Consider the following 72089-nt stretch of genomic DNA (forward strand, 5'->3'; position numbering starts at 1 on the left):
TATGGGGATCACAGATTTACTTTGTCGTGTCTTGCAACAAAAATCTCTTGATATCATAAATGCAATGGATTTAGTCTTTACAACTAAAACACTTCTCCTAACATTGAGAAATGATGGTTTTGATATTCTTCTTTTATATGTCAAATCATTTTGCACAAGATTGGATGTTGATATTTTGGAGATGAGTGTTTGTTATAAGCATCTTAATCGTTCATGCCAGCAAAAGGATACCATCACAGTTGAGCATCACTTTTATTATGATATATTTAATGTTGTAATAGATTTTCAGTTGGAAGAGTTAAATTCTAGATTCAATGATGAGACAATAGAACTTCTTATATTTAGTTCTGCTTTGGATCCAAAAGATAATTTTAAATGGTTCAACATTGATAAGATTTGTACTCTTCCTAAGTAGTATTATCCTAAGGACTTCACTAAACAGGAAATGCATAATTTGAGGTGTCAACTACAACATTATAAGCTCGATGTAATTTGTCATGAAAATTTTCAAAAAATGTCCACTATCTCAAAATTGTGTCGAGGTTTATTAGAAATAAAAAAATTATAATATTATAATTTGATCGACAAGTTGATCTGTCTAGTTTTAAATTATAATATTATAATTATAATATTATAATTTGTTCAAATGGATCTCTAGTTTTCAAAAGAAAAAGATATTTTGAAAATTAAGAGATAATCTTGAAATGGTCTTTCAAGAAAGTAAGGAAGATGTCTTTTTTACCAAGGATTACTTAATAAACACTATTGGTGCAAAATAGAGGAAGTCCTTAGGATTTAAGGAGTCAACAAGTAATTAGTATTCTTTTTTATGTATGTTAAAGGAGGAGAAGAATAGTTAGAAATCCTATTTCTTTCAATTTTGACATAAGACCTAAAAAGTCAGGTTATGTAATTAGTCTAACTTAAATATATTATTAAACATAAAAAGGAAAAAATTATTGGTATAATCGACCTCTAAAGTTTTGATATTTATTTGACAATATGTTTAATGAGATATGATCAAGGTTATGTTATATTTAAGAGGTGTCATAAGTAATCGTCTTACGATTATACTCACTACAAGAAAATCGGATTTTAACAACACTGAAAAGACATCGGTTTTATGCCAAAATCGATGTCTTTTACTTTTTTACAACGGTTTTAACAAAAATCGATGTCTTTGGGAGGTTGACTGGAGACTACGACAACGGTTTTTGGAGGCTACAACAACGGTTTTAAAACCGTTGTCTATGTCCGCTATTTTGGGACTATAACAACGGTTTTTGAAGACTACGACAACGGTTTGAAAACTGTTGTCTATGTGGGACAACAACAACAGTTTTGGAAGCTACAACAACGGTTTTAAAACCGTTGTATATTTTTGCTTTTTTCTTTCCCTCTCTCCCCCAAGTATTTTTATAAGGGCATCCACAATGCTCGGAAATATTTCAATCAAATATTTGTGGGTCTCATGTCCACGTCACATTCTCATTTTAAAAAATAAATCTGGTGGTCGACCACTACCATGGTGGTCGATCATGTGATCGACCACCACTGGTCTTTTTTTGTTTTTTTACTTTTAATTCATTTTTATTTATTTTTAATTAAATATATATATATATATATATATATATATTATAATAAAGTATTTGAAATCACCGGGTATAACTCTTAATCCGGTGATTTCAAATACTCCGTCAAATATCCGGGGATATTCGGAGGGTGAAGATATTTCTCCAAATATCTCCCCAAATACCCCCTATTGTGGATGCCCTAACCCCGACTTGCGCTTCCCACTCCTGCTATCATCCCTTCCTTTATCACTCTGCGTTCTAGGCTTTTAGGTTTCTTTCATATCGACGCCCGCCCACATCGGAAACTCCATCCAAGCATCGATGGTCGTGGCGGTGGCTTCTCAAACTGGGATTTCGCCATATCTGTACCCCGGAGAGGAAGATCTGCCCTACGAGGAGGAGATCCTCCGCAACCCCTTCGGTCTGAAGCTGTGGTGGCGCTACCTCATCGCTCGCGCCACCTCGCCCTTCCGGGGTTGTGCCGTCATCTACGAACGCGCGCTCAAGGCCTTACTTAGAAGCTACAAACTGTGGCATGCGTACCTCCACGAGCGCCTCGAAGCAGTACGCGACCGCCCCATCAACAACCCGGCATTCGACCTTCTCAACAACACATTTGAGCGGGCCCTTGTGACGATGCACAAGATGCCCCGCATCTGGCTCATGTACCTCACCTCTCTCGGAGCAGCGGCTCCTCACCCGCGCTCGTCGGACGTTCGATCGTGCCTTACGCTCCCTCCCTGTCACCCAGCACGATCGCATCTGGGAGCCCTATCTCACCCTTGTCTCCCTCCTCGGTGTTCCCGTGGATACCTCCCTACGCGTCTTCCGCCGGTACCTCTTGTTTGATCCTTCCAACATCGAACATTTCATCGATTTTTTTCTTATCGCCTCGAAGCGCTGGCAGGAAGCCGCAGAGCGTATTGCTGGTGTACACAAGGTCATAGGAAAAATGCTATCTTCATGTATCTGATGCTTCTGATGCAGGTACATTTTGCAGCATGCATCAAGGGAAGCACTATTCTCTCATTTTACAAAGTGTGGTTCCATTGTTAAAGTTACCTTGCTAACTGATGCGCTAACTAACCATCCAAAAGGGTAAAACCTTTGCATTTTTTAAACAATGCTTGAAATTTTCTGTAACCTCTATTAACAATGCTTGAAATTTTCTAGGGCATGTTCCATCATTAAGGGAAGGATATGCAACAAGTGGAAAAGGATATGCAAAAGCTCCGGTCAAAACAGGCAGATTTGAATAACTCAAAATCCAAGTTACCATCAGGTCATTAATGCACTATGAAATGCCTTTCATTAAAACCTTGAAATAACATGTATGGTTTGTTTTTCAGACACAGTAAGCTGTAGGTACTTGTAATTATTAGCTCATATTTTATATTGCAGTAGGTTAGTCATTATTCTCATTAATGTTTCTCTGTTCATTATGTGGATTTACTGGCAAGATTTGTTGCTGGTCAAGAGGAAGTCTTAATATCAGTAGTTATTTTGTTTAGGTATTGATACATCATCATTAGAGTATGTTTTTCTCTATGAATGCAGGTTGCACCTCATTTCTTCTGTACTGCTGTAGTCATACTTGTCTGTGGTTGTATGAATACATGGATAGATCTGTGATAAAACTCAGCAAGCATAGTCCAAGTGAACATTTTAAGTATTTTTATTGATATTTTACATAATTTACTGACTTTCCTGTTCATTATTTCTTGGTTGTAGTCACACTTCAATGATATGGTACCAGCGAATAATCTTAGTTTCGTTTCTTTGAAGCTAGGCTACTTCGAAAGAGCAAGAATGAAGTTGTGCCAGAGAACAAGGATGATGGTGATTCAGATGAGGACAAAGAGGATGATGATGAACAAGATGGCGAAGACCAGGAAGAGGACGATGGGGCTGAAGGTGATCCTTCTGGGGATGAAAACGCTGAGGGAATGTGTAATATATTGTAAGAAGAATATTTGTGTTAGTTACTTTTGGTTATTTGTAAATATTGAGGTGATTAAATATATCGGTGCTTTGCTATTTGTGATTTGTTGGGTGAATTTATAATATTAAGATAATTTTATACTATTGGGAATTAGATTGATGTCACTCTTGCTCGATCATAATTTACAAACAATAAAAAAATAAGTGTTATTACAACAGTTTTAGATTTAATGACATCGATTTGGAAGCGTTATCGTTAAGTGTTATTACAACAGTTTTAGCATCAATGACATCGGTTTGGAAGCGTTGTCGTTAAGTGATACTACATCGGTAAATAACCGATTCGAAAACCGATGTTGTTAATTAATACTACACCGATTACAAATTGATGTCTAAAATGTCAGACCTTTTACAGCGCCTTCATAGACAGCGGTCTATTTTCTCATAGACACCGGTGGAAAACCGATGTCTATGACTGTTTTTCTTGTAGTGACTATTTATTAGATAAATAACAATTCACTATTTAAGTGCACATTCTCTATGTGTTTGATTGAATCTTAAACTCATTTACCGAATGCCCGCAATACGATTCATAGCATGAGAGAATTTGTGATTAGATCACAACTAGTGAGTATCTCTACATGTGCAATTATGAATATGTTAAAATTATTCCTAGTTGAGGAATTGATGAGCAATGACGCTATCGATTCTGTTGAGACTAGCACGTTTTAAACTCTTTGGTTTACCAAGTAACCGTTCTCACTGGTTGGAGACATTAGATGTTAAGAGTTAAACGTGGATGCTGATTAAAGGTAACTAGTTTATTGGAGTGACTTGCCATGAGACTTTATATGGTTATATACATATGTCAATAAAGATCTCAGTGCAGCTTAAGTGCAAGTTTCCTTTGACTTGCGATTTTCAAGTCACGTTGGTCATGGAGGCTTATACTTTGACATCTTAAGAAAACATCTCCGAGGATGTGTGGGCCCAGGATGATTGGGTATAAATCGAAGTGTCTAAAGGTATTTTGATAGCCCATAGAGAATTCATCGCTCCTTGAAAGGGAGATATATACCCTACGGTCGCTTGTTAGGATTGTTACTAAAAGTCTTTGACCAAAGCATCACATGTCAAGAGTACAACACTCTTAGACACATGTACAAGTACCTTGAATCCACAAGACAAGAAAGTAAGCTTGGGCTAGGTGTGACATAGTCAGCCTAGTGGGGACTGACACATATAGAACATGTCCTGAATCAAGCGGGTATAAGACGGTGAAACAAACGAAGTACGTTTTATTATAACTGCTGAAGGGTTTAGAAATTATTCTGGAATCAATCGTTAATTTTTTCGATCAATTGGAGATCATGATGTACTATTAGGTGTCACTCATAATTGTTCCATAATTAATGATTAATTACAGACGATCAACATAATCTGGAACCTATTGAGTCACACGCACTACAAATTCTCAAATCAAGAAGAATAAAGTCTGATTGGACTAGACAAAGGCAAAATAATGAACTTCATCTTATGAAGATAAAATAAACAAAACTAGTTTGGTTCAAATCAGAGGTGTGTTGGTTATTGAACCAAACAATTCAGTTTTAAATCAAATTGAACCAACTTGGTTTGGTTCATGATGGAAGATATTTTATCAAAATGGAAGTAATGATGGGTTTTGTCTTGTGAAGACAAAATGAACAAAATTAATTTGGGTCAAATCGGAGGTCGTTTGGTTATTGAACCAAGTAATTTAGTTTTGAACCAAAATGAATCTATTTGCTATAGTACCAGTTCGCTACAGTGACTAGGGCTGAACCTAGTTTAATTTTTCTCTGATTTCTTTTCCTCAGGTTTTTCTTCCCTTTCTGCCTGACACCGCAACCCAATCGCGACTGCACTTTTCTCCATCCTGGTTCGCTACAGTCAAATCAAGGTTAACTGGATAATTGATAATGGGATATGAGTTAGTGAGAAGCCTAGGTAGGTCAATGTGGACCGAATGCTTGGCAGGCATGGTTGATTGAATGATTAGCAAATGAAAATTTCTAAATAGATCAAGGTTGATCAATTGCTTGGTAAGAGAAAAGTCCAAGTAGTTCAAGATTGATCGGATGTCTAGTAAAGATAAGAGTTTAGGCATGTCAAAGTTGACTAGATGTCTAGCAAAGAAAAAGTCCAGACAGATCAATGCTGACAGGATATCTTATAAAGGCAAAGTTCAAACAAGTCAAGAATGATTGGATGCTTAGCAAGAGGAAAAATTCTAGAGGAATATTCCTAAATAGTGAGAAATCTTAGAGTAGTGGACTCTAAGCAAATGTAACTAATAGGTTTGGACGACCGAAATAAGATTTTTAATCGACCAGACCAATGTATTTGGTAGACTGAAGTACAGTGTTCCTAATATTCTTTTGCATTACTACTTCTATCTATTGTGCTAATTCAATTTGCAAGAAATATGACTTTTCGATTGATCGAATGCCACTTTCAGTTGACCGAATGGTACTTCTAGTGTCACGCCCCGGGAGATAGCTGTCCGAAAATTTTGACAGCATCCCCCTTGTAACGCTGACAATTACCCTGAATACATATATATATACAAAGGTCTACATGGCCACAAATAAGCCTACACGGCTACAATCCATAAACATAACAAAACTACATCACAAGTACTAAAACTGAAATAAGATCCAAACTAGTAACATATCACATGCACACCAAAAACCACAAGAAGTATTCGAAAATCTACATGATATAAAGCAAACTCTGAAACATAAGTATTGATAATAATAACAAAACCAAAAGTGTCGAGGTCATCTCGACATGGGACTAGCAGGGCGGCTCTCCAGACTGACATCAACCTGAAAGGAATGAAATCAACGGGATGAGTTCAAAGAACTCAGCGGGTATTCAATAGATATGTATAATAAACTATCTACTAGTAAATAATCATGCATGTACATAAAGAAATACACACTGGAACTGGGGAAACTGTACATACCAGAATCACCTACCATAATGCATCAGGCCTCCTGTGTACGCATATCAAACATATGCATGCAATAACCAAATACAATAAACACAACCAAATGCAAGTGCAATCATGCAATATGCACATGTAGAAATGACATGTCCTGGTCACCCTGATGCCCGTCTGATCCATCACCCATATGTGAGGTCGCGTGGGAACTATGCCCGTCAGATCCATCACACTCAAATGGTGAGGTCGCGTGGGAACTGTATCATACTCGTCAGATCCATCATCCATATGTGAGGTCGCGTGGGAACTATGCCCGTCAGATCCATCACACTCAAATGGTGAGGTCGCGTGGGTAGAGTGGTGACCACTGTGCACTCTGACGTCACTGCTACTGCGTGACCGAGTGGACAGTATGCTGGCCAGCATGTAAAAATGCAGAGATGATATGCACCATCATACTATAATATCACATGCATAGCAGAAATAACGAGTCAAATGCATGATAGATAACAAAAACATACTATCTAAATCAAGCAGTGATCGGTGATCAATATAAACACATGCAAGGCATAAAATTTACTGCGAGTGATAGTAATCTAAACATATCAGTTAAAATACCCGCCTTCTAAATGTAGTCAGTGATCGTAAAGAAAACCTCCGTCCAGAAGTTCGATACCAAATCAATGTCCTGTAATTAAAGTAAACAATAATACAACGTTTACTAATATAATACTATATTAAATTAACAGTAATTAAATCTCATATTAGTTGTTTTATCCAATTAAACTAACCAACTCCCCAACTCCCTTAATTACAATCGGATCTAACCGAGTGCAATTAGACTCTAATTAATTTAATCTGAAGTGAACAAATGGTTGGCTTACACAGCCACACATGCATCGGCACTATTCACCTAAAGTAATTGGAAAAATCTAAATTAAATTCTAATCAAATGAGAAATCCGCTTAATCATGCTTTTATGCTTTTCCTTTTAAAATGATGAATTGCATCACTACTAGATGTTCATCTCTAATAATAAACATCCTTATAATTGCATAATCAACATATTACATCTTTAAAAACTAGCTACTCTCATAATTCGCTTGTTGTATCATTACTCATTAATATTCCTCAATATTTTAACATTTCTTCCCTTGTCTTATACTCTGTAAAAAGATGCATGTAAAGGAACCAAATAATCCGATGGACATGCCATAAGAGCAGGACTAGACCAGACCGACCATTCTCAGAAAGCAAGGTTACAAATAACCAATTGATTCCTTTCCTAAATCCTTGGCTCTCGAACTGCCAACCAAAGGAGATTGTTACCTCAAAATCGCGTCCTAGACTTCAGCCTTTTCTTCCCCGATTACAAATCAAGTCCTGCCAAGTTCCTGATCAACATTCGCCGCCAATCTGCTCCTAACCAAAACAAATTCCAAGGGTTCTCAAAACTCCACAGAACCTAATGGAAATCCTTACAAAAATCCAAAAACTCAACCCCTTACCAGACAAGATCGATCCGAGCCATAATCCACCGCCGGATCTCTGTGGAAGAGTTTCTCCGGGAACCCACAGCCAAAGCCGAAACAATACGCGGCCGGATCGAGCGAGAGGAGCCCTTCACCAACTAGGGTTCATCGTAAGGGAGAAGAGGCGCGGCGGCTGATGAATTGGGATTTTATTAATTTTAAATCGATTTATTCTTGGGCTTTTACATGAAAATGATCATTTATTGAATCAATTTAACCATATTTGTCCCATATTGCATAATTTGAGATTTGATATAATTTTTGTGATTTAATGGTGATTTTTTGGCATTAAATGGATTTTTGTTGATTTTAGGGCTAAATCGGATCCGACTCGAGCTCAACCGCAGTCAAATCAAGTCAAATTTGTCAAATTGATCAAGCCAACATGAAGGACATGATCCGGATCGAGCCCGATCAAAATCCCAGAATTTTTTGGAAGCCCTAAGCTGCCCTAAACCCCAGATTAAGCATGCACCGCTGGATTCAAGATCAACGGCTCAGATCTGTTGATTAATCGACGGTATTTAAACCCAAATCATACCCGATGAACAGTGCCGCCGCTACTGTTCATCGTCCCCGCGAGAAGGAAGTTCTGCCGCGCGACGTACGTGTAGGCGAGCCCGATTCCTCCCAAATCAACTCCATTGTACTCCTTGGTCTCTGAAGAAGCTAAAGCCGGCTGATTGGGCATTTTCCGGCGACCGGACGTGCTGCGACGGAGGGGGTTCTTCCAGTTGTCGTCACCCCTGTTTTTTTTGGTTTCCAAGCATCTGTTGAGCAATTCGGAGCCGCAAGACATTGGAGGGGTTCTCCTTTGATCGCGTGGCACCCTTGCGTTGACAGAAGCACCGTCGGAGCTAGACGAAGCAGTGGATTTCGGTTTTGCCATTTCAAACGTGCCAGCACCGTCCTCTGTTCACGCCGGGTGAGGGTTTCCTCGGTTGTTTACGGTTTCAGAAGCTAGCAAAGCCACCCGACCACCATCTTCAAGCTTCACAGAGATTAAATGCCTTGTTTGACACCAAGCTAAAGGAATTCGATGGAGATGAAAGGGATGGATGCGTTTTGATTTCTGCATTTACAGTTTCATACAGTTTCTGCATTTCTGAAAATCTGCATTTCTGTTCAATCCTAATTCTAAATTCGATCTTCTGATTAAACCTTGTCAATTCCATTTAATTAGTTAATGTTTAACTTGTGTTTGGATTTGAAACCGGTTAGAGTTTAAGTAGCTTAGTTTTCGATCTTCTTGCAATCTGATTTTGCTCAATTCTGATTTCATTCTATTCTTCATACTGTTCTGTGCCAAAACATTCCGTGCCAACCCAATTTGGAAAATATCAGCTTAGCCGAGCATTTGTTTATGAAATTACCTGATAGAATCCATTTTGGTTGCTCATTTGATCGGTTTTTCAATGAATGCAGTGAGCTGTTGTTAGTTGATTGTTAGGATTTGGTTTTCTTTTGGTAATGAAGTGCTGATACAGTTAAGGTTTGAGTATCGATAGGATTTGGGTTTTGATACTGAAAATCTGAAATTCTCTTGGAACTGTTGTGTGTCAGTTACTCTAATCCGTTAAAACATTTTGAATGCAAGTTATTGATTGGGTGAGTGCACAATGATAGAATGGTTAGTATTAGCTTTGTGCCAAGCTTAAGTTCTTTGCTTCACTCTTGCGTGCCAAACATTCTTTGAAAAATCAGAAATAGTTAACTGGGAAGGTTCATTTCTTTGCTTCACTGTTGTGTGCCAAGTTCTTTTCTTCCTTGCATCATGAAATGTCAGTTAGGTTTGTTGCAATTATAGATTAGTCCATGCTTTAATTCAATAACTTTAGTTTTAGTTTAGCAACTTGTAGTTTGTTTTATTTACGGATTTTGAATCTACATTTCATTTCGAAAACCCCAAAAACCCCATCATGCTTAGGTTGGATTGATATTTAGGTGTGTTTGTTTACATTGCATTTCCTTACTTCCTCACGTTTTGCACTTGCATTTCATTCAAAAACACCAAAACCCCCTCTTTATATTAGAAAACCCCAAAAGAACGACACCCAAGCTTGATTTAAATCGTTTCTACTAGTCCTTGGAAAAATACGACTCGAGGCCCATATACTTCATTTATTTGCATTTATCGTGGGTTTTCGATATTTAAAATCAATTTGCAACCCTACTCGTGACATCTAATCTAGGGTTTTCAGCGGCAAAGGTGGCTGAAGGCAGCGGCGGAGCGGCGTCGGCTAGGGCACAGAGAAGAGGGGTCGCAACAGTGGTTAGGAGATGGGTCGCGGCAGGGAAAAATGAAGAAGAGAAGGAGGCACGCGCCGTGCGTTTTCCATCGGAAGAATTAAAGGGCGCGGCAGGTGGGGGAAGAAGAAGAGGCGTCGGGCGGAAGGAGAAGAGTCGGGCGGAAGTGGATAAGTCGCGATTGGGGGGGAAGGGTTATTGGATTCCTAAGGGTTAACGGGTTTTTAAACCCGTTAACCATTAGATTTTTTTTCCCGTATTTTTACATCTAGTCAGCCAAAATCGACCGATAAGTCAAGATAAGTTCGAGCAAGATATGATCTGACTTTGAAAGGAAAGATCAAAATCAGACAACTGATATTATGGATCAGTCGTGATCTAGTCGCAGAAGGATCAATCAACCAATCCTGATGATCGATCTTCTACCGAAAAAGCGCATCGTGTAGGGATTTGATCTGATCCGATTATGAACTAGACGAGAACTTGGACGGCACTGTGGTTCAGTCAACCAAACCCAACTAATCAGTCAATCAAAAAAGAGAAAATCAAGTGTTGATTCACCGTGATCAATCTTTATCAATCGATCGAAAGAGAGGATTGGTCGGCCGATAAAGTCCTATAAAAGAATACTCGAATAAAGAGGATTAGAACAATTTACTACACTCGATACTCTTCATTCTGTGCTCGAAAAAGCTCTCAGAGATTTTACTTGTGTGATCGAGGAAGCGTTAGGAGAAGTACGCAACATGCAGGATTTCTAGACCGCATCGACACAAGATCATTTGTATAGTTTATATTAAACACATCTCACTTTTTATACTTGGATTTGGACTTAATTATATTATGTTAGAGGTTTTTCTGTCTCTGAAAAATTTTTGAAAAAGAGAAAAAGATAGTGGACTCATGCCAAATACACAGGCTTTGAAGTAGCACCATGGGGATGAACCAAGTAAATTCTTTAGCCTTTTCTTTTTTTTTTTTATATTTTACTGCTATACTAATCTGATAGAAAAGAAAAGAACGAGAATAGAGTGAACACTATTTACCCTACACCTAGGGCGTTTCTTGATCCTTCAAGTTCAACCAGCTTACTCAAACCAAACAAATAGCCTAGATTGATCAAATAAACCAATTTGTTCAAACTCACCAAGTCATCTAAATCAAGCAATTCACTCAGACCAAATAGACATAGCCTAGACCGACCAAATAAACCAATTTGTCTGAACTGATCGGCTCATCTAGATTAACAAATTTACACAGACCAAATATACAAACCCTTCCAAATCAATTAGTCTACCAAATTACATGGCCTTCTAGCTTGATCAACTCATGCTTGTGAATTTGGCATTTCAAAATGCAACTAGTGTTTTAGACTTATAGATGAGAGTTGTTTCATAAGGAACTACAAGCAAGTACTATTTTATAGTCATGAGTGGGTATTTTGGTGAGTAGTGAATTAGTTTCTAATTATTTAGACAGATCCAAAATAGCGAATAAGAGAGAACTCTTATCCGTTTGGTTTTCCATCCCTCTTAAATATATGTCTCTAATCAAATAATATCAAGGATGGAAAAAATTAAAAGTCATGTTCTCCACTATCTATCACTTAATTTCTCATCCAAGTAAATTGAGTCTCTATAGATGATCAAGAAAAAAAATGTAATTATAAAGATTATAAGGTGAAAGAAATCATCAAGACATTGAGGATGTGTGATAGATTATATATGCAAAAAAAAAAATTGTAATAGACATTTATATGTTTGATAAAGGACAATCTGATGTATGAAGCTTCCGTCAATATATAATGTTCCGGAGAAGGATCTATTATATGCAGTCTTATCTTATTTATAAGAAGTTATTTCTGAGATTCGAACTAGTGACCTCTAGATCACACAACAACCTTATATTTATATATTTGATAGTTAAAAATAATTCCTAAAGAATTCATGAATTTTTTACATTTAATTGGAAAAGTAATTTAAAATTTTATTTGCAAGTATAATTTAATAAGATTATTATTCCTATACATTCATTCTTAGTTGTTCCTTAGGGTCACATTTTCTACACTATTGACCATCAATAGTTTGTTCTAAGCATAAGAGCGATGATTTTGAGCAAGGTGGTAGCAGTAAAAACCTAGTTGAGTATGTGACAACATTTCTCCAATGGTAATAGCAACCTAGTCGAATATGTGACAATATTTCTCCAATGGTAATAGCAACCTCTCTATAACAAAACTAATGATGGTTTTCTACACCCTCTCCTCTTCCTCCTAATAGAGTGGAGGAGGCAAGTTGTCGGCACTAAGAAAGTTGAAGGTGATGCAAGTTGTTGACAGTAAGGTGGAAATAGTCATCGATAAGGTGGAGGTGAGGTAGTGAGGACCTCTTGTTGATGGCCATTAGATATGGCAATGGGTCAAGGTTTGAATCAGAATCCATATCCTCCGTCCCTATCTTCATTTATTATATTCATCCTCATCAAGTATTCAACTTTTATCCTCATCCTCATACCTATCAGAGGATGGATATACATCCTCATCCCCATACCCATCAAAGGATCGGATATCTTCTATATAATAATTTTATTCATTTTATCCAACTATCATCATTCAGCAAAAGTATATTAAATTAACATCATATTCAAAAACAATATAATTCAACAAAAATAGAATAAACATCTATAAACTATGAGGGGAGAAGTAAGAAAGAGAAGATCATATTTATTTTAAAATAATTAGTGGATATATATATATATATATATATATATATATATATATATATATATATAGAGAGAGAGAGAGAGAGAGATCCCGCGCGATGATAAAAACCCGACACCCGTACGCGACCGCCCGACCTCCCCTCGTTCATCGCCGCCGTTCGTCGCCGTCCGATCACCGTTGGCCTCAATTTCGGGCTCGTTGGAAGCGCAACTCGACGGTGCACACATCGGCACCGGATTCCGGCCGGATTGTGGCCGGAATTCCGGCCGAATCCGACCAGAAACAGACGCGCTGGTGGCCGATTTCGCCGGAATCCGGCCGGATTCCGGCCGAATCGGGGCCGGAGTCCGGCACCCGCCGGACCGCCGGTGCGGCCGGTCTCCGGGGTCTGGTCCGGCCGAATCGGTGGTCGGACGCCTGTTGGGCGATTCCGGACGGATTCCGGCCGAAAGCGACGAACGTCCAACAGGAGCTCTGTCACGTTTCTGGCCAATCGCGGATTCCGGCCACAATGGACGGCTGCGATCGGTGCGCGCACGATCGCGCATCGGTCCGGCGGCCGTTGGTGGTCGGACGACGGATATCAAATTCCGAACGTCGGAGGAGTCGCGGATATATATATATATATATATATATATATATATATATATATATATATATATATATATATATATATATATATATAAAATTTAATCGGATATTCAAATTGGATATGGGTAATTTTACTAGACCCACCTCCATATCTATATCTAAAAATCTTCATATCCGATTACCTAAAAAATCCCTCCATTACCCTCTTCTATTCAAGTCGGATATCGGATCCTCCATCAAGTTTAGAGGAAATTGTTATCCCTAATGGCCATTTGCACTCCAAAAGTCCTTTGTTGTATTCTCTCCTATATCACAAAATCATGGTCTTTTGATCAAACACTCATCACCTTGGAGTGAGCATTAGCAACCATTGACCTATCTTTTGACATTGATGAGTTTTAACACTCTTGAATAGGATTGTAAATGAATTGAACGTTCGTGAATAAAATTTGGTATTCGATTTGGTAAAAACTTATTTATATTTATTCAATATACACAAAATCAATTAAATAAATAAGCTTGAACAACTCATTAAACTAAACAAACAAGCTTGAACACACGTGTTCAACTCGTTAATGTTAATAAATAATATTTATGAAAAATATTTATGAATCATATTCATCAAGAAAATTCTTATCAATATGTTAAATAAAAAAGTCTCAAAATAAACAAATAAAGTTGTATTATTGAGCTCAATAACTAATCAAACAAACTTAAAATGTAAAAGTTTCAAATAAACTTGAATTGAGAGTTCGATAACATTTAACCAAATCAAGCTCAAGCCAATCTTGAACCAAAGTCAAGCTCATAAAAAAGAAACTAAACTAAATTTGAACAATCATTTCAAAAATTTGATTCATTTTAAGCTCGACTTGCCTTGGTTACCTTGAACACCATAGAACTTGACTCAACTTGACTTGTTTACAACCCTACTGTTGAGAGGGCTTACTTTGCTCGTGGGCAAATCTCCAAGGCCTGCACTATCTTCCAAAAGCTGCATAAATGATTTCCTCCCAACTTTTGGGCACAAAATATCCTTCTTTTGGCTTCAGGATATGGTAGAATTTTATTGCTTTTGATGTTTTTCTACCATAAGAAAATGGTAAAGGGGGTTTGAGCCTAATGTTGTAACTTGATCTAAATGGTTGCATTTTGCACAAGTCAACGCTTTTTTGATGCTTTGGAGCTTCTAGATGAGATTGTAATCAAGAAATGATCCTCTAAATATGGTTGGTATTGCAAAGAATCCTCGTCATGCAGTTAGCAAATGAAGAAATGAAGGATCAGTCGGTCAGTGATGATCTTCCAATGGAGGTGATAATTGTACTACGATGTTTCTCAATCATGTAAGCAAGATCGCAAAATCATCGATGTGGACAAGGTGTTTACTAAGCATAGACTCATTAATTAAGATCCTCAAGAAGCATCCATTGCAATTACATAATCAGTTTTGAATATTGATGAAGAATTTAGATAAAAGATTGGCACTAGATGGCAGTATCATCACTTGATCTGGTGTAGTGGTCAAAGAGAGTTGAGATAAAATTGAAGCAGAGAATGCTTTGACCCACCTATATTTTTTTTACCTGGGTTTTTAATCTTCTACCAAGTTCCTTAGTTGTTATCCAATGTAAACACAGTCACCTTTTAGGTATGTATTTAGAACTAGTATTAATATATTATCCAACAACAGAATTATCTAGCTTGCTATTCTATCTTTTTTTGTTGGAAAAAACCAAGAAAATCCTGGCTTCATCCTCTATGGTATTAATATTAAGATATCAACTTTGGACAAGAGAAGAAATCTATAGGCTGCAAATTTTACACCAATTACAAGCCATTCTCGGGGAATAACATTTTGCAGTGGAATTTAGTATCAGTGGGTTATCAGGCTTTATGATGTGCCCGTATGCCAGCCCGCATGACATGATGAGTAGCTGGTGTCTTGTCGTTAACGAGGATTTGCTCCACAAAATCAACACGAATAGATTGGAAATGATAATGCTGCTTCACGGAAGAGAAATAATCAAACACAATTGTGAGACAAAATAAATGTACAGAGAAAGGCAGTTAAAAACTTTTCAGGAAAAAAAACATGCAAGTATAGAACCACTAATCAAACACAAATATGAAACAAGATAAATGCAGAAAGAGATACAGTTAATACATTTGAGAAGAAAAAATGCAAGTGTAAAACCAAAAAAAAATCTGATAAATGTTCAAAATCTGTAGTTTTATAAGGGCACAAGGAACTCCAGGATGCAATGAATTTCACAAGTTAGGATTAGGAGATACCAAGCATTATTAAAGCACTGCGAGGGTCCAGAAAGGAGACAAACGCAAAAAACTGATAACAAAAAATGCAGAAAGCAAGTCGGACAGAGCAAACACATTAAAATGGGGTGATAATGAACCACCAATACTAGAGATATTCCTACTAGATGGTTGGTATTTAAAAATCTTACTTTCTTTTAAAAGATCTACACAAATATTAACATGTTGCATGTCTTAGGCATTTTAAGTGTACAATTTAACCATGCCTAATTAAGCATGAAGCCACAGCGAGATGCCAAAGAGTTCCCCAGTGTGCCTTGCACCTTTTTCTTTTGTGATAAGTAATTTCAAAGTAGCATGGCAAAATCATTAATGAGGCAATGAAATATCATGAAGGAACCCAACAAACACAAGAAACATCACCTTGCCTTTCCATGAAAAGTCCATCACTCTGTAATGTGGCTCCGGCAGTGTTACTCGATCTCCTTCTTTAATCTAACAGCAAAAGAAAATGCAAGATGTTAATTGCATACATATGAATCACCGTAGCTTGTATTACAATAAGAGCTCAAATTACTTGACTATAATTTAGAAACAAAAAGTGTTCTATTCCAATTGAAGTGAAAAAAAGGTGCCGCCAAAAGTCAGGCGCAGGTAAATTTTCAATAGTTTGGGTTGAAACAATATGTGCTATGTGAAAGATTACTCGTTTATGATGCTGATTTCAAGAATACAAATTCATGTATTAAATATACTTAATTGCTAAATTCAACCTCAGGTCTGTAACAAATATAGCAAAGTTCAAGCTTATTGATATGTGTGACTTACAGTTTTAAAAGTTGATGCATACGTACTTGTTAAAATTCTTTGACTTCTCAAATATTAGGTCATATTTATGCCATCTAGCATTTCTAAGGTCATATTTACGCCATCAAGCTTTTCTATGTAAAACCACCAAGTATTTGCATAAAATTGAAACCAATCAAAATATAAAATTTTACTCAATAGCTATAATCCAAATCATATGCCCCCACTAGCAACCATGTAATAGTGAGAAAAACTAGAAATAAATGAGAAATGAAATGGCACAAATGAAAAGAAGATCAGTATTTAGTACTCCCTGGACTTTCTAAATAAGTTATATTGCTTTGAGCCTTTGAGAAATTTATGGATCCACTTGATCCCAATTCCTTGTGAACTTCTGCAGTCTAGCCATGGTAGTTCACTATCTGATCAAGTTTCCTCAAGGATTTCAATGAGGCAAGTAGATCCTCTTCCACTTCTTCTCTTAAGGTCCAACACATGAACTGAGACCAAGAATCAACCTGATGTTGGTGAGTCGCTTATGGTTAGGGATAGATGTCCTAGTTCAAAATGAAATTTCAAACCTCTCTCTCAACAATTAACACAATAAGTTATATTGCTTTGAGCCTTCGAGAAACTTATGGATTCACGTGATTCCTCAATTCCCTATGAACTTATGCAGTCAAGCCATGGTACTTCACCATCTGATCAAGTTTCCTCAAGGATTTCAATAAGGCAGGTAGGTCTTCTTCCACTTCTTCCATTAGGGTCCAACACATGGACTAAGACCAAGAAACATCACTTATGATTAGGATAGATATCCAAGCTCCAAATGAGATTTCAAACCTAGCTCTCATCAATTAACACAACTTTGAGCTACGTTGCAGATTCGATCTCTGACCAACACGATATGATTTCGATATTGTAGTGTCATGTCAACACAATTTTAGTACTCTTTTACTTTTAAAGTAAGTTTATATTAATTAAAAATATTTTCATTAATATTTAATTGCAATAGATACAAACTATCGAGTTTATATTTCAAATGTTTACTATTGAGTTCACATTACAATATATGTTTAGTGCTTTTGAATTTTCTGTAACAGTTATCAATGAGATATAAATTTAAATCCTATACTTTTATTATTATTGCACATAATGAAATCTGAGAAAGTTCAAGTCAAGATTTATTATAGAGGTCCTGACTCAACTTCTTCCATGGATCAATCTACTACTTATAGACCAAAAATTCATCACTCCAAATATATATGATGCAAATTCAAGTCTAGAACTTGCACCGAAGAATGGTCACAGAGATTGGCTTCAACATGTTCAAATATGCAGTGAATCCAAATTGCTACAGATGATCTTAGGCATAAGCATTGCTTATGTTACATTTATTTTGATGTTTCAACTTTGGATTATTGATATAATTTAATGATGTTTTGTATTTTGAGGATATTTAAAAGTGTCTCATAAATTTTTTTTTGTGTGTGTGTGTACAAAACTGATATGTTGCGCGCCTTGCTCGCAGCGTCAACAACTGAATGTGCATCAGTGATCCGGGGCCCACTCAGTCGTGGACGTGTGTCATGCACGAGATGGCAATGGCATGCAGCATAAGGAAACTATATATATATATATATAACTATTTTTTATGAATGAGTGTTCACTCTATATAGTTTTTATTCAACAAAAAACAATTCTCTTTTGTGCTTGACTTTTAACTTAGACAAACTAAGATAGTTAGATAAAGACAAATAAATATATTTCTTTCTAAAAAAGAATTTGATACAACACTTAATTGAATCAAAATTTATGCAAATAATTAAGATGAGTTTAGTGAAGCACATGGCATGTCACCTTGTTAATACCAAAAGGAGCTTCGTGTATCAGATGGAAGCATTAGTTCTTGCAACATCCTTGGAGTTGCACATATGTTCATTATAAATTACCATATGATGCAGCAAAGCTAAAGTCTCATATTCATATATCTCAACAATAATCATGAGTTTCACTTTGGCTATCACCCTTATATTGACATTGATACTGACTCTTAAGAGCTCTAGCATCATGATCATTATCCATGTGCAACTTTGTTCACATGTCCAATGATCCGGTGCAAGAGTCAAGGGAACATAACTTTCATCACTACCTGATGTATCTCTTTTATCATCACCTCCTTCAATAATTGCACTATTGTTCACACCACCTTCAGTAATTGCACTATTGTTCACACCACTATTATTATTTCAAACTTCTCATCAAATTGTAGTATTAGCAGGTGACAACATTTCGTCACTCATTATATTCTTACTCAGCGATTGCATCGAGTGGATTTTGACTGAATTATTAATTGGCTTTTTCCCTTGAAAGCAGGAATTTTGCCTTTCATATTCTCTTTAGTGGAGATTGTAGAAGTTTTGTCTATCCCTTTATTGGTGGCCTTTGGTTGTGTTAGGGACTGAGATGTTTGAGAAGTCTAGGTTCAGATCCAAATAATAGAAATTCCTGGTTAAAAGCTTCATCATCATCTTCTTTACCAACATCTCCTCTACTTTCACTTATTCCATCTGTTGGGTTAGGAAATTAAGATGGTTGTAGTGGATCTACTACTTCATTAAATAATGGATTCTTGGCCTCAATAACAGTACACCAATTCATTATTAAATCATCCGTCGTTTGGACCCACAAAAAGATAACTGAAAGAGTTATATCCCTCTCAAAATAAATAACTTTTGTTAACACTTTGTTTAGTTATAGTCTTAATATTACACTTCTGAAAACTATTAAGAGATATCATTTTTTACTAGACTATATAGGTATTAATATGTCAAATTGACATAATACCTTAAAGTAATTGAATATATATAATCGTCAATACAGTATCAAAATTTTCTTAATATTAAAAAATTATATACCTACCAATTGAACATTTTTTTTCTGATTTAGTTAATCCATCTTGTAGTTATTTATCAACATAATGTTAATCCATCTTGTAGTTATTATATCAACATAATGTTCATAATTAGTTGTTGTATGCACCTTTTAATTTTCTTTTTCTTTGTGAATTAAATGGAAGTTGTTGCCTATTTACAACTTACTGTCCATGTTGACCTTGCGTAAAAAAACGCACAAGATTCTACTATCATAAGAATACTTGCAATATAATCTTAAATCTAGTAGATATAACAATTTAATGTGTCTGTCTGCCTTCAGTGGTGCTAGAATACTAAGAGCTTTCCTGGTGCTTAGAAGAGTGCAAACCTAGTTACTCTCAGTTGTAAAATCTCCTTATCAACAATTTTCCTCATTATTCCATGAACCATCCAATGATGATAATAAATAAATTTTATTAACGATTACCCTTTTCATTATCTTCTTCACTATATCGACTCTAGCAATATTCGTCATCATCAAATCAATGCAGTGTGCTGCTCATGGTGTCTAGAACAATATTGTTGTTTGATGTTCTTACTCTAAGACCTCTCTAGTGCTCTTGAAGTTGGCACCATTATTTGCACTATATGTTTACATGTATCTCTCAAACTACACTATTAATTAAGTGACATATGGATGAATCATACTAACCACAATTACATCAATAAATTTGTGAAATATCACTTTTCTATTGCAACATAATGTAAAGTTGATAATGCTAGTTTATGTAGATGGAATCCAGTTATCACTCATTAACTAACCTCAAATAGGTAGTATTGTTTAATGGAATTTACATATTAATATGGACTAATAATTTCAAATGAGATTAGAGGTTGTACAGAATATTTGCTGCATTAGAAGAAATTTGATTGAAATGAAAATTTTAACAACAATTTCACTGATCTATATCTTGTACATTTTATTTGCTACATATTATTCTTGAACTGTGATTAGTGTTGCATGTTTAAGTATTCTTTTGCCAATCTAATATCTTCCATTCTAAAACAGTTGGTGCTTTTTAAAAGATATTGTATCAATACAGGGCATAACAAATGAATGTCATCTTGTGAAAGGTATATAAAATATTGAAATACTCAGTAGAAGTTCCAAGAAATACTTACAGCATCACTGTGAAGTCCATATACTGACAGGACAAAACAAGTTTGATCTGACTCACACATTATATAGTACCTAATAAGACATTAACTGCATCAAAGTTGGGTATGATTTAGGTACAAGTATTAAAGCACATTTGATGTGTGGCAAGTGAGAATATGAATCAAGGAGGCAATGTGCCACATTAAGGGGCCCACATATTTCTGCACAACTTAACACATAAGATATGAATATACAGATAAAAAGTCAACTTTTATTATCTTTTACGGCTTGGGATAATGTCAAACAAGGACCAGTACATGTCCTGGGCTATTGATACCTTTTCCAACTATGTAGTTAAATAATCAGTAGACTTAATAGGATTGCCAATATAACATTGATGAAAACCACAGTTATAAATGCTATTGCTGAGTTGGCACTTCAGCTATTCTCACAAGATCACTTAATTGCACTTAAAAGAATTTAAAAAATTAAATAATAGGAGAATGATCCTTCACTATCAAGATGTATGTTAGGTATCAAATGGAATTGGCTTTGACAAAGCATATCAGTTCTCTCCTGTCCTTTAAACTATTTGCTTTACCTGTCATATAGAATAACTGTTGAGAGCAAGTATAAAAGGCTCTTTAAATATCAAATCAGAATAATAAGATATAAAGAATCATTAGATGATGTGACCTAAAGACTTCTCTTGTAAATATTAATAAATAAACAGAATTAATAGCATAGAGAAAACTTACAATGGGGCAATATCCTCATGCTTAATGAAGAGTAGTATTTTCCCAATTACTGCAACTGCTTTGTTGAGCCCCTCCTTTAAAGTATTAATGCTAACTTTTCTGTGTGATGATTTCACTTAAAAAACATGTAAACATTAAGCAAAATGCTTTCAATCAAATAGATGGTACCCTACTGAATAGAAAAAACGATAACTTACAACTAATTTCATCTAAGCTTGATACTAGTGATGCTAATCGTTTAGCTCTGGTCATCACCTACAACAAATTTGTAGAACAAAGAGCATCATTTTAGCAAAGTATAGCTGCAAGAATGTGAACACTTTTGACTTGCCCAAGCAAATTCCTTAGCCAAAAAACTAATAATAAATAAGGAAATATATATTTTTTTTAAATAAAAATATATACTAAGAAATAATAGATGGATGAATATTGAACATTAAATGACAAAAATTCCATGTTTAAAACTTTAAGTCGACCAATAAAACCCCTGGACAAGGGGAAGGGCCTTTTAGACACTAGAATTCTAATGCAATAAAGAAGAGTTTATAAGAGAGGCATAATATATGTTAAGAGTGTTATTCATGAAGGTATGTGTTCCCAGGACACATTGTGTATGAGAACTATCTAAAATATGTACACAAATCAACTTGGAAATATTAATGTCAGCAAAACCAATAATGATACTTACATTTGAGATTTTGTGCTCCCATACGATAATCTGAGGTACATTCTTATCCTCAAGCAATAATATTGTGCATACTCTGAAGCAACTTCTTGTTACTTGTTATTTCATATCAAGGATATCTTCCCCATTGCAAAAGGTATGCATATCCGTCTTAAATAAAATCAAGTTTCTGTTCAATACATGCTTCTCTTAATCTCAATTGTGGATCCCATGACATCAACAGATGCGAGTATAATGTACCAATTAGCATTTTAGCTGAAAGGTAATGTATGCCTTTCAAGCCTTGTCTTCAAGGTATTCATGATCAGACAAAGACAAACATAGGCTTGCTAGTCATAGGCAAAGTTGTATTCTTAGTAACAAGCTAACCTGTCAATTGTCCACAGGAAATATTATGACAATAGCACCTGCCAAAATATGTTTTGACAGATATTAGGTGTAATGTCCCACATTTCCCTTGCTGAATCAATAACCTATGTGGCATTAGCAGACACATTTTAATGTGTGGAATTAGTCTTCATGAAGACAGTTGACATGGCATTCCATGAAGCTAGGACCGGTATTATCCATGCATGAATTGGTTCAATGGTAATATGTCAAATTTGTGTTTAGTTGGTTGCACTTTTAGCAGATGTTAGCATAAGTTGGTGGCATTATGGTCCATTCTTGTAATTATTACCATTGTTCTCGTTTTTCATATCGAGCCATGGCTTTCATAGCCTATGGATTGGATCCATATGTGTGGTAGTCTACAAGGAGGGGGAAATAGTACAAAAAGGCAAGCAAGTTACAACTCAAAACTTTCTTCTAAAAACTCTTCACAGAAATTCAGGATTCTCTTATTCTTTTAAAAGGATTTTAATACAAATTTTATTCTCTCTGGACATAGTGTCAGAGAGAGAAAAACTCAGAGTTTGGAGCCCAGGACAAAGTAGACAAAAATTTATGTTTTTACGTTAAGAGAGATACCTAAAGAGTTGGTATAGAAAATGCAGAAGATTAAATTTCATCCTCCATTAAACTTGAGGGCAAAGACATTTTCAAGCAAAGGAGGTGATATTATATACCATTATCCCTTGCTAAATCAACAAATGAACTGTGATTCCTCTCGTACTTCATTTCTTCGTTGAGCAAACCGTTGCATCCTCTTCACAAGACAAAATATCATATTATTATTTTAAAGAAGGCTATTACATCATTTATAGGGTTCAACATAAACTCGAAGCACTAAACCCACAACACATACAACTAATGGTTCCAATAACATTAACACTCTACCTCAAGTTACAACATAAATACAATGTTTAGCTTGTTAGATAACCTAGAAAAGGATTCCATGAAAAGAAAAGTAAAACTGGCAAACACTTGACAGCGGCAAAGACAAAGATGCAATTATATTGTAGCAATGAAGAAGTTTGATGATGCAATGCTTGTTGTATTGACCTTCAAAGTATTGAGATTGGCTCATGATGATCTTTAAGAGAGATATCAATCTAAGGATGAAGTAGATGACTATCTTCACCATATTATGTTCTTCCTTCATTCATCCTATTTTTGAAGTTTGTGGGGATGGATGATAGAAGTTGCAAAGTTAAATGGATAGATTAAGATTTCTGCATCTACACCTGAGATGAGGAGCTAATGTTAGATAAGAGACTTGACGAGGAAAACTCATGGTCTCCTACTGTTATATTATTGAAATTTTCAAAGGACTTGTTTGCGATTCTTGGAAATGTTTAGACCTTTTTGCAAAATTTCAATTTAAAACCCACTTCTTTTCTCCCATGCACGTTCCTTTCCTTCCCACACCAAATCCTAATATCCTCTCCTCTTGTCAGCGTTGAACATCGTTGTTGTTGTTGCATGCCATCGCACACTAATGTCATCACTGTCGCTGTGTGCCGACATTGCCGCCATCATCGCACGCGCCGTCACTGCTACATGTGTCGTCACCACTAGACACACCGCTATCACTACCCGCAACATCGATACGACAGTTATAAGTTCCTACTACCACATCATTCATTTCCCTTTCAGCAACCCTTTCAACCTGATCCCTTGTAGGAACCATAGGCGAATCTCTCACCCTATGGGTAGTCATTGCCCACCGTTACTAGAAGTTGTCATTGTCGGAAGCCAACAATTTATATCAATTTCCCCCTCTACATGCAACAACCGAATAGGGGAGAAGATCCTCTAGCATTCCCTTTTCTTCTCTATTTTGTTAACAAGGTCTTAAGGAGTGAGGATTGTTGTCTACCAGTAAAGCCTTCACTTTCTCCTGTAATACTAACTAGCATTGTTTTGTGTGTTTCCTACTTGATTCTCTTCAAATTACTTTGTGCATAATTATATGGATAAAAACAGACACTATAAATTATTTGCAAATTTTATTTTGAGAAATTAGTTATGCTCATTTTTACTCTTGCTGCTTAAGAGATTCCTTTTATATTGCTTTTTTTATATTCCAATTGTTTAGCTATTTTGTCTATTCCCTGTTGAAACTTAGTACTTATATTATCAAAAGATAAATCTAATTTTAAAAAAAAACTATCACAACCTAGGGCAGTCCCCTTAAAAAAACTAGGACTCCTATAGGAATTATAGCAAATTAATTTTTATAATTAATTATGTTAAACAACTCAATTGATAGATAAATAATACGAGAGAGCTTCGCTTTTGTGTTCTGAACAAGTTGTGTGATTTATCAAACTAAATTAACAAGGAAATAATTGCAACCCCGGTATCATGAAGCTATGACTCTGTACTTCATAAGAGTTGTGTTGCTACTTATGCTAGAATAAGAATCTAAGAAATTATGATATTATAGAGCATTGGTTCCACACTCTAAAGGAATTATATGACTACATATATAGAATTAATAAAATAGATTAATTACTTATATTATAAAGCTTTAGCACCATGCTCAAAAAAGAGTTTTGAGTCTTTTTGCGCATTTGTACGCTACAATCATATTACATAAGATGCATTACTCACTAGGTGGATTATGGGTCGTTGACCCTATTTTTATGTGAGGTGCATTTCAGATGGACTGCGGGTAATTTACCCTATATATGTACATATACATGATGTTGCATGTTGTTGCAAGTGAATTGCAGTTGATTCACTCTCATATATGATACATCTTTATCGAGTGGAATGCGGGTCATTCATCCCTATTTTATATATGATATGTTCGAGTATCAGGTAGATTATAGGTCATTCTCCTTTACACATACAAGCATCTTTTATTGAATGGATTGTGGCTCGTGTTGGTGCCCCGGTTAGTTTTGATGTGATCAACAGGTTAAGTTAGGTCCTGTGTTATTCTAATCCCTTTGCTAAGTGTGCAGGAACTTAGGTACGGAGGAAGTCGAGTGTAAGACGTAGCGGACGAGAAGGGATGCGTGGGGAAGTGAGCCGATGGGCTCGGTGCAATCCGAGGGACGCGGAAGCTACGGAAGAGTACGCCGGTGGAGCGAGAAGGACGTGCGCGACGTCCGAAGGACGAGAAGCCGGAAGGAAGCACGCTCGAGGGGCGAAAGGCCGGAGTCGGATTCGGGTGAGCCTAACTCCGGTTTGCCAGAAATCACCCAGAAGATCTACCTACAAAAAGTCAATCAAGTTGACTTTGACCAAGTCAACATTTGACTTGGACCAAGATGGACCAAGTTGGAAGTTACACATGCATGTGCACGTGCATTGAAGACATTTTGCATGGCTTAATTGGAGAATTAATTTTGCATGGCCTAATTGGAGAATTAATGTTCATGGCTTAATTAGAGAACCGTTGGAAAGATTAACGGTTGCATGGGTTAACCGTTGGAAGCTTATCAAGTTGGAGGCTCTTTTAAAAAGGATAAATTGTATCCTTTTATCAAATCAACATTTGAGAATTAAAGTCATCTCCAATCAACGTTCAAGATCGCATTTGAAGATCAACAGCTAAAAGAAAATTTATCAATGATCTATGGTTAGGATTTATTTTCTTAGCCTATAAATAGACTTAGAGTTTTAGAGTTAAAGACATCAATAACTTTTGTCATTCTCTCTAAGTCTCTCTGTGCTACAACTGTAAAGGCTTCTCCGCCTAAAGGAGATTTGTTTGAGCGTCAATTGTCTTGGAAGCAACGACCAAGTTGCAACCAAGTTTTTTTTTTAAAAGGAGTGTCTATTCTGCGACTTTGTTTAAACCGTCTATTCACCCCCCTCTAGCCGGTCCAACCCGAGCCAACAGCTCGTTCACCCTTTTAATAAATTATGTAAATTCTTGTGTAAAGCAAGATTAAAAATTATGTAACATTATAAAAGAGGAAAATAAAGGAGACTTCGATGAAACTAATTAAAATAGAACGAAAGAAGAATAACGAGAAAGGAGTAACAATGCAATGATGTCAAAGAACATGAAAACTATGTTGTCTTTTATGATTGGTTTCACGCACCTATATTCTTACTCCACTTTGCACGTATGTGCCCCACTCCCCCTTTTCCTTTGACCTCTAGATTTGCATTGAGGCAATCTTCAAGGTTTGGAAGTTTTCAACTCATAACACCTACTATGAGAATTGAAAAGTCCCCCTATTTTCACTGGTCTGAGAGAACCCACATTAATACCAAACTAAGAAGGATGAAATATTATATTATTGTTTAAAAAGGACTATTACATCATATTCATAGGACTTATAAACCTCTACAAGTAAAATAACTAATGAGGACTAAACCTCACCACATACAACTGATTCTCCAACAATTGTAATAAAAGAAACCTTGTTCTATAGAACATGCAGTATACATCAGTTAAACTAGATAAAACTGTTCCATTCTCATTGCATCATTAATTGCCACCAGAATGTTCACCGAGAGTGTTGGGGAATGAAATTTTAGTGAAATAAAATACATGGAAAGATTGTGCAAGGCAACATCAAAATATTTAAGGTATTTCAACTGTTACATATGTTCCAAGAACAAATCCTATTCAAGTTGAATGTGTGGAAGATTTTTTTAGAGATCACAAAAAGAAGTTTAGTCAGTATCAGATAGTTGTCTCAGCATAAAAAAAATATGTTACCTTCATAGAACTCTCTATTTTTTCCAGAAGGTTAACAATCTTTTGAGCTTCACTTTCAGCATTGAGGCCAGGATCCCTTAAAGAGGCAGCTTCAAACCCATGGAGGGCCCTTTCATAGTTTTCGAGATACTTATTTGCCTGCAAATGCAGAAAAATATTGTCCAGGAAGTGAATATACACCTAAAAGAAGTAAAATCCTATTCACTTGCAATTACTGTGGGCAAGAAAATAAGAAAAACAAATGATTGACGGAGTTCAAGTTAGATACTCACAGAAGCACAATTGAAATAAAGGTCAGGATTAGAGTGCATCAGCGCATCCTTCTCCTGAATACATAGTAGATGATGCTTTTTACCATAGGTCAAACAGATTATACATCAAAGATTAATAGCCCCCTTTTTCTTCTTTTGTGAGATTATAGTTCAATTATAAACAATGCAATTCTTTGAGAACTCTATGCATCCTTCAAATATAAGCAAGAAACAACATAGAATATCTTACAGCATTTTGATAAGCTTTCAATGCTTGTTGTAACTTTGCATGGTCCCATGTACCGGTCACGAAAAAACTTGTAAGACATGCATTGCCAAGGTTGTCTGTATGCATTAGGCTATGTTAAGAAAATTTGGAGTCAGGGAGAATAAACAATTGAGTTGACCTACTATTCTAATTTCTAACCATAGGTATCAGACCGATCAGAAAACCATTACAGTAGAAAAAAAAAGCATACTGTGCCCGTACATTGTATTTTAACCAACATGATAAAAGCCCATTTTCCCCACATTATTGAACTAATGGTTTCTTTTAATCAGTCCAGGATGGTATAAGGACAAAAAAAAGGAATTTAATACTAATCAGAAATTTGGAGGACTTGTGAGTCATTTACCAAGTAGCACATGCTATTGTGTATAAGCATTTTGTTGGTTTGGGATGTGCTTTGTTATATCACCTATAGTGTGTATAAGCATTGGATTGGCCAACATTATTCGGTATTTTCCTCATTGAAGAAACTGATCACTAAATATACAATAAGGGACTGCATAATAAAAGATACATGAATAATTCAGTACCTTGTGCAGTCGCAGTGTGGCACCAAAAATATGGTTCCAGGAACCCTACATTACTTCGAATATGAGTGCTTCTATCAAGTTTAACTGGTGATCATAATTCTAAAAGTTAAGCTAACGGGATAAGTGGTGGCCCAACCTAATGTCATGCAGTAATAGAGCATGATAAATTTGATTTTTAAGCAACCTGCCAACAATCCTGAAGCTTAAGTTGTTTAAACAGACTATACTTCTTAAATGTTTTACAAAATACAAAAATGAAAATTAATATGATTATGTAAAAAGAAAAATATATACTACAGTTACTCAAATTACCATTAGATGTATCATTTGTTACATCTACAATACTTGGACACTAAAAGCTCCATTGTAGCATAGTTAATACATATGTATTATTCACAAGTTCCACTAGCTAATGGTTCCAGTTCCGCTATAATAAGTGTGGTTGGATTGCCATTGATATCAATATATTGTTGAAAAGCCTCGTGAATTTTCTCTTCCCAAGTCCCAACCCTTTGTCTCCTACTCTAGATGAGGCTCTGACAAGATACACACTCTCGTCTCCTACTTCTCTCAATTGTCCACATGTCACCATTCATCTATGTTGCTCATCTTCCTCTCCTCTCCACACCGATGAGCTGATGTCACACCTAGTTCTAATCAGGGGCATTAGAATATCACAAAGATACTACTAATTTTGGAAAACAAACATCGATTCCTCTAAATATCACTTGATTTGGCCAATTCTAGTTGACTTCTTGCTTATTTTGATCTCCTATTCTATGTATAGATGCTCCAAAGTGGAATCAAAAATATACCCAATTTCATAGCCTATACAGATCCAACTAATCCAGAAACTGATTAGCAAGTTTGCTAGAAGTAAATGGCAATATTTATTTATTTTTCTAATTTTCAATCATTTGCTTTGATTTTCTGATAACTACAAAATGATTTTTTTAAAAAAATCTTCATGGACAAAGCAAACTCTTAGGCTCTTGGGATAAAGGGTCAGCAAATAAAATTTAAGAAACTCCAAATTGTGTAATCAAACCAGAAAAGATGAAAGACACAAAAATCAAATTAGAAATAGATGATGATGAAGAAATGATGTGTTGTATAAGATTTTAAGGGCCTACTACTTCATAGTGAAACTGAACAATTTAGATAAACTCACATGCATAGGCATTAGATTCATCCACCAATCAAATTTCATGACATGGCCTGATAGTACATCATGCAAGTTCAAAATCAATTAATAATTTAACATCTTTAGTATTGATTGGAATGCAAGATTGACACAAATTTGGATGCATGCGAGAGCTACTCAGGTAGAAAGGTTTTCTCAATTCAGAAATTCCATTGGACTTGCAAACCAAGTACTCTTTACCCTTACAGAAACAAAGGAAAATGTGTGAACCTTTAATGTAGCAGTGTTTCATAGAAAAATCTATTATAGCATTAGGTTCATTTCATTAAAATAATATTTGAATTGCTTCCACTGTATTTGCTTCTTGCAGTTGTAGATCACCATTATCTGGAAAAATATCCATGGAGCATGTGTCCTTTCATTCTTTTTTCATTTGTTTAGCATGGGTTATTGATTTGTTTGTTATGTCTTCTCTTTGGCCATTTCTGCCCACTTTGTTGCACATTTTTCACCATGATGGTATTTTTGGAATGTCGCTAAAAAATCAAATGTATATAATCTCAGTGATGCTTATTTTCAGCAAGCAGGCAAAAAACAAACAAGAGACTTACACCAAGAATTTCCATCCCTGATATCCAGCTGTACTGCTTCTCTCGCATGTGTTATGCTTTCTTCAATTGAAGCAGCTTTATTTTCTGTACCTGCGTGTTTCATGGTGAAGTATATTAGCAAAATATTCTTAAGCTGCAAGAACCTAAACAAAAAATTACTAGTACTCCACCAAACAATGCCTCAAAATTATCAGCTCATGTAAAGTAAAAGAAAATAATCAATACCATAAAGGAAACAAAAAGGATAACCAATCATTTCAGAAAAGCACTGCTTTGTGAAATACGGAGATTGGGGAATGTTTTAGTAATAATAAGAAAATAACAATATTTTAAAAAATGTTTACAAACACATTTTACTGTGTGACAGAAACCTCAGGTTCTTTCAACGCTAGGTAGCTCCTTTACCTATATGTTTATTTATCATATTTACAATTTTACTAATAAACTCGTCCTTTGCCCAAGCTAGTTCAAAGATAATATAAAATTTCAGCTTAATACAAATAGAATTCAATTTTCAAACCTCTCCAAGACTTTGTCAACATATCTGCTGCCTCATAATCAGTAACAAATGTAATCATGACTTCCTTAGATTATACTTTTCCTCTAGCAAAGTGGCAATCCTTCTAGATCTTTTAGTCATCAATTGCATGCACCAGATAAGTTCACATGTAAGAATCATAGCTCCATATTCTACCTATGCAGTTGATTTGGCCATTTTTGTTTTTCCAAAATATCAAAATTGCCTCCTATAACAACCCAATAACATAATATGGATTGCCTATCAATCAGAAAGCTGTCAATTTGTATCCGTACATTGTAAGATGGCTTCAATGCTATAAAAGAGATCCTTCCCTAGAGAATTTTTAAGGTACCAAAGACTCCTCAAAGTTGCTTCTTGAAGTTCAATTGTTTAATCAGATGCACAGTAAAAGAGAAGTTCAATTCACCTGCCAATCACAAATCTTCCTTGGATCACATAACAACTCCATCTATCTTGGCATTACCATGGGAGTTTTGATAGGTCTACCTCCTAGTCTATCATTTTTTTCAAACATATTAACCACATACTTCTGTTGGGAGATATAAATATCTCCACTGCATTAGCAACTTTAAGCCTAGAAAACATACTTCAAACCATGCCTATAAGATATTTCAGCCCATATAGTGACTTTTTCAATTTCCACACATGATCATGCTGCTAAGCACCCCAAGTATTCTAAATTTTCACTGGTGTAGCAGCCATAGTCATAGAACATAGACGTAAAGGTGAGGAAACGTTGGATTAAAGAAATTTTCAAAAGGAAATGTGTTAATATAATCAACACTCAACACTATAAATGTGAGTATATCTTTTTGTTACCAATCAAGTATCCAATCTGTCCACAAAACCACAAAGGGACGTTTTAAAAATGAATACCCATGTACGTCCAACTATAAATTTGTCGAGAGGAAGAACTAGTTCACAACTATCTAGAAGAGTGTAAAGTTCTCATTTCATCTTCTATAGCTTCTTTCTAACCGACAAATTAGATAGAGTCTCTCAGATAATCACAGGAACTTAAACTTGTTAAGGATTTTTTAACTCATTGTAAATATACAAGGGTGAATTTGTAAAAGTTAGAATAGGCATATATATATATATATATATATATATATATATATATATATATATATATATATATATATATAAGAAGAAGGAAACCTGAGGTTAAAATAACCTAAATAATTTTCTCATTAGCACTGTATTTAGAGTGGCCAATTGTTCATTTTGTATTTGATTCTTTATGTTACATTTATGTTGTTTCGCCTCAGTTCTTTGCGCAAGAAAGAGTTGCCTCTTCACCTTTCCTTCTTTTCTTACAAGACTAGGCTATACAGTTCTCTTGATCAACTCATCTTTGCCTTAGTAATCCCCTCATCATTGTTCTTTAGACACAGTGAATGCACTCTCCCTCCAACACCTTATCTTTCTACATTTTTTGTATCTTCACATGACACCAACCTCGTTACAACCAACACTCATGTGATTTAGTGGCACCAACTCTTCTTTGTCTGTGTAGCGGCCTCACTGTACTTATCCATTAAGGAAAAATTTCTACATCTCTATCAATTCTTTAGACCATAGCAAGGGTCATTACTCTCCATGTAATGGACAACCTCATTCTAACTTGCACTGCTCATTTTGGGTAGAGATCACCAGATGCTCATATCACTCAATTAATCCATAATTCAATAGTGAGAGTCAAACCAACGATGCAGATGTCTTGTCTTAACAGATCTCTTGGTGATTTCTGGTAGCACGTCAACTTTTGCATAAAATAAGTTGCCTTAGATCATAAGAGGTCACATTCTTCAACTGCAGAGCCCTTTTATTCGCCTCCTAAGTTTTTCAGATTTATGACTATTACCCAGGTTAAAATATCATTTCCTGCTCGATGGCACAAGCGAAACATTTCATTTTCCTGCTGACCGGCACATGAAACTCTCTAATATTTTAACCCACTTCCTATGTTCCTAGCAACACAACTTCTAGGCTTCTCCTTATTGTTAACTTCAATAACTTGCCCTACTTTAGAAAGCAATTAACCTTACCCTTACCCTCATCAAGAATATTGGAGACAAGTTTAATATTGGAGCTCCTACCCTTGTCAAGTTCAATAACTTGCCAATGTTCAGAGCAGGAGACAAGTTATGGTACATGAAATGATCACCTTGTACTCAAACAATAAATGAACCAGTTAACCTTACTCCTATAAAATCTAAAGTTGAGTTGAATGTAAGTGGATATTCACTACTAAAACATCACTCAAAGGATTCATAGACAAGATGAAGGCTGTAATTGGTGGTTGGGAAAAGACAAATTAACATCTGTGGTGTTGATTATATTGCATATTTCCTGCATAGCTAAGATTGTCTAAGTCTGACACTTACCTTCACAGCTACATCCAAATGACAACTTTACCTAATGGATACCAAGAATGTTTTCCTTCATAGTGCTTGTTAAGTAGGTAAACATAGAACAATCTTCGATGTTTGTTGCTCAAGAGAGTATGCCAATGGGGGTCAATTGAAAAACTTCATATAAGCCAAAGCAATTTTCTAGGATCTAGTTTGATAAATTCAGTTCTACTTTTCTTGAGCTTGAGATGATCAAAATTCAAGTGTATCAAATCATTCAAGCCAGCTTACATTTTTAAAAAGTTGGAGAGAAGGAGTTAGTGATTATCAAAAAGTGGATTTATTCTGTTCCAATCCTTGTTAACTTTAATAGAAGAGTATTAGGATAGAAATGGATGGGTGGAAAAGGTACCCTTTTCTCCACATCTAATCCTGCCCAAATCTTTGTGGAAATAAAGGGAGAGAAAGCTCACCTTATCTTGAGAAAAAAAAATAATTCATTAATCATTCACATATTAAAGCATGATACGCCTTCCACCATTCTAAAGGAACTCAACAAATCACCATTTAGAAATGTTTGCTATTCTTATTCATTTGATTTGAGTTTTATTCTAACTTTTGCAAATGTATGCTATGCATTAGCTGAAAATAAGGTATTGCGGACCATGTTGCACCATGTTATCAGAGCAGCTGCACCATCATCCCAACCATCAGATCCAGCCGTCGATCTGTGAGTTCTTGAGGTTTCCCAACTTCATCTTCGATCTGGACAGCTTCTTCCTCTGATCAGTGATCCCACAGCAGCCTTCCTCCTCAGATCCGCACCTTCACACCACCGGACAGCAGCCCATCTTCCGTTCATCCAACAGCAGCCCTCTCTCCATTCGGATTGTAACATTCAACGAGTTGATTAGATCTAATTGGTTGTTAGTTGATCTTCATGTTGAATGTGTTGATTTGTTCTTGGTTGATCTCCATATTTGAATGATTGTAAATAATTTGAGTTCTATGTTTAAGATGTCATGCATTTAGTTGGAATTGATTGATGCTTGTTAGATGTTTGATGAAATTCCTCTTACAGTTTTTTCATTTCAATTAATGTGCATTTTAGTTAATTTAATTCTTGCAATGCTTTAGTTCAATTCAATATTAGTGATAGATTGTTATTTGGTTGGAATACACGTAGATTAGATTAGGTTAGAATGCTTTCTTTATGGTTCCATGAACTCCTTCACAGTTGTAGTTAGCATGTTCACATTTCTTTTATTGCCTTGCTTCATGTTTGCTATCGTTTCCTTCGTGTTGTAGTTTAATGATTTTCCGTTTCTATTGATTTCATTAATTCTCATTCCATGTCCTTTGCTTTAGTATTTGAAAACCCAAAATCCCCATTCATGAATAAATAAATCTTAAAATTATCATGCATCGGCTACATTCCTTATGAGAGATAACCCGAGTTACTCTATACTACATTAGTATAGAGGGGTTCAATATTAATTTGAATGGTCATCCATAGTATGACATACGGGTGTCTATCAATAGTTATTTATACATTTGTATCCCAATACATGTTTTACAATCTCAAACTGTGTTAGGTGGTATACTTGAAATGTATTGTTTCGAAAAATTATTAAAACTTTTTTGTATATACCAGATATCCAGCTTATACCGACTAATCCTAAAGTGGACGGTCCGACCCCACATTCCACCCACCAAGTAAATCCAAGAAGCGAAGTGGCTCCTCACGTGGTGCTCCAATGTTACTAATTGTTCAAACGTCGCATGCATGCACTCCGTGAATTTTGAACTCTAATTGCTTGGGAAAACACCTTGCCTCTTACCACTATACCATATCTTAGGGAGCGAAAAATTATTAAAGCTTGATACTGCTCGACAAAGCTAATTTATCCTATCTTGCTATGTAAATCAAGTTGATGATTATTATATCATACTAACATTCATCATCTCTTGACATGCTATAAAATATGTCAAAATGAATTGAAATAATGTTTGTTATTTTTTTACATTGTGTTTGTACAATACAATGTCAATACTATATTCTATATTAAATGGTATACAAAATCCAAAGTTTGGTAGAATTGTGCTCTTCTTCTTATTTTCATCTTCTTTCCTCTCCATTTCTCCATTGGTAACATACGTCAAAACACCGACACATACCCAAACATGATAATTTCAGTCAAAATCTGAAATTTCAGCACAGCTCACAATTTGAAACCTTGGCCCAATATATGAAAATTAAGGAAATGCTACAATGGTGAATAGTGCACTCAAAATTTGGACAAGCCAACCATCAAAATGTAATGGCCTAAAGGCTAAAATACAACAAAATCTTATATGATAAAAACAATAACAACCAAGTTTTATCCCACTAGATGAAGTCGGCAATACAACAAAATCTTATAATAAAAAAATAATTCTGATAACTTCAAATGCACACCTAAACATACCGGTACAACATATCTAAGCTAAGAGATAACTAAACTCGAGAGGGAAAAAAACCAGAAATACAAAATCAACACTTGTACACTACCAATAATAAATAGGAGCAAGATACCAAAAAAGAAGTTGGATGCATGTGAAAGTATTAAGCACATGAAGAAGTATATGAGAAAAGCACAAGGATAAAACAATTGGTTCGATATAGGCATTCTTTAAACATGGTTTAAACAGCTAAGAATGCTGAAGAATAGGTGGCAGAAAATTTAATTATCACATCAAAAATGAAAAACACAGATCATGAACCTTCCCTTTGCACATCCATGCATTGCATGTCTTAAGGAACAAGACAATCACTGATGTACTTTCAGGTAACAAAGCTTTTTAGCATATTTTAAACTTATTCTAAGTGATTAATCACAAATAAATGTCAGGATTTAATGTTTATGGCATACAACACATTTCAGCATCATGAACTACAAAATAAAAAATAAGATTTCAAAAAACATGAAACAATACAACCATGGAATCGTACGCTTGCCTTGAGCCATACTTCTTTCAAGCATTGAAAGCTGGCAAAGGATTTTCTTGTTAGGCCCCTGCATAACATAACTTTAGTCATGAATAAAAGTATAGTCCAACTTTAAGATAAGCAAATAGTATAGGCAGTGAAAATCCTGAGAATTTAGGAGTTTTAGGAGCACCTTGCTTAGTGATAAAGAAAAGCAGTTTTTTGCAGATGGAAGATCTCCTTTCTTCCAAATGCAATTACCCAAGCTTAACCAAGCATCTGCAAGAGATGGATTTAACTTAACCTGAAACACACAACAAGAATTCAAACAAATTTTAAATTCATAACCAAGCATCAGCAATAGATGGACCCATTAGAGACTTAACCATAAAAAGTAAAGAATTTATTTATAACTATGCAAATCATAGGGTTATATTTGTAAAACAACAGCATAATATATATAGGCAGAGGGGACTACATCAAACATTAGCCCTTTTACCAATGTAACATGGTGTCAAAACTAGATTATCATTGCCACTTGATTCTCATCTACCTTCTGTGATATGTAGGTTTTTGTTTTTCTCATCTGTCATTTTTCCATGCCACATTTCTCGAGATAGCAAGCTAGTCCTTTTATCTAGTGTGTGCATGCAATGAACTCCCATGTTGTTTGTTTTCCAGTGGCATGTGTGAACTCTTGCATCACTCATCTCGCTGCAGTTCATCCTCTGAGTCGCATGTGCACAATCCAGCATGCAAGATCTAGATAGGAGATCCCAATGAAGATTTCTCCAGAAGCAATAATCACAACAAGCTCTCCTTCCATTGGATTGGACTTCTTCTATGCTTCTTATCTGAAAACAGAAAAATCCTTTGTTTATCTCCATCTCACATTTCTCCTAGTGCTGAATTCTTCTTGGGTGGTTACCTGAGGTTTCTCTTGGCCCAAGCTTCTTCCTGGCACTGATTTCTCTCTGCTTGACTCTAACTTCAGCATCACTAGTCACTTTTAATAGAATTCTTCCAGATTCCACCTCCTCATACCTTTTAATTTTTCACTTACAGGTTTAAATCATTATTCACTCTCCTCTAGCTCACCTCACAGTTCCAACAGTTGGTATCAAAGCCAAGGTGCTCTTCGTTGGGCTAACCACTAAGAGGGCAAATTAAAGAAGGCCAAGATAGTATACGAACCTCCATGCTACAAAGAAAAATTCAACATTTGGAAAAGATGGATGGGACATGTGGTTCCAATTCAATTTCAGAATGATAAGTACTATTAAGAGGGGTTTGAATTCCCAATGGACAAGAAAGGGAGAAAACTCAAGAAGAACAAGTAGACTGAGAACCAAATTGAAATTAGTGAAGTTAACTTAAAAGGTATTGAAGCTCCAAGGATCTTTAGGAAAAATCATTCTATTTCATGAAAACCCCACAAAAGAGGAGGAAGCTCAAATTCAAAAGAAAGCAGTTGAAAAGGTCATAGAGAATTTGCAACAAAGTGTAGAAGATGAAGTTATTAAAGCTCCAACCATTGAGAAACTAATGGTGGACACGAGCTCTTCTACATTGGATGAGTCAAGCGGAGAGCCATCCACCTCTTCAAGATGTGAGGAAGAGCAAAATTCAATTGAGGAAATGTTGAAAGCTCAAGCCTCAAGTGTCTCGACCAAACTTAAGAGAAAGGAGCACATTGTATGCTTGGGATGCAACCAAAAGGGGCACTACAAAAATAATGTCTACTTACCAAGAAAAAGGTAAATGAAAATGTAATTCCAAAACTTGGTGATTTAAAGATTTCAACTGACCCAAGATTTGGACACTTTGTGTGGTAGTGACTTTATCAATCAACTTATATTGTGGCTAAGAGATCAAACAAAATTTGATCATCACTAGACAGCAATCGACTAGGCACGGATTGCAATCGGCTAGAACAATGCTGAAAAGTTGGGTATCAGGTTTTAACTTAGGGAATAACCATAAAAGTTGGTATTCGTGCATAGAATAAATTTGAGCTTTGAATACAAGTAGAGGGTCATTCTTAAGACCAATTATTAGAAGATAGTTGGTGCATATTTTTTGTGTATGGCAAAGGGGGAGAGATTTGAAAATTAAAGAGAGATGATACAAAAGGTTATATGGGAACCTTGATCTGCTTTAATGGTGACTTTTGGAAAATTCCTAGCCCTAGAGGAGTTTAGGTGTAGGGGAGCCTACGATTAGGCCCCATTACATGGTATTACATTCATTGCATGAGCATTTTATTGCCATGATGGTTTTCCAAACTGAAATGAATTGTCAAACATAAAAAGGAGATTATTGGTGTAATTGTACCCCAAGTAGCCTGGTGCAACCTTGGATTTTGATATTTAAGCAAAGGGTTTAAGTTAGGCCTTGCATATATTTGATATATATATTTAAGTGTGCAAGGACTTACAAGAACACTCTTAAAACTTAGAGAGCTCGTGACTCAATGAGGTTGAGTGCATGGATGTTGGCTTGACGTGCCTAAGTTGACACGCTCAGTAGCTTGGAGGTCCCAAAGTTCAGAGAAGGATGGTATTGGGCACCTAATGGACTTTAGGACAAGGAGCATCGAGGTAGTGTGAAAAGTATTCTAGATTGATGATTTGGCATGTTAGGTTGGTAGTTCGATGACTCAAAGTTATAAAGTTAGGAGAAGGTTGCATGAGTCAAATTGCGGAACTGTAGGACAAGGAGTAACGAAAACAACAACAAATGGAGACAGATTACGTAAACAAGAGGCATGAAGGATGGTACAAAGAGGAGCCAAGATTAACGAGAAATAGTCAAGGGCGAAGTCAAGCTACAAAAACTAAGATTGTGGTGAGCTATAAGTATCGAGTATCCATAGGAATAAGGATAGAACTCAATGTAGGTGGACTCAACCTTAGAGGTGGTTATAGTCAAGGTTATCAATTGACTAGTATTAGAGATCAATAGACTGATAGTTGAAAACCAAGAGTCTTAGAATTTGTGATTTCTCAACCACTAGTCAATTGATCTCCAACATCAATCGACTGGTAACCCTAATCATAACCACCTCTAAGGTCGAGTCTGTCTACATTAGATTTTGCTGATTGTAGGATTAGCCAATTGGTCGATCAACTAGATTCAAGAAGCCATCAAATAGAATGTTTATATTCGTGATAACGCTTTATATCCTCAACCTTGTCATTTATTATGCTTCCTTGTACCTGTAACATTCAACTTCTGTTTCTAATTTCGATTTTGTTAAGATTCCTCAAACTAGCTTATATACTTTATTTGATCAAAGTAGAGAATGGTTACAATAGATGAGATGGCATTGTTGCATTCCAATAGCACATGAGAATTCAATTTTCTTCATTCTAACAAATTTAATGTTGGTTAGAAAATGGTTTACCATTAAAACATCTCTTAATTTCCCAATTGATGAACTTAAAGCTCGATTAGCTACAAAAGGATATATATATAAAACATTAATTAGATAGGCATTGTCTCTTGTGGTTAAGATTGCTTCAATTTGCTTATTATATAGAGGGTTATAGCCCACTAAATCAATTGGATATCAGGAATACCTTTTTCCATGGTGATCTAGATGAGGAGATATATGAAGCAACCATCTAAGTTTGTTGCTTAATGGCAGAATGGCTTGTGAGCAAGTTTAAAAAGTTTATACAAGCTGAGGCAATTGGCTTGGTAGATTTAGTTTTGAACCCCTTCAGTTTGATTGATAAGGAGCATTTTAGATAATGTAATATTTCACTTCACTTTACCTCATAGACTGAAGAACATAGCATTTTCATTGTTTATGTGGACAAATATCATTGACTAGTGATGATTCTGTAGGAATCACCTAGACTGAAAGTATTCCCTTCATCAACATTTTAAACAAGGGATTTAGGTAATCAGGATATATTTCCTTGACTTAGAGGTTACCTAATCGTGAGCAGACATTCATATCTCACCAAAGATTGTGAAATATAATTAATATGCTAGGAGCTATACATATTGGCCCTCTCATGAACATTAATATCAAATTGATGCTAAGACAGGAAAGAAGCACCAAGGTTAGTTGAAAATTTTAAGCTATCTTATTGTCATGAGAATTAAAATCTCATTCACGTAGGTATGATTAGTCAATTTATTAAGGCTCCATGTTTGAAATAGCTCTAAGGATTTTATGCTACCTCAAGATTGTTCTGGATTCAGGCTCCCATACCACAACTATGGCCACTTTCAGAATGTAACATAAATATAGATTAGATAGGGTTTGCCCACATATGTGCAATCCATATTGAGTTACTATGTTCTTTTGAGAGGCAATCTGGTTCATAGAAGAGCAAGAAGCAAAACGTAATGGTCAAGCCAAATCCAGAGATAAAATTTAGAGTTACAGCTATAGACACAACATTTAAAAAATGAGTTAGGTAATGCTCTTTCTAAGATGATTAAGCTATATTCTGATAATCAAGATGCCTTGCGTATTGCTTCCAATCTAATCTTTCATTGAGAATAAGGCATATAAAGATTGATTGCCACTTTGTTAAGTGTTATAGATTATACAAATAAAAAAATAGAAAATATAGGGATATGGTTTACCTTAATTCTAGGGATATTATTTAATCTAGATACTCTATATATATGAATGAAGGGAGCTTGACGGCAACAGTAAAGTTACTACATGTAACTTAGAGGTCACAAGTTCGAGTCGCGGAAACAACCTCTTACAATGCAGGATAAGGTTGCATACAATAGACCCAATGTGGTCCAACCCTTCCTCGAGATCCCGCATTAACAAAAACTTCGTGCACCAAGCTACCCTTTTATATGATATTGATGAATAAAATTAAAAATATATTTTTTAATTCCTCTAAAATTTCTTAACATGGTAGCAGGGCAAATCTTAGTTGTCATTCCAAACCCTAGCCTCCTCTTCTTTTCCATTATTGATCAATGTCAATAACTCTTCTCTTCCATTAGCCACCGCTGGCCTAGGAGGAACTGCCGATTGCCGATCTGTCATCGCCCAGATTCCAATCATCGAGATCTTTGAGCATGAACCACACACGCCATTACGAGTTTTGTGATCCAATCCCACGCTCCAATGCATGAAAGTGTATTCATTATCAGAAATCTCATCGGTTGTCACTATTTTGTTTGGCTTGTTCCATACAACATCTTCTCATACCTAATTGAGTCAACATCTGTTTAGGTGTGGGACTTTTATTGTACGAGTTTAGAGTTTCTTGATATTTCGAATTTAGTTTTATGTTATTTTGTTCTTATTGCTCTTTGGTGATATGGCTGAAAGGAATTTGTTATGATCTCTACTGAAGGATATGTCAAATTCTCTTAGTATCAAGAATCATTAAAATCTTCATTTACACTATTACTACTATCACCAAGTCAGGTAAACCAAATACATATCTTATTTCCTCATCCTCCAAATTGATCATTGATTCTATTGTCATAGATCATATGACAACTAATTCTAATTTGTTCTCTAGTTTTCAATCTCATACCTCTACTTCTAGTGTTACTTTAGCAGATGAGTCAACCTCTTACGTTCTTGGGTCAGGCATATTTACTCCAACTCCTTCAATTCCATTACACTATCTTAAACTTGCCTCAGTTGTTTTACTCTTAACTGTTATGTCTCATTCTTTCAAGATTATTATCTTTGTCAAGATCTTACGACGAAAAAGATTATTAGTATTAGTAATCCTTGATGCATAGGTACTAAAGTCCATCACCTATTCTCGAATAATCCCTCATTCGAAGCACATTGTCGGTTTAGTCATCCTTCTATTCCAGTATTGAAGAAACTCTGTCCCCAATTTTATAGTCAATCCTCATTAGATTGTAAGTCATGTCAGTTTGCTAAAAATCATCATCTTCGTGTAAGTCCAAGAGTCAATAAACAAGCTAGTGCTCCTTTTGAATTGGGGGCATTGTCCTATTATGTCTCAACCTGAGTTTAAGTATTTTGTTACTTTTGTTGATGATTATTCTTGTATGATATGGTTATACTTGATAAAAAATCGTTCCAAATTATTCTTTCATTTCTCTGCCTTTTTTACTGAGCTTAAAACTCAATTTAACTTCTTGTACAAATATTGCAAAGTGATAACGCAAAGGAATACTTATAGGAATCTTTTCAAACTTACATGACTCAACATAGCACTCTCCATCAAACCTATTATGTAGACACACCAATCCAAAATGGAGTTGTTGAAAGAAAGAATAGACACTTTGAAACTACAAGAGCTTTATTACTTCAAATGTTAGTTCTTAAATGGTTTTGGACTGATGTACTTTCCACAACTTGCTTTCTAATTAATCATATGTCATCGTCCATTCTTCATGGTAAGACTCCTTATCACATTCTCTTTCAAATAAGCCATTGTTTCCTATTGAACCTAGAACATTAGTTGTACCTACTTTGTTCGGGATATTCATCCTTAAGCCACAAAACTTGATCCAAAATGTCTAAAGTGTGTTTTTCTTGGATCTCTTCCAAATAAGTCATCGTTTTCTATTGAACCTAGAACATTTGGACATTTGGTTGTACTTGTTTTGTTCATGATTCATCCACAAGTCACAAAACTTGATCCAAAATATATAAAGTGTGTTTTTCTTGGGTATTCTCGGATATTGTCAAGTTCAAAAAGAATATAGATGTTACTATCCTAACCTTAGCAAGTATTTGGTGTTTACTGATGTTACTTTTTATTAAACCACACCTTTCTTTCCCTCTACCAATCACCCTTATCAAAGGAGAATAATGATTTGTTATTCTATACCATCACATCCTCTATTTCTGATCCTACTGAATAGGTTCTTGTTAAGCCTCTCATACAGTAGATTTATTCTCAACGCCATATTCCTCTTGATCCATGTCCTACATCAGCTTTTTTGCCAACGGATCCAATTTCAAATGATAATTTATCAATTTTTCTTCAGAAAGATAAACCTCGATGTACTTATTCAATGTCTGATTGTCTTCTTTTGTGTCTTATAATCACTTATCATCATCTACCTGTTCCTTTATTGCATCTCTCAATTCTATATCCCTTCCCAAAACTATTCATCAAGCTCTATTTCATCCTCATTGATGTAATGTTATGATTAAAGAGATGAATTCTCTAGATGACAATGGTATTACCTAATCAAATTACCTACAAGGAAGAAGGCAATTAGATGCAAATGGGTATTTATAGTTAAAGTCAATTCTGATGGGTATAATGACCTTCAAGAGGAAGTCTATATAGAGCAACAGCCAAACTTTATTGCTCAAGGGAGTATGGGAAAGTTTCCCATCTTCATAAATCTCTATATGGTTTGAAATAAGGTCCATGTGCCTAGTTTTGGCAAATTTAGTCAGGTGTTGAGAAGTTTAGGATGAAAAAATATAAGTTTGATCATTTTATATTCTACAAACAGTTTGCAGTGGACATCATCATATTTGTATATATGGACGATATTATCATCATTGGGAATGATATTGTAAGTATTCATCTCTTAAATCCTTTCTTCATAGTCAATTTCATACAAAGGATTTAACGATTTAAAAATTCTTCTTGGGCATTAAGATAACAAGAAGAAAGGAATTTTCATCTCAGAGGAAATATGTACTTCACTTGTTGTCTATGATAGTAAAATTAAAAGTTAAAGCATGTAGTACTCCAATGACTCATAATTGTAACTCACAAAAGATGGTGAATTATTTGAGAATCCTAAGAGGTATAGAAGATTGGTTGGAAAGTAAATTATCTCACTGTGACTCATCTAGATTATAAATTTTATATTATTTAAAAGGAGCACTAGGATGAGGTATCTTGTATAGCAATTATGGTCACACTAAGGTTGAGTGTTTTTCATATGCTGACTGGGTAGGATTTAAGAATGATCGAAGATCCACATCTAGTTATTGTGTCTTTATTGAAGGAAATCTAGTTTAATGGAAAAGTAAAAAATAAAATGTTGTCTCACGTTCGAGTGCAGAATCAAAACAAAAAACTATGACAAATGTTATCTGTGATATAATATGAATATATCAACTTCTAAGTCAAGTAGATCTTAAACCTTCAATAGCAATCAAATTGTAGTATGATAACCAAGCAACTCTACATATTGCTTCCAATCCCATATTTCATGAGCAAACTAAGCATATTAAAACTCACTGTCATTTTATCTATGCAAAGATTCAACAAGATTTAATCTCCACAGGGTATGTGAAGATAGGAGAACAACTATGAGATACTTTCACAAAAGCTTTTATCATTGTAACAAGCTAGGCATGATCAATATCTATGCTACAACTTACGAAGAAGTGTAACAGATTATATAAATAAAAAATAAGAAATATAAGGATATAGTTCACCTTGATTGTGAGGATATAATTTCAATTATAGGGATTTGATTAAGTCTAGATATTATTTATTCATTAATTTCTTATATATATATATATATATAAGAAAAAGGTATAGATATCTCTCATTCTTAGTTCTAATTCAAGGTGATAAAAGATAAAACAACCCATTTACACCATGTGAGTACCCTATACATTTATGAGTTTTGGTTTGAGTTAAACAAAATGGATAGTGATCAAATAGAATAAGTTAATCCAAAATCATGATTTAAAATCTTGTATCATGTTGAGCGAAACGGTTAATACATATGATTCCAATAAAATATTGAAACTCGATACTATTTAACACAAACAATGTCTTATATGTCGTTGTGTCAACCATGTCAACGAGTATTGTGTTATATCAACCCTACCACTCTAGTTAAAGTTCGAAACTCTAGTACAACTCGAGATTATGAACTTTGTCCATAATCACCCACCTATACTTTGTTTATCAATTAATATATATGTTAAAAGACTAATCTCTTATCCTCAAAAATCTATTATATATATCTATTTTATGTTAAGATTAATATATCTTTAATCAAACAAGTTTTTTAATCAACGAGTTGTGTCCAAATAACAATTTTAACCTCCTAATAAATAGGTCAAATTTTGGTAAGAATCAAAAGTGTCATGAGTCACGAGACTTGCTTCTAATCCATTAAGACAAATTGTTATCCTTAGTTTCAATGATTCAGTCTTACAAATGTAATAGCATAGAATATGATTTAACAAGTTGGGACTTTCTCATATTTTTTATTTAGCTTGAGAAGAAGTGTTAGTGACTTATTTATAAATATGAAAATCACAAGGATAAAAAAAATGATAAAAGATATTATATATATAGAAGGAACTCTAATGGAACTAACCCTAAGAATATCTCGCAAATTAATAGGATTCAACTTATCTCAAAGACACAACAAACATTTAACAAATTAATTCATTTCATTATAAAAATAGTTCATACATACAGCTTTTGACAAATGGTCTTCTGCTTCTTTTCTATAGTCAGGAAACACGTCTAGTATTTTTCCTCTCAAATATTCATAATTTGCACGCTGCAGTGATGACTTCCTCTGGTCTGTGTACTTGAAGAAGTGAAAGAAACTACTATCAGATTAGCATGGCAAGGTGCTCCATGTTAAAACTTAGATTAAAATGCATGAGTAAAAAGTAGCATCTTTCCTTTTCACCCTTCAGAGGGAAATCATGTAAGAGAACAAAGTATCACAAAAATTCAATTATCAACGTGATACTGATAACAGATAGTTGCAGACTGGTCATATTGATGACTTATTATTCTCTTTTAAGAAGAATTACAGCAATATAATGACAAAAACCGCCATTCGCTAGAAATTGATAAATTCCATATACCTGGCAAATCAACAATTAACTCTCCCATTAAAATGTAATTATCTGTAAATGAGAAAGTTATGGAAATTTTGAAGTTTTCACTATTTGGTGGAAACTTCCAATTGCCTAGGCAGTTCAAAACCAAAATTCACGTGTATTAATGGGTCAACATAATGTGCTTGTATATATTTAGCCTTCAAATTGTTATGTCCAAGAAATTTTAAGAAATGAAAATATTAGAAATATAACAACAACAATCAAGTTTTATCCTACTAAATAAAGTCGGCTATATGGATCCTTCTACGCCACTAGGTTCTATCCCCTACTATATTATCATTTATATTTAAATAAATTTTATCATGTTTTATTATTATTAATCAAGACTTTTTTGATCTGTCTCTTTCTCATTTGATATGCACATTTATTATGATTTCACATTGTCAAACTGAAGCATTTATTGGTAGTCTAAGTACATGTTCGTACTATCTTAAACATCTCTCGAAGTTTTCCCTCAATAGGTGCAATCCCGACTTTCTCTTTAATATTTTCATTTCTTATCATGTCTATCCTTCTATGTCCGCACATCTACCTTAATATTCTCATCTCTGCAACTCTCATCTTCTGCTCATGTGTTTGAGGCATAATCCAACATTCAATTTGATAGTTGATACAACAAAGCAAGTATAATCACCGTTTTGTAAAACTTTCCTTTAAGTCTTAGAAATATTTTACGATCACAAAGAACACATAATACCTCCTCTATTTTAATCATCCTACTTATATTCTGCGTAAGGCATCTCTCTCAATGCCTTCATCCTATTGCAAAAATGATCCTAAATATTTAAAATTTTCAATTACAAACAAACTCATCATCTCCTATCTTAATAATTATCTTATTACATGTAATATTATTAAATTTAAATTTCATATATTCTGTCTTTACTCTACTAAACCTAAAATCTTTTACTTCTAACATTTCCTGCCAAGATTCGAGTTTAGCATTTACTCTTTCACGTGTCTTATCTATCAAAGTAATATCATCTGCAAACAACATGCACCGCAATACTATATCTTAGATGTGTCCAGTGAAATCCTCCATGATTAGTGTAAAAAAATAGGGACTTAAAGTTGATCCATAATGTAACTCTATCTTTATGAGAAACACTTCGGTTAATACGTCTAAAATTTTACTTTTGTCATTACATCCTCATATATATCCTTAATTAGTTCAATATACACCATGCTAACTCCTCTTTTTTCTAGAATTCTCCGTATAATTTCCCTTGGAACTCTATTATAAGCTTTTTCTAGGTCAACAAATATTATATATGAGTCTTGCTTTTGTTCCCGATATTTTTCAATTAGTTGTCTGAGAAGATTTATAACTTTTATTGTCGACCTTCCAGGCATAAATCTAATTGATTTTTAATCAATGTGGTCTCCTTCTTTAATCTTTTTTCTATTACTCTTTTTCAAAGTTTTAATCTTTTTTTCTATTATTCTTTTTTAAAGTTTCATGGTATGACTCATTAGTTTAATACTCGTTTGCATAATTATGTACCATATATAAAAGAACTAGAGTATTTATCCTTCACTGATCAAATTTTTTTTAATTTTCAATATCAAGTTAAATAATTTTATCAGCCATTCAATACTTGTTTCCTAAGACACTTCCATACCTCTATAGGAATATCATTTAGTCCCATGGGTTTTCCATTTTGCATCCCATTTAAAGTGTGTTTTACTTTTAAAGTTTAAAATCTACAATAAAATTCAAATTTGTACATTCATGTGACGTATTTAAATTACCTAAGTTAAGTTAGTCATCTAAGTCTTCATTAAAAAGTTGATGAAAATACTTCTTACATCGCTCTTTTATTTCTCATCAATTACTAGTAGTCTAATACTCTATTGCATTCATCTTTAATACATCTTATTTAGATAAGATCTCTTATCTTCCTCACTCTCACTTTAACTATTACATAAATGTCTTTTTCCTCTTCTTTTATATTCAATTTTCGATATAAGCATTCAAAATTTTCATTCTTAGCTTCATTCACTACTTGTTTGGCTTCTTTCTTGGTAATATATATTTTTGTAAAAATTTTCTCATTCTTATAAGTATATAATTCATTGTAGGTTGTTCATTTTTCCTTCACTTTTTTCTGTGCTTTGTCATTCTACGACACAGATTCTTTACTTGATGGTGCACGTTCTTTTGACTCACTGAATACACTCTTAACTACTATTTTCAACTTTGATATCATCTTATCTCATGTCGTATTCAAGTCACCGTATATTTTTTCTAATACTTGTACTCCTACCCTCTCCTTAAATATGTTTTGTTTCCCACCCTTTAACTTCCACCATTTAATTTTAGGAATCATACATATTTTTCTTCTATTGATACTATTCTTGAGATGTATATCCAACACTACTAACCTATATTAGAAAATTAAATTTTCTTCAAAGTTAACCTTGTAATCTTTACAAATCTTTCTATCATTCTTCCTAACCACAAGAAAGTCAATTTATGATTTATTATTTCCACTTTTGAACGTAACCAAGTGTTCTCTTTCTTAAAAAACATATTAGCTAATATAAGATCATATGTTATCGCAAAATCCGAAAGGGAGCCTTGGCGCAACGGTAAGGTTGCTGCCATGTGACCTAGAGGTCACGGGTTTCTGGAAACAGCCTCTTGCCAAAGGCAAGGTAAGGCTGCGTACAATGGATCCTTTCCCCGGACCCCGCATGGCGGGAGCTTCGTGCACCGGGCTGCCCTTTTTTATGTTATCGCAAAATCCAATATAATTTTTCCTTCATTTCTTGTTCCAAACTCATAACCGCCATACATCCTATCATATTCCTCATTTTTCACTCGTACATATCCATTTAGATCTTCTGCTATTAAAACCATTTCGGTTGACAGAATATTTTGTAGTATCTTATCTAGGTCGCCCCAAAATCTAAATTTGGTATATTTATCTAATCCTATTTGAGGTGCATATATGCTAATTACATTAATATTTTTTCGCCACCACTATCTTGAGAACTATAATTCTATCCCCCTTTCTAGCTACTACTACTTCATCCTTTAACGAACTATCGACAACAATACCTACTCCATTTCTTGTTTTATTTCTTCTTGTGTATCATAACTTAAAACTTGAATTTTTTATCATCTTTGTCTTCTCTCCTACCGACTGTCTCTTGTACAGACAAAATATTAATTCTTCTCCTAATCATCATATCTACTACCTCCATTATTTTACCAATGAACACTCCTAGATTTCATATTCTAAATCTTGTACAATTAAATTTCTTATAATATTTATTCTTACCCAACTTATGATGTGATAACTCTTGTATATTTAACACTACACCCAAGTTCTTATAGAGATGAGTAGTCCTTGTCAAGACATTATAATCGGACCCTGCAATGCGTTCCTTCTAGGGAACATCCTAGGATTAGCACAATAATTTGATGAATTCATTCGTTGAGCATTTATCTGAAAGTCCACGCTAGTTGGCAACCTAACACGCAACCCTTGCCCTTTTTCAACCAGGCTTGTGATCGACTTTGCAAGGTTTAAATGAAAATATTAGAAATAAATAAATAAATTTATATTTAAGACATATTAGTAAATAGTAAATGAGTTTAGGGATAATTTAAATAAATTAACTAGGAGATAAGTATGAATTGAACTAAAGTTTGAGTTAAGTGTTGTTCTAGCCTTAAATTAAGTTAATTGTAGGATAAAATCATTTAAATACGTAATCTATTTTTTTATATAACAAGTGAGTCTTATGATTAGAATTAATTAGATTCATACTGAGCCTAATTTGGACTCAATTTGGATGAGTTATAGCTAAACTAGGTTAACAATTTAGGTTTGGTTTGGTTTAATTGTATGTTTGGGTTCAAGGTTTTAGAGATTATCTATATACATGATTAATAATTTAGAATTGGTCTAGTTTACTTTTATACTTGAAATTTGATCTAGGATTTTAGAGATTAATTGCATACAAGATTAACAATTTAGAATTGGTCCGGTTTACTTGTATAATTGAGACTTGATTTAAGGTTTTAGAGATTATTATATACATGGTCAACAATTTAAAATTGGTCTAATTTGCTTGTATACATGAGACTTGGTTTAGGATTTTAGAGATTATTTATACATGGTTAATAATTTAGAATTGGTCTAGTTACTTGTATACTTGATACTTGGTCTAGGATTTTAAGGAATATTTATATACAAGGTTAACAATTTACAATTAATACTTGTGGCTTAGTTTAGGTTTTTAGAGATTATTTATATATAAGGTTAACAATTCGGAATTGATCTAGTTTACTTGTATACTTGAGATTTGGTCTAGGGTTTTAAATATTATTTATATACACGAAGAGTTTATCTTCCCTACTATGTTTCCTAGCCACCATCCTTTGCCAAGATTAAACTCTAGATGACATCATCTCCTTTCTCACATGATTACTAAACTTCCTAACGAGTTCTTCTCCTTTTTAGCCAAGGTCAAATTTATCACCCTTCCCCTATGAGGTAAGTTTCACTTTAGAAAATAGTCTTTGATTATTAAGATTATAGTTGAGAATTAGAACACATCTATAGTTGTAGTATGTTGAGTTATGAGCATGTGGTAGATGGATTAAAGGGTGGTCAATGTCGATTTAAAAGCTCTTCTTTAAAGTGGGTACAATCAATCCTTGGACTTGTTATATAAGTCGTTGTGCATGAATAAATATATAAAAGACTTGTACAATTGTTTTCGAAAAAGGAAATTAAAAAAATATTTTTAAAAAAATAGTGAAATGAGTTTTAAAATAATTAAACTATTAGAGGATAAATAATTAACATTCTTTCATGTTCACATAGGAGTTTCATGAGGGGATTGATATTAAAAGGGTTGTTTTAAAATTTAAAATGGATACTCTAATTTACTCTTGAATTGATACCTGTTATTTAATCTGTTTTATCTTTTATAATTTCTGTCGACTTAGACATTGATATTAGTACCTTTATATTACATATCTTATACTCTGCACCACGTATTAATATGTAGAAACTTAGGGTAACTCATTTTTAAAAATTAATTTAGGTGAATCATTTTGACTAATTGATAAAATGTAAACATAGAATAGAATAATTGTGGTTAGAAAAATTAAAATAAAATAATAAAAATGTTAGATGTAGAAAATACTAAAAAAGTAAAAAAATCTAAATCTAGCCTTTACACTAAAGTACCTGACCGCCACAGGAGGATGTGGTAGCAGGGGTTGCACACAATCAGTATTTATTTGCACATGAGCTCTATATTATAGACCAGTGAGGTTTCCAGCCCATAGTATAAGAGCACTAACTTCAATCATTTACTTTTTAGTAAGTTTGGAAAATATTAAAAGGTAAAAAACTCTGAATCTAACTCCATACTAGAGTACCTGATTGTCCGTAGGAGGATGTGGTAGCAAGGGGTCGCACGCGGTTACTATTTATTTGTGCGAGAATGTTATATTGTTGTACACCACTAGTAAGGGCTTTCAGGTCATATGTGTTACAATACTCCGAGGACACTAACTTCATATATTTGTTTTTTAGTGGATTTATTGGTTATAGTTTTATTAGAGATATATTATTGTTGAAAATTTATTAGTAGAGATATAAAAAAGATGATAATTTGTTATGAAAGTTAAATAAATAGTAGTTATGACTTTAAATGTTGGCAAATAATTGGAAAGAAAAAAATAGTTAAATAATTCAAATGATAAGCTAAAGTTGTAATAAATTGTGATTTATTTGATTTTTCTTGACCTTTTAATTAAGATTAAATTGATGCATCTCTCCCCTATATACTCTCTTCACATTTTTATGCTTAAATTTTTATGCTCATGAGTCACATCTAGGATTTTTTTGTCTCCAGCTTATATACGTTTTTGAGATTTGTTCATAGTATGAATTAAGTTTCTTTAAAAGAATGCATTTAGTTAGTTTAGTTATTTATTTGTATGCATGCTTGCTCTATCATTATTGCATTTCACACAAAGCGAGTGAAGTTAGTTTTACATCATGCTTAGCTCGTATAGGGCGTGACACAAACTCACTAATGGCCCACAAAAATATTTAAATTCAAGAACAAATTCCACTAGGTTAAATATACATCAATGCTTAAGGATCTAATTTAGTTAACTGAAAATTATCTCACCATTGTAGTTGTTGACGAGATCATCAGATTGAATCTGCCTTTAAATATACAATATATGGTTAGTAACTAGTAGCTTTAACTTGAGTATATGCTAAAACACAATTCATTTCTAGGTTAATGTTAAAAACTGTAAGAAAAAATCAAATATTTTATTTTTCTTTGTATAGAGTCAATCATGGGTGCAAATAGGATATAATCAATTAGAATGATTTGATAAAATAATTTATTTAGGTAGAATAGTTTTCTTTATTTATTTACTTATTCCTTCTTTATTTATTAACTACCATTGTAATTATAAAAGGATGTCTTGGTTCATTAATAAAAAAAGATAAGAGAGAATTTTTCTTCTCAACTTAGTCTATCGTATCAGAGCGAGATTTCTCTCTGTAAACAAACACATGTAATTCTTCTCCTTCAAAGACAACAACAATATCCACTGGTTTGATCATGTCCACCAATTTTTCTACTCAACCAACAGCTGAAAAAACTTATGTCGATGTCTCTTCTCTTTCTAGAAGCAACGCCTCATCCTTGTAAATTATGACCCATAAGCTGAACGACCATAATTATTTGCAATGGGTCAAATCTATGAAGATAGTTATCTGCAGCAAAGGTAAATTGAATTATCTTATAGGTAATTCTTCTCAACCCACATCAAGCGATGCATAGTACCATATTTAGCTAGCAGAGAATTCAATCGTGTTTGTCTGACTGATTACCTCCATGAAACCCAACATTAGTCGTCGCTATCTCTAGTTCAAGACAGCCAAGGAGGTGTAGGACCTAGCTCGAAAAATGTATTCCAATCTACGCAATACTTCACAAATTTTTGAACTACAATCAAAGCTGAAAGAATTGAAACAAGGTTCAAATTCTGTAACACGATACTTCTATAATCTTCAAGATCTTTGGCAGGAATTTGATCTATTCCTTGAAAAAAAAATTCAAAGTGTGTTGATTGTAGTGTCAAAATTTGCCACAATATTGAAAAACAGCGTGGGTTTGATTTTTTTTAGCCTGTCTTAATCGTAATTTGGATGAGGTACGTGGTCGTATTATTGCACATGATCCATTTTCATCCCTTGAGGAAGCTTTCGTAAAAGTCTGACAGGAAGAACCTCGTCTTAAGGTCATGCTTACCAACGAGATTATTGCATCACAATCCATTACAACAAATGTTTCAACTTTGGTTTCCACCAAAAGTCTCGCACCAAGTCAGCGTCAAATAAACGTCCTTGGTGTATACATTGTAACCGATAAAGCCACACCAAAGATAAATGTTGAAAAATATATAAGAAACTAGTAAATGGGAATCACAAAAAAAAAAAAAAAGAAGGTCGTGAATATCATACTCAATCGAGCCAAGAAAAACTTGTTGTCTCCGGTGTTTCTACTCCCTTCGCCAAAGAACAGATTGAACAATATTATAAACTCAACCAAATTGCCCTCAAGGCTTCTTCCAGCTCTAATGTTGGCTCCTGCTCCATGACTCAATCTAGTAAACTTAATTCAGCCTTTTTTAATCATTCAACAACCCCCTAGATCATTGATTCCAAGTCTTTTTTACTCCTATTATCCCTATTTTCATCAAACCACTATTAGGATTGTTGATGAATCATTAACTATAGTTACTGGCATATGCAATATTCGATTATCTTAGCACATTATTCAATATATTATTTTGAAATCCATTTTTCATGAACCTGTTCTAAAATACAATCTAATTTCTGTCAGCAAAATCACTCTTGATAATCAGTGTATCGCTAAATTTTTGCCTTTGTTGTGTCAATTTCAGGACTTACTATCGAGGAAGACGATTGACACTGCTAGAATTAATAAAGGTCTTTCTTACTTTAAGGATAAAAGAGTCAGCCATCAATATAGCTCACAACCCTATTCATACCGACCGGACTAAACATGTAGAGGTTGATTAACATTTCATTAGAGAAAAGGTGGATGAAGGTGTTATATTTAAAAGGTGTCCTAAAGCAATCACCTTAAATAATATACTATTTATTAAATAAATAAAATCACTATTTGAGTATGCATTCTTTATGTATTTGATTTGATCTTAAACTCAATTAATGAGGTCCACAATACAAAGCATAGCATGAGAGAAATTGTGATTGGATCACAATTAGTGGGTATCTCTACATGTGTAATTATGTACATATTGAAATATTCCCTAGCCGATGAATTGATAAGACTGAACATTATTGATCCTGTAAGACTAGCATATGTCAGATTCCTTGATTTCACCAAGCAATCGATCCTAACTAGTTGGAAACATTGGGATGTTGAGAGTTAACATATGGATGTTGGTTAAGAATAGCTAGTTCATTAAAAGTAATCTGCCATGAGACTTCATATGGTTCTATATATTTATGAAGATCTCATTACAGCTCGAGTGCAAGTTTCCTTCGACTTGAGGTATTCAAGTCATCTTGATCATGAAACTTATACTTTGATATCTTAAGCAAACATCTCTATAGAGATGTGGACCTGAGATGATTGGGTATAAGTTGAAGTGTCTGAAGGTGATTAAATAGCTTACAGAGAATTCATCACTCATTTTATTAGGAGGCGTATATCCTATGGCTACTTGTCAAGATTGTTACTCGTAAGTCTTTGACCAAAGTAGAAATAAGTCGAGAGGATTATCCTCATAGACAGATATTTTGAGTAATTTGAATCTGCATGACAAGGAACTACTATTTGGGCTAAGTGTGATATAACCAATGTGATGGGGATTGACACATAGACCATGTCCTGAACTAAGCAGGTATAAAATGAGTGAAAGGGAAAACGCACGAATAATTGTAGCTACTGAAGGTTTAGAAGTGGTTCTGGAATCAATTGTAATTTTTCGATTAATTAGGGGTCATGTTATACTACTAAGTGGCACTCATAATTGATCTATAATTAATGGTTAATTATGAGCGGTCAACATAAACCGGAAACCTATAAGGTCACACATACTATAAGATTATCCAAGAGACATAAAACAAATTTGAGAATTGAATTCTCAAATCGAGAGTGATTGAGTCTGAACGAATGGTAAATATGAAAGATATTTTGTCGGAACGAAAACTCGGATGGGCCACATCTTTTGAAGACAAAGTGAACCCTCTTTGGTTTAATTATAAACCAGATTGGTTTAATTTTAATTAAAAAAGTTTGATTTTGAACCAACACGATTTGGTCTTAAACCAAACTTAAGGCTATTAGTTTTGATTTCAGATTAACGAATATGGGTTTTTGGCCCAAACCTGTTAGAGATCTATAAATATATCTCTATGAAAGAGTTTTCTAATGGAATTAGAAACCCTAAGAGTTAGGTTTCTTCCTCCGCTTCTCTTCTAGCCGTCGGCCACAAAACCTACGCCCAACACCTTGTGCTGCCAGCCCTTTGTGGTGTTGCCGCCATCCAAGAGGGTATGTCCAAGCTCACCTCCGGCCAAGCTTCCCTCCACTGATCATCCATCTCCCTAAGTCAACCATCTACCGCGCCAAAGGAGCAAAACTCAACGGTGGAAGCATGGAGTAGGAGAAGAAGCAACAGTTGTTTCTCCACCACGATGTATCCTTCTTTCTCCCTCTTTAGCCATTGTTCCAGCTGACAATTGTTGTTGCCGGAATTCTCACGCCATTAAGCTCACTACCCCTTGTTGACAGCGAACTGTCCGACCTTCGAACGGCGATGTGATCACCTCCGTGCAATCCGATTCGTACAGTCAGGTTGCTTTGAGTTGATACCGAATCAGACCGTAGGTCCTCTCTCTGATCGTTCGTCTCTTTCCTTCGACTAGTATCGAAACGGAGACATGACACGTGACTTAGTGAAGTCATCTCGAGGAAATCTCGATGTGAATACGAGTAGAGACAACATTTCTCAAGGTTGCTAATTAATGTCGTTTCCTCTTCGCGTTATCCAACAGGTATATTTTATGTATGTCATTTATTTCTATGATTATGTTTGCATGCGTGTATATCCTCGCATGGGTTTTATGTGTAAATTGTAATAATATAGATTATTACGCTTCCGGTGCTTGTTTAGTTAAACAAAAATTTTAAAATGCACATATAGAAACCCAATAGAAGGCATTATCAGTATATTCATACATCTCACCAACTAGCTGATCTTTTTACAAAAGGATTATCTGAACAAACTTATAAAGTTCTTGAGGCAAACTTAGTCTCATCAATATTTACGTCAATCTTGAGTGGGAGTGTAGGAAATAATCAAATATTTTATCTTTCTTTGTATAGAGCCAATCATGGGAGCAAATAGGATATAATCAATTAGAATGATTTGATAGAATAATTTATTTAGGTAGAATAGTTTTCTTTATTTATTTATTTATTCCTTCTTTATTTATTAACTCCCATTGTTCATTAATAAAAAAAATAAGAGAGAATTTTTCTTCGCAACTTAGTTTATAAAAACCATGACACAATTTTATCATTTATAATGATGGGTACAGAAGGCCATTCAGAGAAGGTGTCTATGCGCCCAATAATGTTTAACCTTGAAGGTTAAATAAGTTTATCTTCTAGAAATGCACATCAAAGTGTAATTATTTCTCACCAAATATTGAGTTGAAAGATGAAGGATATAAAGGATGTAATATGCAAAAAAAATGATAATTTGAAAACTAGACACTTATTTGTCTCACCCATAGGTATGTAATGATACAACACTAGGTTACAAAGAAATCCAAAATATATGTGAACTTGAACAAGTAAGACTTTCACTTGATAAATGACTTCAGCATATCCAATAAATTGCTAAATAGCAACATATCTTCAAAAACTTATGCATGTGGCATATTGTTGGGAATTGTATGGTATGTATCTAATGCTTAGGCACATATATGGTGCGTAAACTATCACCAATAAGAAATTAATTTCTAAAATATAATTTAGATATTTTTTAAGAATTTAACCACACAATGAAATCCATAGCAAAACAAATTACACTCGGTAAGAAATTCACAAAAAATATTACACCACAGTGGAAGTTTCGATACTTGGCAATTCACTTAAGTGCTTATGGAAATATCTTTAGAACTAACATGCAATATTAATACTTTTTAAAAGCGATAATAATCATTAATCCATAATTACAAGGTAATTACCATTAAATTCTGCATACTTACCAGATGAACTTTATTAGTTTCTTGTAATTATTACAGTCTAGTGTAATAGTTATGTTTACTCAGTTAAGGATAGAGCCAAATGCCTATCAAAAGCTAAAGTGGCTACTTATAGGAAACGGCCCATCAGCCTGCTCAAACATAAGATCTTCTTATCACAGTCTTGTTTTAGGAATTTTTATTGTTATCAAAGTTGAGGATATAGTACAGAATTGAATAAGTACCACAATGTTGCAGAAGCCCAACTGTAGCCACACCTTAATCTCAGCTAAATAGTGGTTATAGCCTATAGGTATAAGAAAATGAAAATTAACCTGAGGTATACCGTTCTATTATGGAAAATTACCATGCAGACTCCAAAACCTTCTTCTCATACAATATATGTTGCCAATTTCATGGAACATCAAAAAGGTTAAGCATTTCAGAGAATATCAGAAGAGTTAATCAATTGTTTAGCAATCTTCTTCCCCTTAGGAGTCAAATGTTTTTGTAACAAAATGTTTGAATATGCTTAAGACCTATAGACGGGTGACCATAACTTCAACTGGAAATATTTGCTTGCTGATTTTGAGGGATTATGATAAAAAAAAAAAAACACAAGACAGCATTCAAGCAACCTTTACTATCTTGAATATCAAAGTGAAAGTGTGACTAACTACTATTATCATGCTAACTGGTGAGCTAAAATGTATCAAACTAGGAGGTCATTACAATTCATGGAAAACGTCAAATTGCCTCCGCTTCAGTTATGAAATCAAAAAATAACCAGGTGCATGGTGATCACATAGTTAAAAGATCACAAGTAAATGAAGGATCTTCACGATATCATGATATTATGACGAAACTCGGATCTGATCAAATAAAAAGCTACATCGTTTGATTCCATTCGTTTCAAACAAGACACTGACTAAACCAGAACGGCCAAAGGAATGATGGAGAGCAGAGCATGGAAATAAGGAAGGAATAAGTGCATGCCTGCAGGAAGCGAATCGAGAAGGGAGAGCGCAGTGTCAACTAGAGCTCGAAGCCTGGAGGTCTTCTCTTCCGGATCCCGTGGGAAATAGGTGTCGCGTATGCGGTAGAGCTCGTCGACGGCCGCGAAGACACTCGAGATCGCCTCTCTCTCATCTTCGCCCGTGATGCTGCTCATCTCTGCGCGAGCGAGACAGATCAGGCTGTGACGGCCTAAAGGGTTCTTTAGCTCTGAGTTGTGTTTTTTTTTCCTCAGCGAGAGCAGACACGTTCGAAGAATTTTGAGTTAGAGCAAAAATAAATAATTGAAAAAATGAAATTAATTTTATAGAAGAATAATCTGTAATTTTTCAAATCTCGTACTTAATTTTCGTATTACTTAAATAAGTGTCCGAGACATAGTTGAATTAGTTACGATGATACAGATTTATTAAAATAGATAAGGATCGAATCAAGTTGATTACAACATAGCAGACTTGCAGAAGATAAAGATCGAATCTCGATAAAGCTGAGACAATGTCCTTCTCTGTCGTAACCGACTATAATTTTCCGATTTACCTCCTCACATATAGTCATGAGAGCGATTGTGTGAAACTGCTAGGGTGATAGATTCCATCTTTTATTGAAGTATTATTCAAATAAGTATCCTATTTTTGGATTCACAAAATTAAATATTCTTTCCCATTCTTTTTCCCATAATATTCTTCTTTTTTTACTATTCATCCAGGTAAAAAACTCGGAGTTACTTTATTTTTTTCTTTATTTTTTTCTCAAAAAAATCAAGTATCTTCTTTTGTCTCTCGTTGAAGACTTTCAAATCGCTTTCAATAACTATTTTTTATTTGAGGACACAGATATATTCAGGAGCATTAAATGAATACATAGATTTTCGTTTGAAATAATTTCGAGTTCTCTAAGTCAATGACGTAGCTAGGGCTGGGTTATATGGGCTCCAGTCCAGTGCAACTCAGTAATTGAAATCAATATATTATTTTACAGTGCAACTGCAATTGAAGCCAATATATTATTTTATAAGTGCAGCCCAACTAATCCAACCCAATGCAATCTAAATCCCAATGTAGCCCAACAATTGAAGCTCAGGGCAGTTAAAATCATGGCTACGCCATTGTTCTAAGCCCATCAATCATATTTGAATGAAACTAACTGATGGACCTTCGCTATTCAAAAAAATTAAAAATTTAATATCTTTAGAAAAATGAAGTTCAAAAAACTCATTTGTGGTATTGGTCAAAAAGTATGATCATCGTGACCTTTATAATACGCTTTTGACATTATTTATCATACTTGAATCTAGTTGAAAAAAATTGCTGCTCCCAATACAGTGTATCACGATGATATTTGACGACATGGGTGTAATAAGAAAACTAAGCTGAGCATATAAGAGTTTATTTGGAGTGATTTGGACATCTTTAGATTCATCAATTACTTTTGGAACAAAATCGACTTGTAGATCTAGGTCATTCTAAAAGTAGAAATTTAATTTTGTTCATTATAAGAGAGTCCCATAAATTCATTTTAGGTGTCAGATAGAGAGTATTATTGTCATATCATTTACAACGAGGCTCTGTCATTATTTTTCAAGGAGGGAATGAGTTTAAAAAAAATTAAGTTCAGTATAGTGTATCGCGATGGTATTTGACGGCATGAGTGTAATAAAGAGACTAAACTGAGCGCATACGAGTTTATTTGAAGTGATTTAGACATCTCTAGATCCATTAGTCACTTTTGGAATAAAACTGACTGATGAACTTAAAACATTCTAAAAATTATAAATTTAATTTTGTATAACATAGGAGAGTCTCATAAACTCATTTGTGATGTCGGATAGTGAGTATCATCATCTTACCATTTACAATGAGATTCCAACATCATTTACAATGAATTTGCTATAAAAAGGAATTAAGTGGCAGTTTAGTTATAACAGCTACGGTTTTATAACTACTAAAACGTAAATATTAAATTTTAAATTTTGAAAGGGTTTAATATTCACGTTATAATAACTACAAAACTGTAACTGCTACAAATAAGTTTCATAGCTATTATATAGTTATAATAGTTATGGTTTTATGGCAACTACGATTTCATAGCTGTTACAATATGAATATTAAATCTTAAACTTTAAGAGGTTATAATTTTTTATTCAGATTGAATCACGGAATGCACAATATATCAAATCAAAGACCTCTGAATAAGTTTCGATTTCATATATTGTGTGTCTTGCGGTTAAACCTGAGTCAAAAGTTAAGATCTCTAAAAATTTAAAGTTTAACTTTCACGTTGTAGCAACTATGAAACTGTAACTGCTACAACTAATTTGTCACCTAGTACTTTTTATAGTAAGCTCATTATAAATAATGTCGGAAGCTTATTGTAGATGGTAAGATGATGATACTCACTATCAGACACCACACATGAGTTCATGGGAATCTCATATGTCGCATAAAATTAAAATTTTAATTTTTAGAATATCTTAGGTTCGGTTTCATCCTGATGGGCTTCCGCAAGTATACGGAATATCGTCAAGTAATAAAAGATATCGAACCACAGGGACCAAGGAATCAATCACTAAACTAACACAAGAAGAGTAGAGAGATCACGTAATTTGGGTTGAGATGGGGAAAGTGAGAGTATAGATGAGCTCCTAAACCTCAATCGAAGAAAAATCAACTAGTGACAAAATTGGAAAAACGATCCTAGGACTTCGGATTCCTCAAGATTATGTTTGATTGACTATGGACTCCTTACCATTCCTCAATGTTTACACATTTATAGAGATTCTAACTAAAATATCCAATTAGACCTCGTCAGGTTTTCTCGGAATAAAATTAATAATTCTCTAACATTATGATTGCTAGTTTGAGATGACCCCAGATAGCCTAGTTATAGCTCTCCCGCTGTCATGAGAGAAGCGACCTAAATCTCTGGGATTAACATCTATAAAGATAGATCGAAGAGGTTGCTTGATCTTTCACAGTCTACATAAATAGACAAGGTGCTAAAAGGGGTTTAGCATGCTTGAATCTAAGAAAGGTTACACCTTTCGAAGTCTACGTGTCCACGGACAAAAGACAAGAGGATTTACATAAGTACAATTCCTTATACTTCGGCAATAGGATCAATCATGTATGCTATGATATGTACGAGACCCGACGTATCGTGTGCTCTGAGTGTCATGAGTGGATACCGATTAGATCTAGGAATGAATCATTGGACGGCTGTCAAGATAATTCTTATAGTACTTGCGAGGAAATAAATATTTATTTTGGTACATGGAGAAAGTGATATGGTTACATGCGGGTATACGAATATCAGCTACTAGACAGACTAGGATGATTCCAAGTCTTAGTCTGGATATCTATTCATTTTAAATTATAGTGTAATAAGTTGAAAGTGTTTCAAATAAGACATAATTGCAGCTTATGAAGTGGTTTGGATTAGGAAGTTCATTTCTAAACTTGGAATGGTTCCAACCATTGTCGAAACATTACTTGCTTACCAAAATAACACTTATCTGATTTGGGGCCTAGCTTGTCTGAGACTTGATGTCGAACGTAAGGCTCACAACCCCAAATCTTCATAAAAGATATTTTGGGACTCTTCCCAGTCCATATCGTATATGGTGTTTTTCTACGATGACTTTAGATTGAACGCGATTAAGTGTGAAGATAGCCGTCTCTAGAGACGAATCCCCAAAGTAAGTAGGTAGATCAGTCTGACTCATCATCGATCGTACCATATCTGAAGACAAAGAACGATTTTTACTTGGATACACCATTCCATTGTGGTGTTCCAAGTGGAGTGAGTTGGGATATGATCCCACACTCAGTTAAATGGTCACGAAACTCTTGGCTAAGGTATTCACCATCTTCAATCTGATCGAAGCATGGTAATACTCTTGCCAAGTTGGTTTTGGGACTTCATTCTTAAATTCTTTGAACTTTTCAAAGGATTCTGACTTGTGTTTCAATTTTCAAATGTTTTATAGAAATCATGCTTCCGAGTTTGGTTCTTCCTGAAGGTTGTGTTGTCCTAGCTTCATTCAAATTATTTTTTGAAAAATAATTAAATGTGTAATTTAAACATATTGATCGGGAGGGTTATTTAGTGGTTACGTAGACATCGGATATAATGGGGATAAGAAAAAAAGAGTAAAGATAAGTATATGTTAATTGACGACAGCTATTCCCTGAATCCTAAGTAAAATCCTGACCTCCTACTCTAGTCTCTACATGTTCCCTGCATTAAGCACCGACCTCATGACTCGGTCTCTACATGCTACCTGCATCAAGCGGCGATCTCATAGCTCAGTCTCTGCATAATCCTTGCATCAAGCGTCGACCTCATGACTCGGTCTCTACATGCTACCTGCATCAAGCGCCGACCTCATGACTCGATCTCTGCATGTTCCCTATATCAAGCGCCGACCTCATGACTCGGTCTCTACATGCTACCTGCATCAAGCACCGACCTCATGACTCGGCGGTCTCTACATGCTCCCTGTATCAAGCGCTAACCTCATGACTCGGTCTCAACATCCAGGATTAATCTTCGTCATGTAAGGCTTATTTGAAGGCATGGTCGTTCCGCCTAATTAAAGCGGAGATGACAGTACTAGTTCTTTCGAGGAAACACGAACGCACTCTCAAATATATATCAACAGACAGAATCTTTTTAGAACAGAACAAGTATGCCAGAATATTTTTCAAACGGTTGTTAATATTTCGGATATCAACCGCTATGAAAAGGTAATCCATGCTCATGGGTACAGGTACGCACACATAAATCCTAACTTCCCCAAGCCCTTTAAACTCCTTCATCGCGCCGAATCCTAACTTGAGCGTCAGAGTGGCTTGTCGGGAATCTCATTCCCGGTGTCATTCTAACCCTCTTTTTAGAGTATCTTGCAGGTCTTTCTTCTCCTTCCGCAGCCCCATCACAGGAGCGTACACGTCAACAGACTTTGAACCAGTGTTGTAACCATCCATGATGTATTAACTGAAACACATATGGTGTTTGTAAGTAATGATACTGTTCCTGTTTGAGATCTGCACCAGGAAGCTTCGACTACCTTCTTCCGCACCAAGACTGTAGAGGGGAAGATGGAGAGAAGGGCTCAAAGACAACACCTGCACACAAGAGGAAAATGAGATGGAAGGCCAGGAGGGTCCTGGCGCGACCACTCCGATGCTTAAGTCAGTGGGAGAAGAAAGGAGGCGAAAACTGAGAGAAAGAGAAGTAGGAAAATGTGTGATTGCATACCTCCCTATGGTGATCCACTGACCTTTTTATATAACTGGGTATTGTGGAGTCATATCAAGGATATGACTAAGGTTCCATCGCCGTTATGAATGTGTCAGAGAGCAGGGCATGACCCATGATAACGTCCCATCATTAATCAGCATTTAAGGGGGTAGACTTCGCTATTTACCGAAGACTTACTATGATGACATACAGGAATGTCAGAGGAACATTCATAATCGTACGATAGGGGAGTGGTCTTTTCTGAGATTGGAGTATATTAATGACATAGGATGCATGTCCGAGCCAAGTGAATTGGCCGTGCCGCGACACCCGTGTCTTGACAAGATACTAGTCCTGAGGACCTCCTGCTGACGGAGTAGGAGGGTCCTCGGCTTGGTCATTGGAAAGGGTTCGGCTCGATCACTGGAGAGGGTGCGGCTCGGTCACTGGAGAGGGTTCGGCTCAGTCACTAGAGAGGGTGCGGCTCGGTCACTGGAGAGGGTGCGGCTCGGTCACTGGAGAGGGTTCGGCTCTATCGGGGGGTCCATAGGACTTGGTTTGGTCCCTTTGTCCGAGACGCGGTCGAGATATCGTGCTTGACCCCTTCCATCTGGTTCGATTAACCAGGTCGACATATACATCCATAACAGATACCATTAAATTTGTGAAAGTAAAAAAAGTATCAAAATTTTTTTTGATTCGAAGTGAATGCTTTGGTTCGCACTAATCATACTATTAACTTGATAGTTGCAACGCATATATATATACACGCAACCTCCATGATAGAAGTTTTCGAGCGCTCGGATCAAGTTCGGACGTCGGAATTGAAACAATATAATTTTATAAATATTTTTATTTTTTATTTGTGATTAAATTTTAATTTTAGGATTTAAGGATTGGGTTATAGTATTAAGTATTAAAAAAAAGTTAAAATGAAAAAGAATTTCAAATAACCCCACACTCCGTAACCATCTAAATTTTTTTATTTTAATTTTTTTTTATTTACTATTATAATCTAATCTTAAATTTTAAAATCAAAATATTAAATGAATTAATCATATGTAAACAAATAATAATAAAATGGTATTGTTTCTCGTCTGAACGTTCGAAAATGTTACGGATATCTAAACGCTACCATCGCAGACGCTGTGCACACAAACAAACACCCAACTCACCATCCAACTCTCCGTAAGCAACTGCCACGGTGGCAGTCCCAGTTAGTGTGTTATTTATTTATTTTTTCTTTTATCTTCCACTTCATCTAGTGCCACACCCGATTATCCATAAATTATATTTTCCTCTCGACGTTGTCCTTTGTCGTTGCTGCCGCCACGGGCAGAACCAAGTATCATTCTACCCGGACTTTAGCTCGGGGGTCCAATGGATTTAAAAAAGAACTGTCATTTAAATTTATTATAAAAAATAGAAAAATAGATAAAAGAGAAAGATAACCCAGGGGCTTTTGATCTGATTGGGATTAGCCCGGAGGCTACAGCATTCCTAACTCCGCATTGGCTGCCACCGTCCTTCATCGGAAGCATCCACCAAACTAGGTTTTCCTCTCGATATCGTCCTTCGTTGTTGGTTTGTTGTTGTGGCCATCCATTGGGAGCACCCGATGTTCCGGTGAGTATTCTGGAGGACCCAGACTTGACTCGAGTCTGATCCGGGTCTCACCCAGGGGTTCGGTCGGCTCCCGTCACGGCCTATCCCTAAAGGCCGAAAGAAGTCAAATTATCCATTCGGCTCGGCATAGTTCAGTTCTGCCCAGTTGGTATGGCGCAGTTCAGTACTGCCATCCGGCAGCTCAGCTCTGCCATCCGGCAGCTCAGCACTGCCATTCGGCAGCTCAACTCTGCCACTCGGCAGCTCAGCTCTGCCACTCAGCAGCTCAGCCCTGCCACCACCCATTCGACAGCTCAGCTCTGCCATCCGGCAGCTCAGCTCTGTCATTCGGCAGCTCAGCTCCCTGTCACTCGGCTCAACCCTCCACCCAGGCCACCCGCACTCAGCTTAATTCTGCCAATTCCACTCGGCACAGCCCAGCCTCCATTCGGCTCGATGGCTCAATTCTATCAGGTCATATCATATCAAGAAAGGTCTTATCAAGATCTTCTTAAGGACCATGCCTTGTCAGAAGGATGTGACTTTCCAGAAAGGGTCTTCTCCCTCTATGCAATAACTTTGTCAAGCATTTGTGAAAGACATGACTTGTCAGAATGGTCTCTCTTCCCAAGGAATAATTTAATCAAGCATTAAATGCAGATGTGATTGGTCATCTTTTCAAGATCATGCTTTGTCAGACAAAATCGTGGCCTTCTCTTCTAGTGCTATAAAATGACCTCCTCAGGTATAATAAAGGGGGGGGGGGGGGGGGGGGGGGGGGGGGGGGGGGGGGGCTCGGATCTCTCTCTTCTCTCTCTCACTCTTCTTATCATTTTTGGGCTGAGCTTTTCATTACAGTATTTTGCTTTTACTGTACTTCTTCTTCCTCCTGACTGGGCTGACTTGAGCGTCAGAGTGGCCGTCCGGGGACTCCCCGGCGCCAGGATGACCTCTGTTCTCTGGTGGTGTTGCAGGGCCTTTCGGTGGCTGATCTTCTCTCCTTCCTCGATGTGGAGGCCCTCTCCGGCGGTTGCACACTCCTCTCCTCCCCGGCATGTTGACGGGTCCGGTCCTGACGCCCTTGAAGCTCACACCGCTCTCCTCCCCTCCTTCTGTTCCAATCCACGGCGAGCAAGGTCCGGTGACGTGTCCAGGAGCAGTTCTCAACCGGAACATAATTTGGCGCCGTCTGTGGGAACACACTTAGCCCGGATTTGAGATGCCGACGGACGAACCTCCTCAGCCTTACCTCATCACCATGACGCAGGAGGAGTTTGACAAAGCCGTGGCTGCCGCCGCTGCAGTCATAGCAGTTTCCAGGCAACCGCCGCAGGTACTAGCTGGCCCCTCACGACCTCATTCTTTCTCCGGCGAAGCTCCACCACCGCCAGCGCGCCAGCTATTTGGGCCTACGGAGGCCCATCCTTCACAGGCCCATCATCATCAGGCCCATCAGTCGCAAGTTCATTACACTCAGGCCCACCAGGCCCCGGCCCACCAAGATCCGGTTCTTCAAGCTTCAAGTTATCGAGCTCCAGCCCCTCAGGCCCATTAGGCTTACCAGGCCCCGGCCCACCAGGCTCAGGCACAGGCCCGGTCCTACATCGACGCTACGCATCTCGGACCGATGTAGAGGGCAAAGACTTAGCCAGGCCATGGAACGCTACGCATCTCCGGTCTTACCGCATTTAGCGGTCAAGAACACTTCAGGGTCATGGTATGCACTTTATTTTTCCTACACTTAATTAACAATGATACTTCCGCAGGTCCTCCCCGAGCCAAGGCTCTTCAGTCATTCCCAATACTCTCCCGACTTGGACAGAATCGTGGATTAAGCCAAACTTAGGTCTCGGACCTACTCCACCGACATAATTAGGTCTCAGACCTACTCCATCGACTTTGCATAGGTCGGACCTACTCCAATGACATAATTAGGTCTCGGACCTACTCCATCGACTTTGCATAGGTCTCGGACCTACTCCACCGACATAATTAGGTCTCGGACCTACTCCATCGACTCTGCATAGGTCTCGGACCTACTCCATCGACAAACGCCCTCTTCAGGGCTCAACCACCACCGACTCGGATATAGTCAGGATCAAGCTCAAATTCAACCTCTCAGCCTCTTTACAGGCCCCTCGGTCTTTATTTGTTCAGCAGCTCAGCCCTGCTCCTTCCATCCGGCAGCTCAGCCCTGCCACTCAGCAGCTCAGCCCTGCTCCTTCCATCCGGCAGCTCAGCCTTGCCACCAGCAGCTCAGCCCTGCTCCTTCCATCCGGCAGCTCAGCCCTGCCACTCAGCAGCCCTGCTCCTTCCATCCGGCAGCCACATCAAAGTCTGGTAAATTTCATAACACTTGCGAGCCGAATCGCGGAACGGATCCGCTACAGCGTCTGTCACCGCCATCTACTACAATTCTCAAACTCCCCGCGCTCCTGCAGCCGGGGACGAGCTCGCCTGGGCAACCGAGTTTGTATGACCGGCGTGGGGTCAACTCACGCGGTTCTCTTGTTAAGCGGTTTTCATCTAGGCTTTCAGCCATTCATCCCAGGCTCCACAGCCATTCGTCCGGGCTTCTCAGCCATCCAATCGGACTTCCTCTGCTCAGTCATTCGGCCAGTCCGCTCAGTCAGTTGGTCATTCCGCTCAGTCAGTTGGCCACTCCGCTCAGTCATCCGGCCATTCTGCTCAGTCAGTTGGCCACTCCGCTCAGTCATTCGGTCATTCTGCTCAGTCAGTTGGCCACTCCGCTCAGCCATTCGGCCATTCTGCTCAGTCAGTTAGCCACTCACTTAGTCTCACTCAGCCTTTCTCGACAACTTTGTCGGCTTGGCCACATGGCCACTCGGCGATTTTGACAGTCCGCCCACTCTGTCACCCATCCTAGTATTGCTCTCGCCCAAGCACGCTTAACTTCGGAGTTCTGAGCGGGGACGGTGCATTAGTGCTGGTATAATCCTAGTACTGTCACTCATCCCGGCTGCTCAGTCACTCATTCAAGTCTCTAAGCCACGCATCCAGGCTACTCCATCTCTTATCTAAGTCACTCAGCCATCCATCTAAGTATTGCGATCATCTCATCCTGTGCCGGCCTCTCATTTCGGTGTCACACCTCAATACCTCAATATAACTAATGAGCATACTTCCTCCCGAGTCCTCCATATACTCTCTGGTCTCGGAACATCTTCCATCGACAATTACCCTCTTTAGGGTTCAGTCTATCCTGACTGACATGCTGAGGTATTCTAATTTTGAACCCTCACTGCCTCTATAACTCTGGACTGCTCCCCTTACTGGTCGGTCGACGCTTCCACCGCTAAGCCTTCGACCGACTCTTCATGACCTTTGGTTGCTCTTGGTCGACTCCTCTACAACTCTTCGACCAACTCTAAATTTTATGGGAGACCTCTATATAGTCTCTGGTCGATTCTTCTCGACACGTAGAATTACAGTATGAATGAGCCCGACACAAGGTTATTAACTTGAGTGTTTTGCATGCAACACTAATACAATACATGCAAGCCACATGCCATGCAAGCCATGCAACACAAATGCAAACCACATGCCTTCGTACAAACCTTCATGCATGCAACGTACCTTCATACAGGAAACGTGCCTTCATGCAAGCCACGTACCTTCACACGACCTTTCATGCGACACAAGCATCGACTCACTCGAGTGCTACACGGCCAACACCGAGCAGTCAATGTTGAATGCTTTCCTACACTCGGCTCTCGATGCGCATTGGTGTCCATGTATTATCCCCACGGGATACGCCGCCACTGCTCGAATCTTCATCCACTTCGATAACACCCGAGTCCCCTCGTTGTCGCCGAGAAGATGTCGCCGCCACCTAAAACTTTGACGCTCCGACACATGGAGACTGCCAAGCTCTCCACACTTGCCGACTCCTCCGGCACTGCCGAGCACTGCCACGTCGAGTGATGTGAGCAGTCGGCAAAAGCTCGCCGAATACACTTGCCGACTCCTTCGGCGACACAGCCTACTCCACTGCCGGACCGCTGCCACGTCGAATGACGTGAGCAGTCGGCAACAGTTTGTCGACTGCACTTGCCCACTGCCCTTGCCGACTCTGGACACCGCCCAGCGACTGCCAGCCTCTCTAGTCTGCGACGATTCACATACGAGCATTACCCAGCAACTGCCGATCTCCTGAGCCTTCTGCCGACTGTTGGCCACCCGCTCCAACCACCATGTTCTAGGATGTCAGTAGCGGACTCGGGAGGTTGGCGACAGTCGGCATATGGGCGCAATCGGCAGCAGCTGGCAGGATCTTACTTGTTTTCTCGCAATCAACACGAAGCCGAGTGTTGGTCTTCTTCTCTGGTGCCGGTCGGGGAGAACTGCGACAGCAGATCCATCCCGAAAGTCGAAGCGGAGGTAGGAGAGGTTGGGATTTCCTAGGCTAGACCGAGAGAAGTACAGTGAGCGACTGATTTCAAGCATCAGAGGCTACCTTCTCCACAGAATAGAGCCTAGCAAGGTCCTCAAAACCTATTTCTGCAGCAAAAACTCAGTCGGACTCGGAGACCTTTCCGTGCCTCTCCTGCTCTGATCAAACCCCATAGCGTTCTGAGAGCCTTCGTCCTTGAGTGCAGGAAGACGACACCTTCATCCAGGAGATCTCCCCTACTCTGCGCCCAACAGCAGCGCCTGGCCGACTTCGCTGATTTGCGGCCGACTTCTCTCGGGCACCGCACGATTGCCTGCGCGATTGACTTCTCTCGTGCACCCAACGCGTTGAAAGCCGCGCATTGCTGCTACCAGAGGCCGACTCCTGTAAGATGTCAAATGCTCACTTTGGCTTCGGTTCCCGCAGCCACCTCGATCCCTTCTTTAAGGATCCCTTCGGCTCCGGTCTCCTGCGGAGTAATAGCGCTTAAGCTGGGTTTATGGTGAAGGATCGCTCCATGAATAGCCATAATTTCTTACACCCCAAATCGGGGTGTAAGGGAGGGGAAGCAAATATTACTCATGTTTATTCCAATTTTACCCATTAAACCGATCGGGGAAGAGGCCGCGATGGAGACGCCGCCGGAGATGTTGGCCGCGATGGAGACGCCGACAAAGAGGGCCAAGCCATGCGCGAGCGCCACCGCGACCAGGCCTGATGTCGGGGAAGAAGAGCCTCCTTCGTGCTGCGCAGGTACTACCTGAGTTTGCTCCACCATTACGAGCAGGTCTTCTACTTCCGGACGAGCGGCTTTGGTTCCACCTGCAGGTGCCCTTCTTGTTCACGCTGTGAGTTTCTGGTCATGCTGATCGAAATCTCGAGATGTCGTTGCAGGTTGCAGCCTCCTCGCGAACCAAAGCGCCTCCCAGATGTAGAGATGAACGCGGCGAAGTGCCCTCCGATGCCGCCGCCGTGCGGACGCCGAGCTCTTGCAAAAGGCCCTCGTATGAGCCGCGGTAAGCGTTCGATCCTTCTATAAGGGCAGCGTCCACCCAGCTCGTACATCATGTAAGACTAAGAGCGTGGTCCACGAAGACAAGACTGCTAAGGAAGCTTAGTTTGTATCGACACCAAGCAAAAGAAAAAAGGCCAAAACAAAGCCAACAACATGCATGTGGTTGTGATACAGTGAGACAAGGCTCTCTTTGGAAATCACGAGCTTCTCTTGATTCAAGAATGAGGTTGCTTATGTGGTTCACTTTGCTGCAAAAGGTTGGAACCGCCAACCTAGCGGCCCCCCCACCCCGGCCCCACAAGTATGAGGGGGAGTAAATCACGGTGAATGCGGGCCCGGTTACAACATGGTGGTTGAAGGCATTTGAACATGGACAGATATTGATGTTATCGCATTTGCTGCCATGGACCTTCGAACCGCCTACCTCATGCTGCAAGCATCCATGTCGTAACCGGCTGACCCCGCCCGTGGGGGCTGCTTATGTGGTTCACTTTGTTTGCGAAGGGGGAGGAGAGAGAGAAGCAATACTTGAGAGGCACTCCCATTTGCGTGTCCGACTCCATGTCGACTTGCCGACCTCACCACTGCATGGCAGTGGAGACCGAACTGTGCACACTGCAAGCCGGCCGCCGACCTGCACGCGCCACGCCTATGGTTGTGGACGCTGCTACGTCCGCCGACTCCTCTGCTCGCAACACTTCTTATTTTCCTTCTGTGCACTGCCTTCCGCCGGGCCAGTGGTGTCGTGCGCCCCAACCCGACACACCGCAGGACAAAGGCTCCCTACTTCTGTGCGCTGCCGATTGCGGCGCGTTACTGACTCTGCTGCGCTTCTCAAGAGACTATAGAGTTATCCCATCTAAACCTTTTGATGAAATAAATAAACAGGCTATGATATGGAGGCGTGTCAAATTAAGGGACTTAGTGATTGATTGATGGGATAGGATGGCAAAGGAGACATCCACACACCATCAGTAAAAAACACAATATGCCTTATGTCCCGATTCCATGTGTCTACCAAACCCAACTCCTTGCCGACTCCTGCGCAAGATACCTGCCAACTTTGGCAGTCACCGATTCCATGTGTCCACTAAGCCGACTCCACCGACTCTGGCGTGCCCCGCTTGCTGTCCTCGCGGTGTAACGCCAGCCGGCTCTCATGCACATGACAAGTTTGCCTCCCCTGCTGTACAAGGCCTCCTGACCTTGCCGAGTCCCGAGTCTAAGTCCGTCGTGCTTCTGCCCAACTCCGACTGCTGCCGAATCAGCTGCCGAAGCCGAGTCGGTGGAGTCGAAGCTGGGTCGCCACCCATCATGGCCGACTCCCCACCAAGCCGAGTCGCCACCCATCATGGCCGACTCCCCACCAAGCCGAGTCGTCGCCTATCATGGTTGACTCTCTACCGGTCCGAGTCCGACTTCTCCTTAGCCCGACTCCAACTCCTCCGCGGTCGGCTAGCTCCTCACCGACTACTTGAGTCAATTATCTCTACCGTGCCCTGCGTCTCTCGAAGTCCTGTCTCTCTCCCACTTGATTCGCTGAGTCTACGGACTCGACTCAGACTCGAGTCCGACTCAGTCTAGTCAGTCCGACTCACGCTCCCTTCGACTAGACTAGCGGGGAGGCTTATGTTCCGGTGAGTATTCTGGAGGACCCAGACTTGACTCGGGTCTGATCCGGGTCTCACCCAGGGGTTCGGTCGGCTCCCGTCACGGCCTATCCCTAAAGGCCGAAAGAAGTCAAATTATCCATTCGG

General features: G+C 36.8%; 1 protein-coding gene across 3 annotated transcripts; it reads right to left on the reverse strand.

Moving 5' to 3' along the window:
- Positions 1 to 15301: 15301 nt before the first annotated feature.
- On the reverse strand, positions 15302 to 58268 carry LOC141846299 (uncharacterized). Of its 3 annotated transcripts, none has more exons than XM_074734312.1 (13): positions 58040 to 58268; positions 45305 to 45414; positions 36108 to 36218; positions 35945 to 36002; positions 30049 to 30138; positions 27725 to 27819; positions 27496 to 27549; positions 27224 to 27361; positions 21668 to 21725; positions 21471 to 21585; positions 20736 to 20805; positions 16294 to 16365; positions 15302 to 15600 (listed from the first exon to the last, which is right to left on the reverse strand). In XM_074734312.1, exons 1-13 carry the CDS (start codon positions 58212 to 58214, stop codon positions 15484 to 15486), a joined length of 1263 nt encoding a protein of 420 aa, XP_074590413.1. In that variant the 5' UTR covers positions 58215 to 58268; the 3' UTR covers positions 15302 to 15483. The 3 variants fall into 3 exon arrangements, with proteins under 3 accessions (XP_074590413.1, XP_074590414.1, XP_074590412.1); XM_074734313.1 differs by having other exon boundaries at positions 16299 to 16365; positions 35939 to 36002; XM_074734311.1 differs by having other exon boundaries at positions 35939 to 36002.
- Between the last annotated feature and the right edge of the window lie 13821 nt (positions 58269 to 72089).

Source organism: Curcuma longa, chromosome 15 (genome assembly GCF_044706935.1).
Source record: "Curcuma longa cultivar G26 ecotype Majalengka, Jawa Barat chromosome 15, ITB_CL_G26_1.1, whole genome shotgun sequence".
NCBI classification, from domain to species: Eukaryota; Viridiplantae; Streptophyta; class Magnoliopsida; order Zingiberales; family Zingiberaceae; genus Curcuma; species Curcuma longa.

Excerpts from the sequence above, each read along its gene's own strand:
- LOC141846299 (XM_074734311.1), bottom strand. The coding sequence starts at position 58,214 with ATGAGCAGCATCACGGGCGAAGATGAGAGAGAGGCGATCTCGAGTGTC. Across the intron at positions 36,219-45,304 it reads AAGACCATTTGTCAAAAGCT|GTTAAGTTAAATCCATCTCT; the intron begins GTATGTATGAAC and ends TGTGTGTTTCAG. Across the intron at positions 15,601-16,293 it reads ACTTTTCATGGAAAGGCAAG|CATTATCATTTCCAATCTAT; the intron begins GTGATGTTTCTT and ends TCCGTGAAGCAG.